This window comes from Nicotiana tomentosiformis, chromosome 4 (assembly GCF_000390325.3).
Source record: "Nicotiana tomentosiformis chromosome 4, ASM39032v3, whole genome shotgun sequence".
Classification (NCBI taxonomy): domain Eukaryota; kingdom Viridiplantae; phylum Streptophyta; class Magnoliopsida; order Solanales; family Solanaceae; genus Nicotiana; species Nicotiana tomentosiformis.
This window is the reverse complement of record NC_090815.1, coordinates 76,517,808-76,589,896: the sequence shown is the minus strand read 5'-3', so window position 1 is coordinate 76,589,896 and position 72,089 is coordinate 76,517,808. Positions and strand designations below refer to the sequence as shown.

General features: G+C 38.0%; 4 protein-coding genes across 4 annotated transcripts; 1 reads left to right on the top strand and 3 right to left on the bottom strand.

The window, feature by feature from the left end:
• Window positions 1–7,002: 7,002 nt before the first annotated feature.
• Window positions 7,003–11,426, bottom strand: LOC138909975 (uncharacterized). The gene is made up of 3 exons (XM_070201192.1): window positions 11,178–11,426; window positions 10,736–11,019; window positions 7,003–7,189 (listed from the first exon to the last, which is right to left on the bottom strand). The coding sequence occupies exons 1-3, from the start codon at window positions 11,424–11,426 to the stop codon at window positions 7,003–7,005; spliced, it is 720 nt and encodes a 239-aa protein (XP_070057293.1).
• A 1,955-nt stretch (window positions 11,427–13,381) lies between these two features.
• On the bottom strand, window positions 13,382–15,057 carry LOC138909974 (uncharacterized). The gene is made up of 3 exons (XM_070201191.1): window positions 14,456–15,057; window positions 13,908–14,374; window positions 13,382–13,794 (listed from the first exon to the last, which is right to left on the bottom strand). Exons 1-3 carry the CDS (start codon window positions 15,055–15,057, stop codon window positions 13,382–13,384), a joined length of 1,482 nt encoding a protein of 493 aa, XP_070057292.1.
• Window positions 15,058–36,462: 21,405 nt separating this feature from the next.
• Window positions 36,463–40,976, bottom strand: LOC104094148 (auxin transporter-like protein 3). The gene is made up of 8 exons (XM_009600019.4): window positions 40,683–40,976; window positions 40,170–40,355; window positions 39,835–39,947; window positions 39,427–39,610; window positions 38,663–38,760; window positions 37,477–37,684; window positions 37,020–37,277; window positions 36,463–36,914 (listed from the first exon to the last, which is right to left on the bottom strand). The coding sequence occupies exons 1-8, from the start codon at window positions 40,845–40,847 to the stop codon at window positions 36,720–36,722; spliced, it is 1,407 nt and encodes a 468-aa protein (XP_009598314.1). The 5' UTR covers window positions 40,848–40,976; the 3' UTR covers window positions 36,463–36,719.
• Window positions 40,977–54,521: 13,545 nt separating this feature from the next.
• On the top strand, window positions 54,522–56,820 carry LOC104094147 (pathogenesis-related thaumatin-like protein 3.5). Its single transcript, XM_009600018.4, has 3 exons — window positions 54,522–54,671; window positions 55,775–56,438; window positions 56,540–56,820. The coding sequence occupies exons 1-3, from the start codon at window positions 54,614–54,616 to the stop codon at window positions 56,649–56,651; spliced, it is 834 nt and encodes a 277-aa protein (XP_009598313.1). The 5' UTR covers window positions 54,522–54,613; the 3' UTR covers window positions 56,652–56,820.
• The last annotated feature ends 15,269 nt before the right edge of the window (window positions 56,821–72,089 follow it).

Genomic DNA, 72,089 nt, shown 5'->3' with positions numbered 1-72,089 from the left:
AAGGTTTTATGGAGGAGCAAGAATGTAGAAGAGATGACGTGGGAATCGGAGGAAGAAATGAAGTCTAAATACCCCCACCTATTTCAAACTGAAGATATGGTTCGAGATGGGACGCTACAACATAGCTCTATGTAGGCTAGCAGGTCATCAGGTAAGCTTTTATTTTTCACTTTCAATATTTATGATTTACGGTCGGTGAGGCAAATTGCTGCTATTTATAAAGATTGGCCATATGTGGCATGCATAGTATGTTTCTGGCTACGTGCAGGTTGGTTTTAACCTAGTGTACGAAGGATACTTTGGCAAAATTTTCCAAAGTCTCTAAGAGTAAACATTCGAGGACGAATGTTCCCAAGGGGGGAGTGATGTTACACCCTATATTTTCGTACGTAAAAATGCGTCGTAAGCAAACTAATGTAGGACCAAAAATGAGATAATATTTAAAAGTATATAAAGTAAGTTAATCATGTTACCTCTGAGGTTACAAATATTGAAGATCATGAACAACAAGTACAAAGAGGGTTGGACAGTTCAGAAGCTAAAGCAATTGAAGAAAATAATGTTTCGTCGAAAGTCGACAAGTTGGGAATGTTATAACATATACCTTTGGGGTGAGACTAGGGTGCTTAACATGATAAGGAGATTATGTTATGATTTATATTAGTCGTATGACATCCGTGTGTTATGTTTTGAAGTCAAGAGAGTTGTGGAACAAAAGTCGATGAAAGTCATCACAAGTTACATTCATAAGTTTTACTGAAACTTTGGGTCAAATGTAACTGCGATTTTCTCCCAATATACTTAGAGTTATGGGGTGTTCCACCCATCAAATTAAATATCTATGAGTCTATTTTACAATGCTTTAAACCGTTTGTCAATATGACATTGGAGTAATGAGATATGGGCATTTTTGCGATACTGCGCAAGCTGCTAGGTGACAAGTAGGTGTGTCACCTACTTGCTTAAATGAAAGCCCAAAAATAGGCCATTTCGGGTCGTCCAAAGAGGCCTTTTAAGGGCCTATTTTCTTCATATATTAGACTTAAAATAGAGCATAATAACCATACATAAGCTCTGCAAAGAATCCTCCCAAAAATTTCCCACAAACCCTAATTGATTTTCTCTCCCTTTCAAGTTCTAATTGGAGGTAAAACCTAGAGTTTGAAGAACCAAGATAGGAGCTGAGTTATCCAACAAATAAGGTGAGTTTACTGCTCTCTTTCATCCAGTTTTTCTTCTATAAATTCATGGTAAGTCGTTCTATACTTGTAAGAACTCATGGGATGGTGATCGGAAGCCGTGAGTTCGAGTTATTCACTTGTAGCGGACTGTTTTGTGGACTGTTTTGTGTTGCTGTTGGGCTGCGTGTTTTACTACTATTTTGTGGAGTTTTGGACGAGGAAGGGGGTTTATAAACACCATATAAATGTAGGGTGGTTGGCTGGTCGTTCGTCATAACATTTTCGGGTCGTTTGACACTACTACGGTGGTCATTTTGTGTACGAAGAGATTGGGGTGTGTTGGGCTGTTTTGTAGTATTTGATGGTGTATATAGGGCTGGAAAATGATGTATATATGCTGTTATTGTTCTGTTCTTGTATTGTTGGTGTTATCTTGAATTTGGAGGAAGTAAGGATTATAGGGGAGATGCTGCCCGTTTTAATACAAAATAGGTTTGTCGTTCGTTGTGCGATAGTTGTACCTTTCGTAACTTAACGATAGTATTATTATCATTCTTGTAGATTAAGGTGCAAAGAGGTGAGTTCAACTTGGTGATTGGAAAGATTGTGATAAGGTATGTTAAGGCTAAGCCTTCCTTCATTTTGGCATGATCTCGTAGCTACATGTGTTAGTAATGAGACAAAAAGAGAAGTTCATATTCATGAATTTATTCACACTATTCTAGTCTCATAAGTTACAATATTATTCCTTATCGAGACTCTATATTCAATTTTAGTATTGTCTTCTTCCAGTCAAGAGAGCAACAAGCCTATATATACAGTACTACAGTATTTTCATTACCATCGAGCTATAATCGATGGGCAGGCCCCTATTGGGCAACCTCTGATCAGATGGAAAGTTATATACCGAGCCTACTGTGGCCGAGCGCCTATGAGAGAGCCCAGCATGGTCGAGATACATAGCCTAGTATGGTCGAGCGCCTATGAGCGAGCCTACTACGGCAGAGCAGTTATATATACCGAGCCTTATAAGGCCGGATAATTATTTTACTTACTATATTGAAGGAGTTGAGTCAGTATCAACAGGTAAGTATATCTCCAGATCATCTTTGACTCCCAATTACTTTCAGTTATTATATTATCAGTTCAGTTTCAACTTTCAGTTATGTTATCGCCTTATATACTCGGTACATTATTTTGTACTGACGTCCCTTTTCCGGGGACGCTGCATTTCATGCATGCAGGTTCAGATAGAAAGACGGGTATACCTCCTCAGTAGGTGTTTCCAGAGTTCAGCCTGATCGGTAAGCTCCACGTCTTTCGGAGTTGCCAGGTCTAGAGTTTTTGTGTACATCTTATGTATATCTGTATATATGTTATGGGTAGGTCGGGGCCCTGTTCCGATCATAGTACATCTATCAGTAGAGGCTTGTAGACATATCCTGTTGGTTAGTGCAGTATGTTGGGTTTGTAGGCCTGGTATGTATATTTGATGGTTTGTCAGCTGTAGTAGCTATGACGGCCTTGTCGGCCTAGCTTTATATTGATGTTTAGTTAGCGCTAGTTTCCATTCAGTTTTATATTTTGCTTTGCAAATTGTCTTGCAAGGTGGCCCCATGGCCAAAGTATGACATTATATGTTCAGAGTCCCTTAGTCGCAATTTGGTACGCCAGGTTAGGTGAGGCACCGGGTGCTTGTCTCGCTCCTAGGTTCGGGGCGTGACACAATGAATCCCTCGGGGGCCTGAGCGGGTCCTACTGGTGCGGTCCGAACTGGGATCTCCTCCTCATTCTCGGTCTGCGGCTCTGCAATGGGTGCAGTTACGTGTGCTCTAGGCTGAGCTCTACCGCTACCTCGGCCCCTACCTTGGCCCCGGTCCCTACCCTTAGTAGTGGCTACAACAGGGGGCACTGGCTCCTGCCCTGCTGTAGGTGTTGTGCATATTCTCGCCATCTGTGAGAGAACAAGAGTAGAATGGTTCAAACTTCAGTAATAGAATAAGTCGCATAATAGAGAAAGAAGAAGTGAAATTTTCCTAAAGAGTTATAGCCTCTAGAAGATAAGTACAGAAGTCTCTGTACCGATCCTCCAGACTCTACCAAGATTGCTCATGACTCATGAGACCAAGGCAACCTAGTGCTCTAATACCAACTTGTCACGATCCGGAATCCCACCCTCGGGACCGTGATGGCGCCTAACCTTTAACTTTCTAGGCATGCCAATGTTAGTTAAATTACTTAACCAGTTTTAACAATTCAGATCAAAATATTAACAATAATAACCGAAATAGTTTGAAATAGAGTGATATAATACTGAATAAAGTAATCTAAACATATCCCGGAATCTAGAGTCATGAATACATGAGCATCTACAGTGTTACAGATAACGTCTAAACAAAATACTACTATTTTGAAGCTAAATAAACAGTAATGATAGAATGTAAGGGGACTTCAGGGCTGCGGACACCAAGCAGCTATACCTCAAGACTTCAAAAGTAGCTGAATCCGAGTAGTCTCGCTACGCACCACTGGGATCAACTCTGGTATCTACACAAGAAGTGCGGAAGTGTAGTATGAGTACAACTGACCCCATGTACCATGTAAGTACCGAGCCTAACCTCGACGAAGTGGTGACGAGGCTATGGCAATTCACTCACCTATACGAGATAATAACAACAGAAAAACAGGGATAAAAATAAAGCAATAACTCATATAAACGAACCCGAATGTCATATACCAGAGAGCCCATAATAACAAAGTCTCAAGTCTCATATCATAACACTGAGGATAACTCAACAATCACAAATAATTACAACATATTTAATCTATTGTGGCGCGCAACCCGATCCCACCATATCATCATCTGATCATATCATAATCTGTCCTTATTCCTTCTTTTCATTTCAATACCATTCAATTCCGTTGCGGCATGCAACCCGCTCCCCAAATAAGTTTTTAATTCATCAACATAAACAATTTAATAATAATATTTACAAAACATCAACTTCAAGAAGGTGAACATACAAGACAGTAGCGAACCATAGAATAATCTGAGAAACAACATTTTAGAGTGCATCAAATAATATATGAACAATAAAAACATGTAAAATATGTGGAAATTTAAATATAAAGTTAAATAGGTAGAAACAGGTAATAAATAAACAGAAATCATGTGAGGAATGAACAAATTAAGGTAAAGTAGCAGTCAAATGACAAGTAACAAATATAGCATGAAAGTCAAGTAAAAACATGTAACAATTATAGCATATAACAAGAAATATCATGGAACAATAGAAAACATGGAAATAAATATCCAAATCCCACATCTTAAATCCCATAATGGCTTATATACACTCGTCACCTCGCATATACGCCGTTTCCCCACACAATTCACATAACAATTAATTCAACAAGTCCTAATTCCCTCAAGTCAAGGTTAGACATAATAGTTACCTCACTCCGTGAACAAAGCAATCAATCAACCGGCCTTGCCTTTTGAACAAGCCTCCAAACCAACCAAATCTAGGGAATTATCGATCAACGCTTCATAATAAGCTTTAGAAACTACTTAATGAAAAAGGTTCAATTTTGATCATTTTTGAAAAAGTCAACAAAAGTCTACGCCAGGAACCTTCGTCAAAAACCTGAGTTTCGGACCAAAACCCGATTACCCATTCACCCTCGAGCCCAGCTATGTGATTTGTTTCGAAATTCGACCTCAATTTGAGGTCTAAATCTCAAATTTATAAAATCCCCAATTTCTACACAAATCCTTAATTTCTACAATGACAATTCTAGATTTGATGTTGAAATCTCATGAAAAGTAATGGGGAATTGAAAGAAAGTGGATTAGAGTTGCTTACCAATAATTTTGGAAAGAAAAGTCGCTTGAAAAATCCCCTCTAGAGTGTTTAAGGTTGAGAAATGGTGTAAAATGAGCTAAATACCGATTTTTTCTTCTTTTACCTAGCTGCAGATGTCGCAATTACGAGCATCGCAAATACGAAGCATAGGTCGCTAATGCGAAATGTGTATTAGAAGCCCAGATGTCGCAAATGCGACAAAATGATCGCAAATGCGAAAACCCAACATACGCAAATGTGGCCAAATTCTACGCAAATGCGAAGATGTTTTTGCCAGGCGTCGCGAATGCGACCAAATGCTCGCAAATGCAAACTTTTGTCCACAAAAGCGAGCCAGACCTTGCAAATGCGAGATCTGCAACTGAACACCAGAACTGGAAAGACACCAGGAGACTTCAAACCATCCATACTCATCCGAAACTCACCCGAGTCCCTTAGGCTCCAAACCAAACATGCACACAAGTGCAATAACATCATACGAACTCGCTCGCACATTACAATTACCAAAATAACATCTAAAACTACAAATCAAACATCAAAATGAAAGAGAAACTCAAGAATGACTAGAATCACAACTAAGTGTCCGATTCATATCTAACCAACTCCAAATTGCACCAAAATTTGTAGACAAGTTTCAAATAGTAAAACGGACCTATTCCAAGTCCCAATATCAAAATCCGAACCCGATAACCATGAAGTCAACTTACAGTCAAACTTAAAAAATTTCCAAACTTTCAAATTACTAGCTTTCACCAAAATGAGTCAAATCAATCTAGGGATCTCCGATTTTAATATTGGACATACGCCCAAGTTTAAAATAATAATACGGACCTATCGGAATCGTCAAAATACCGATCCGGGGTCATTTATATAAAATGTTAACCGTGGCCAACTCAAGTAATATTTTTAAGCCAAAAATCATATTTTCTTCAAAATTTTACGTAAAACCTTTTGAAAAAATGACACGGACCACGCACGCAAATAAAAAAATATCAAACGGAGCTAATGGAGGTCTCGAAATACGAAAATAAGGGCTAATACTCAAAATGACCTATCAGGTCGTCACGAATATAGTATTTAAAATATTTTAAAATATTACAAAATATTGATAACCCACAAAGGCTGAGTAGAGAATTATGAGCAAAAATTGAGTATCGACAATAACATACATCGATCTTCTTAATGGCCTTTAAACACTTTAAAATTTTTTAGGATTTTACATATACATAGATTATACAATGATTATATGCGTTTTTACAGATTATATATGGATTATACATCTGTCAGATATTTAGGTTAATTCTTCCTTCTTTAAAAAAATCCAACAATATATAATCTTATTTAAAGTCAATGTCCTAGCTTTTTGAGACGTAAAGTTATTAAAACAAATTAATTATAACAACTTCTTCAAATAATTCTTTTCCAATCTTGGTAATATATCTAATTTTTTAGTCTTTTTTGATACATTGTTGATCTTAGATAAGAATTTATTAATTTTAATTTTAAAATATTTTTTTCCACTAAAGTAAATGTTACAAAAATTGTTAACATTATTCTGTATGCAATATATAGGCATTTGAAAAAGAATCAAATCTTTTTTTCAAGAAAACTTATACTTTATTTTTTTAAATAATGTCTCTATTACAAAATATTAACATATACGAATTTTAACTATTACTAAGAAATTTGGGGCCCAACAATTATGGGGCCTAAAGCAACTGCTTTAGCTACTTTACCCGCCCCTGAAAGAAATAAACAGTAAAACATATGTAAACAATAAATTTGCGTCAGGAAAATAATCCAGACTAAAAAATATTACAACAATCGTAGTATTTTATTTCAAATAATTGAGTGTTACAATCTCTATGAATCCTCTGATTCTTCTTTTCAATAGTAAATAAAAGAGTCTTTGAGCTTAGTCTTGAATTTTAATTTATTTTAATCCAAGTGCTTGAGGCCTAATCTTGATCTTGATGTATTTTTAATCCAAGGGCTTGCAACTTGTTCTTGAATCTTCGCCTTGATCTTTTAATCCTTAGAACACTTGAATGCTTGTAGCTTTTAGAGAAATCTGCAGCGTTTGATCCACGAGCTCCCTCTTGCTTCTTGTTATATCTTCTGGTCATTTCTGAGTTATAAAGACCCCTATTTATAGTTGTGGGAGGGAAGAGTTATGATAAGAACAAACTCTTTCCGACCAATCAAATTGAAGTGTGACAAGGCCGCATTTGATTGGGTAGAACATGTCACTTGCACACGTGACACGATTTCATTGGCCTTTTAATGTGATTTGGCATGCCTTGTCATTTTGACACGTAGCATGATCCTATTGGCTTTTCCATTTGATTTGGCGTGCCACGTCATTTGACACGTGGCACCAAACTGGGCCTCCAGGAAGATGGCATATTAGGTCTAATGAAGTTGGCTTATCATTTGTAGCCCAACTAAATGGACTAACCCAATGGATTAAGACTTATTTATTTAATCCATATATATTGGACTTATACAATTAATTCAATTATATTAGCCCATAATATTTGTTTGGACCAATATATCTTGAATTTAAAATATAGACCAAATTATTTTATCGATTTAAATTCGATAAAATTTAAATGCTTATAAATGCCCCCTACTTCAAAATTTGTCAAGACATTAACTTTGTTAATTTCGTAGGCTAGACTTGAAGTATCCGTAAATTAATACACTGCTAACAGATTCTAAGCTTCAACTACTTAAAGCTTGCACTAGTCCTATATGTTTGGATAAAGGAAGCCACGTAAATTCAATTGAATTTGCATTTGGATTGTCAAATGGAAATTGAGTTTGGATTGCATTTGGATTGGCTTACACGTTGGCAACAAATTGGTAAGAACTCCAATTGACATCTTATTGTCTTACAAGGATTCCATCCCACGCCAACTCTAATTAGAGTAACTGTCACCACCTCAACAGTCCAAGTCCTTTTCAAAGACCAATTGCCGCAACGTCCCACATCGAGAAATCTCTATTTGACAGCCACCTTTGTTATCTATAAATACAATACATCTTTCATTCCGTTAGTACCAATTTCAATACAAATTTCACCGTTTGCAAATTGGTTGGATCTACTTTTAACGACTTGGAAGCATTGCCGCGAAAGTAATTTCTTCTTCTTTTCTTGTGCTTTTTTCTTTATTTTACTCTATTGTCTCTTTTTTCTTTTTAGAAGTAACTGCGTAAAACTATAAAGTCCTTTATAAGTTCAAGGCGAAAACCTTTAAAAATTCACGATGAAAACCTTTGAAATTTACTGCGAAAATCCATAAAAGTTTGCGATAAAGACCTTTAAAATTTGTGGCGACTCATGGTCGAGATCTCTAAAAGTTCACGATGAAGACCTTTAAAAGTTTGCAGTGAAGACCTTTAAAATTCGTAGTGAAGATCCATAAAAGTTGGCGCAAAGATCCTTAAAAACTCGTGGTCAGGATTTTTAAACGTTCACAGTGAGGACCCTTTGGAGTTCGTGTAGAAGACCTTTAAAAACACGCGATGAAGACCTTTAAAAATTCGTGATGAAGACCCTTAAAAGCTCGTGGTAGAAATCTTTAAAAATCAGCAGCGAGGACCCTCTAAAGCTCGCCACGAACACTCTTAAAAGTTCGCAGCATACGTCTTTTAAAAGTTCGGAACAAAAACCTTAAAAATCCGAATAACTTTAAAAGTTTGAGACGAACACCTTTAAAAGTTCATAACAAAAACCTTAAAAATTCGGATGCCTTTAAAAGTTCGAAACGAACACCTTTAAAAGTTTGCAACGAAAACCTTTAAAAAAAACACCTTCAAAATTGTCCCGGACAATATTTTAAACCAACTTTTGCACCACGCTGGCAATTTCAGATTTGCGCAGTCTCACTAAAATAATTCATATCTTAGTGTATGAACCTTGAAATTATGAACCGCTTGATTTTATGGAAAATAGACTTCGAGATCTAGGACATATCTAAGATTCGGAATCAAACATTTTGAGAATCATCCCAGATATTATTTTGAACCTAACTTTAGATTCCGATACGTTGATAGTTTTAGATTTGCACAATTTCACCAAACAATTTATATCTTGGTGTGAAAATGTCAAAATCATGAACCGCTTAATTTTATGAAAAATATACTTCGAGATCTAGGACATATCCAAGATTCGAAATCAAACAATTTGCGAATCGTCCCAGATATTATTTTGAATCTAACTTTAGATTCTACACGTTGATAGTTTCAGATTTGCGTGACTTCACCAAAATATTTATATCTTGGTGTAAAAATGTCAAAATCATAAACCGCTTAGTTTTATGGAAAATAGACTTTGATATCTAGGACATATCCGAAATTCGGAATCAAACAATTTGAGAATAGTCCCAGATATTATTTTGAATCTAACTTTAGATTCCGACACGTTGATAGTTTCAGATTTGCGCGACTTCACCGGAGCTTTTATATCTTGATGTAGGCACGTCTAAATCATGAACCGTTTGATTTTATGAAAACTAGACTTCAAGATATAAAACATCATCAAAATGTAGGATTTAATACCTTAAGGATAGCTTCAGCTAATATTTCAAAGTCAACATCAGATTTTGATATACCGCCAGTTTCGAATTGGCGCGACTTCGCCAAAACTTATATGATTTGGTATGGAAGCCTCGAAATCACGAGACGTTTTTCTTGCTATCAATAAAAATTCAAGATCTCCATTCTCACCAAACATCTTGGATTCAAGTCTCACTGAATTTGAAACATTCTGCCAAGGAATCTTTCTTCTTATATTTGTGTTCCTTTTTGACGCCTCTCTTCTCTCCCCCCCCCCCCCTTATTTTTGGCAGTGAGCGAATATGAAGTCCAACAAATTTGAAAGTTATGCTAACATAAATACATAGCGAATCCCCATACTTTAATGCAAATACTTTGTAGCCTCCTAAAAGACTATAATTAGTTCATTGAAGACACAAATTTACCATAGAAGCTTGCCCCTTTTTGTCAAATGGGATCCAAAGTTTAATAGAAGAATGGTATCTCAGCTCGATTTTCAAGTGCTGATTAAATGGATTACATTCCATCGTACTTCATTCGAACAAAGATTGGGGCACTATGTATATTTTGAACTCATACGACTAAACTCAGAATGAAACTCTAAGTTGCCTACGTACCTCGGTGAAGAAGATCAAGTCATACCGTAGTTCAGAACGGGTGATTTTTTTTATTTTTTTTATTTTTTTATTTTTTTATTTTTTTATGTCCTTACTTTTGCCTAGGCCGCCTCTTTCGAGGTTTTCAACCTAGCGGACTCTTTTTTTTTGGTGGGTCGTACACAGTTTAGACTCATGCGGGCCAGGAGTGTAGGAACGTGCAGTTTAAGCTCATGCATCAATGAGCGTTGCAACTTCAAGGATAATACTTCTTCAAAAACTTGCCATTGATAGGCCGATTCTCATGCCATATGCATCAATCAACTTGTAAGCCCCACTTGAGTAAGCTTCTTGTACGACATATGGCCCATCCCATTTTGAAGTGAACTTCCCTACAGGTTTATGGGATGTAATTATGGGTCTTCCTACGGCAAGGACTTGATCTCCTACTTGAAAGGATCTCGAGAGAACTCTTTTATTGAAGGCACGAGACAATCGAGCTTGATAACATTCAAGACTCTGTTGAGCTTCCAACCTTTTCTCATCAAGAGCCTCCAACTCTACTAATCGAAGTCGAGCATTTTCTTCATCAGTGATCCTTTCTTGGATAGCTAATCGTAATGAAGGTATTTGAGCTCGTGGTAAGACGACTTCGACTCCATAAACGAGTGCATAAGGGGTCGCTTGTGTTGGCGTGCGGTGAGTTGTCCTATATGCCCACAGAGCTTCTTCCATACAGTCATGCCAATCTCGTTTGGATTTGGAGATAACTTTTTTAATAAGTTGCATAGAGTCTTGTTGAATGCCTCGGCTAGACCACTGGCGACAACATTGTACATAGAAGAGTTACATTGCTTGAAGCCAAAGAGTTCACAAATATTGTTCATCAACCTATTGTCGAACGGCTTGCCATTATCCATTATTATGTAACGAGGAATGCCAAAGCAACAGATAATATTTACTCAGATGAAACTTGCCACATTTTCCTTCTTTACTTCCTTAAGAGCAACAACTTCAGCCCATTTTGAGAAGTAGTAAGTTGCAGCCAAGATGTATAGGTGCCCACCAGAGGATTTTGGCAGTGGTCCAACAACCTCCAATCCCCAAGCGTCAAACGGCAAGGATACAACAGTCGGGTGCACCACTTCAGGAGGTTGATGTAATAAATTCGCATGGAATTGACAAGCCTTGCATCTTCGAGTGTAGTCCAAGCAATCTTTTACCATCGTTGGCCAATAATATACCATCCTTTTTATATGGAAGTGGAGCTTTGGTCCAGACTGGTGTGACCCACATACCCCAGAATGTGCATCTTGCAAAGCTTGGAGTGCTTCTTCTTCCCCAAAGCATCGCAAAAGTACTCCCTCAAATGACCTTTTGTATAGAGTATCTTTGTAGTAAAGGAAGCGAGGTGCACGACGGCGGATTTAAGTCCTTCTCCTCGGATTTTTTGGAAGTATCCCATAGCTTAAGTAGTTGATAATAGGTTATCGACATTCTTCTTTCTCAGCTTCAGAAATAGCGACAAGATGCTTGAGTTTATTTCCTTCACCTTCAACCTCGTTTGGCGGCGGTACTACCTATTTTTGGCAGACAGTAACTTGCGCTTGATCAGGCAGGGTTAACGATGAAGCTAAGGCAGCTAAAGCATCAGCCTTGTTGTTTTCTTTCCTTGGCACATGTTGAAAAGTCATGTCACTGACCCACCCCATTAAGTTTTTTGCGTAATCATGATATGGGCGTAGTTCAGGCTTTTTGACCTCGTAACTACCTAAAAGTTGATTGACCACTAACTGGAGTCACCAAAGACTTGCAATTGCAATTGCTTAATATCAACGCTCATTTCAAGCCCAGGTATTAATGCTTGATACTCAGCAACATTGTTGGAACAGAGTTGTGTCAAGGTGAAGGAGTAGGGCAAGACTTCACCTTGGGAAGTGACAAATACTATGCCAGCACCAGCTCCTCCACGATGCGCAACACCATCAAAGTACATTTTCCATGGAGGTTGAACCTCAATGACCATTACGTCCTCATCAGGTAGTTCTTCAGTTAGCTCCCATTCATCAGTTATCGGATGATCTGCCAAGAAGTCTGCCAATGCTTGTCCTTTTATAGCCTTTTGAGGGATGTACAAAATCTCGAATTGTTGAAATTGGAGGTACCATCTTGCTAGTCGATCACTAAGAACAGGTTTTGACATCACGAACTTGATGGGATTTGCCTTAGAAACAAAACAGACAACATGAGATTGAAAGTAGTGCTTCAACTTTTGAATTGAGAAGACTAGCACCAAACACAACTTTTTAATTGGCGAATAATTTAGCTCGTTTGGTGTCATCATCCTGCTCAAGTAGTAAAAGAAGTTTTCTTTCCCTTCGCTATTTTCTTGGGCCAACAGCGCTCCAACAGACCTTTCTTGTGCTGAAATGTATAGTATCAGCGGCTTTCCAAGTATAGGGGCTGCTAAAATCAGAGGCTTCATCAAGTAGGATTTAATGCTCCCAAAGGCATTGCTACACATTTGGTCCCATTTTAAAGGGACACCTTTCTTCATAAGGCGACTGAATGGTTGGCACCTCCCAGCTAGGTTTGAGATGAATATCCTAAGGTACGCTAACTTTCCTTGCAGACTTTTCAATTCTTGAATATCCCGAGGTTCAGGCATTTTCAAGATTGCATCTACTTTGGCTTGATCAATTTCTATCCCTCGATGTCAGACAATGAAACCAAGGAACTTTCCGGAAGTAACTCCAAAGGCGCATTTCAATGGATTCATCCTAAGTTGGTACCTCCGGAGCAACTCAAACACTATTCTTAAGTCTTTCAAGTGGTTGCTCTTCTCTCTTGATTTTACCACCAAGTCGTCAACATAGAATTCGACATTCTTGTGGAGAAGATTGTCAAAAATATTCTGCATATCCCTTTGGTAAGTAGCACCAGCATTCTTCAAGCCAAAAGGAATTACCTTGCAGCAATAAATATCCTTGGGGGTGCGGAATGTAGTAAGCTCTTCATTTTTTGGTGCCATGCAAATTTGGTTATAGCCCGATGAACCATCCATGAAAGACATTGCCTCGTAACCAGTAGTAGCATCGGTCATCAGCTCTGAAATAGGGAGCAGGAATTCATCTTTGGGACACGCATTGTTGAGATCCCTGAAGTCAACGCATACTCGAATCTAGCCATTCTTCTTCCTTACAGGGACAATACTTGAAACCCATGTTGGGTATTTAACTTCCCAAATAAATCCAGATTCAATGAGTTTGTTAACTTCGGTTTCGATCAGGGGAACCAAGTCCGGCCTAAAGCGCCTTTGAGCTTGCTTAACAGGACGAGCGTCATTCTTGACTACAAGGTGATGGACTGCTACTTTAGGGTCCAAGTCAGGCATTTCTTTGTAACTCCAAGCAAATACATCCCTAAACTCCTTGAGTAACACAATATAAGTGCTTTCTTCATCAACTTCTAGTAAAGCACTTAGGTAGGTGGGTTTTGGTTCTTCATCAGTGCCAAGGTTAACTTCTTTTAAGGCATCAATCGTTGCCTTCACCCCTGCTTCAAGTTCTGGCGGAGCATCTTTTGAATCTTCATCTTCTTAAGGGTCCCCATCGTTGAAGGATATGTGATAACATGGTGAAACATCCTCCAATTATGCATTATCCGAACACCATTCTCGCCTTGTACAGTAACATGATATGAAGAACCCACACTTTCTTCATCTTCGTCACGTTCCTTAGTGTAGACGACAGTATATGGCTTTACTTTCAGTACTTCTTTACATGAAACCACAAGTTTTGTTTGTTGCCTCATTCTAGAAGGAACAAAACTTTGGAAATCCTTAGAGATCTTCTGAATTTTGGGCGAAGCGTGTGTTCTTATGCTTTGAAAATTTCTCTGGAACTTGTTCCCCTTCTTTAATGAACCCAATCTCTCAAACACGGAAGTCCTCACAGTTGATTTTCCAAGTCGATCAAAGACAGAAGGCTTGTTAGAAGCGGCATATTCATCTTTTACAGTGATATAATTGATGTTCGCCCTTCTTATGGAGATGCGCACTGGTGACGATTGCTTGTATCCCAAACCTTCACGTGGTTGTCTCGTCGTAGCTTCTGATGGTAGCTTCCCTAACTTTGACGGCTCATTAGGATTGTATCCAACTTTTGCAAATAGCCTGTAAGCGTTAGGATCAAAACCTTCATATGTTCACTTTGTAGGGAGTGTCACATTCTGCAAATGATTTTGGGCCACAAACCTTGCAAGCAGCATTGAGGACGACTTTACTACCTCAATTCGTTTGACCGGAAGAGTTAACCCCTTTAGCATGTTAGTTTGGAGATTAGATGATTCACCTTCATCTTTCTTATTTTTAGGGACGTATTGGAGCGGAGGAGTTACTTTCTTGCCGTGAGACACAATGTTCCCTTTATGAGACTTATTTGGGTTGGGGTGTACCTTCTCAGTAACAACTTTTGTTTTGTCAGCAACCACCTCAGCTCTCTTAGCCGTGGACTCATCATCCTTGTCATTCATGACATCATCAACTTTTAGCTCCTTCACAATGCGGTTCTTCAAGTAGAACTTTGCATCGGCGAAGTGTGACTCAGCCTCGGTGAATGGCTTGTCATCAGCAATTATCTTCTTCTCGACTTCACCTTCGTAGTATTTCAAACATTGATGGTAGGTAGATGGAACCACTTTATTTTCATGTATCCAAGGCCTTCCAAGCAAGACATTGTATAAAGTCTTTGCATCGATCACATGTATCCATGCACTTGATTGCATATCTTCAATGGTGATTCCCAACCTGATCGCACCTATGGCTCTTTGTCCCCCTTGGTTGAATCCTTGGATCATCATACGACTTTCCGAGAGTTCGTTCATGGGAATACCAAGTTCTTTCACAGTGCGAATTGGCAAGATGTTCACTCACGATCCTCAATCAACCAAAATTTGATTTACCCTTTCATCACACATATAGCCAACTAGGTACAACGGGCGGTTATAAAGAGTGTCACCTAGCAGAAGATCGTCATTTGTGAACGTGACTTTTTCCTCACAAGCATTAACTTCTTGAGGAGTGGACTCGATGAGCTTTTCCAAAGATGGTGCCAACGGTAGGTCATCACTCGTTTCTTCCCCTTTGTCAGCATGGCAACAGGAGGCATCAATACCCCCACGGGAAATCTTCGTGCGGAACTAACTTGGTAAAAACTCCTCCAAGGTCACTGGATGTCGTGGCTTTTGAGGGTGGTGCACCTCCAGTTTTGCTTTCTTTAAGTGCTTAACTGGATTCCATCTCCTTGGTCTTTTTACCATCACTTTCCTTGTTGGTTGTTCTACTGATTCTTTTTGTGGGCTCCTTCTGTGGTGCCTACGACGAGTCACCAATGTCCAACCTTCATCATCATCAGATTGATTGACTTCAGCTTTGTTGTTCTCCAGTAATTCTTCATCTTTACTTTCTTTAAAACCACATAATTCATCCGGACTGAATGAGCCAAAGGTGATAGAGACTTGGTTTGCGCTTGCTTTATCATCTTCAAGCACGATCTTCTTCTCGCGAGCCAAGTCCATAACTTTGTCCTTGAAGACAAAGCACTTCTCCAGAGGGTGGCTCACAAGTCGATGGTATTTGCAGTAATTCGGGTCATTTATTTTCCCAGCTTCATTTGGTCGCTTAATCTCCGGAAGCTCAATGAGATTTAACTCAAGGAGTTCTTCGAAAATGGCTGGCACATCAGAATCCAGAAATAGGTACTTTTTCTCTTGCATTTATTTTAGAGTCAACTTTTCACTTGGCTTATCTTGAAACGAAGTGGATTTCATGCTCTGCTTCTTGCTCACCTTCGTCGTGAACTTCACAGGTGATGTGTTGGCATTCATAGCTTCTTTGTTTTCAGATCTTGGCAAAAACTTGCTTCATTTTCTGACTTCTTGCTTGTCGTTCCCTTTGCGAGGTTCATAGATGGGCAGCCTTTTATTTCCAGCGGAGGGCATGCTCAATTCCATGTCATGGGCACAAGTTGCAAGTTCTTCATATGTTCTAGGCTTGATACCTTGCAAGATGTAGCACAATCCCAAATGCATGCCTTGGATGCACATCTCTATGCCAGAAGCTTTACTAAGCCTATCTTTACAGTTGAGGCTTGTGTTCCTCCAACGATTGATAAAGTTGATAACTGGTTCACCCTTCCGTTGACGAGTATTTGTGAGTTCCACCATGCTCGAAGTGCGCCTTATGCTATAAAGGCGATTGAGGAACTCTTGCTCTAGTTGATCTCATCTATCAATAGATCCCGATTGATACCGCCTCGAGGTCTGTATACCAATCAAAAGCATTTCCTTTTACCGAGCGGACAAACTGTTTGACAAGGTAATCTCGATATGTCCCAGCGTTGTTGCATGTCTCAACGAAGTGTGCCACATGTTGCTTTAGATTTTCGTTGCCATCAAACTGTTGAAATTCTAGAGGTTGATAGCCAGCAGGCATCTTCAACATATCGATCCTTGAAGTGTACGGCTTTGCATAGGTAAAGGAGGATCTGGAAGAGACTTCATATTTATTTTTTATAGTCCCTTCAATGAACTCCTTTAGTTGATTGATTGGAATCATCCCTTCCGAAGAGACTGGAATTTCCTTAGTGGATGCAACTTGTCGTGGAGGAGGATCAATCTCTTGAACTTCTGGGAGTTTGCCAGGTGCATGGGTGGATTATTCTTCCATCGAGATTCCCATCCTATCTGTTAGCTTGTCGATTCTAGCATCTTGATTTTGCATGCACTTGGTCAAGCCAACGATTGCTTCCGTCAAGTTTGCCAACTGCTCCTCCACAGATGAAGTGTTTGTCACCATGGCTTGCATGATTGTCGTAGACGATGGAGAGTAGCATGGATTGTCACACAGATTGATCCTCGATTGGATCACACTATGTGGTGTAAGTGGGGAGGATCTATCACTTGAAGCATCATCATTTTCCTTCACAACAGAGTGCTTGGATCCAGAGAGGTCAAGCAGAGCAAGAGTTTTTTTGATCTTTTCAGCAACATCGCTTCCTCCTTCGGGTGCGCTTGTGGAAGATCTTGCTCCTTTTGAGGATGAAGATCCGAAAACAAGGGTTGATGCGGACGACACTTGGAGTGCTTGTTGTCCTAAAGAGCTTGCTTTGCTCCTCATAACTGGTCTAAAGCTTCCAAAGGTAACATCGAGAATGCTTTCCACATCAGCATAGAACCTGGAGTTAGCAGCCTTGGTGGAAGTTGATCCGGGGTTGATTTTCTTTGAAACCATTTTGATGTTCTTAAACTTTGGTGATTGAAAAGTTGAGATGAGAGGTAGAGATTGTCCTACTGGGCGTGCCAGAATTTGTAGACAATAAATTTGCGTCAGAAAAATAATCGAGATTGGAAAATATTGTAACAATTGTAGTATTTAATTTCAAATAATTGAGTGTAACAATCTCTATGAATCCTCTGATTCTTCTTTTCAACAATAAATAAAAGAGCCTTTGAGCTTAATCTTGAATTTTAATTTATTTTAATCCAAGTGCTTGAGGCTTAATCTTGATCTTGACGTATTTTTAATCCAAGGGCTTGCAGCTTGTTCTTGAATCTTCGTCTTGATCTTTTAATCCTTAGAATACTTGAATGCTTGTAGCTTTTAGAGAAATCTGCAGCGTTTGATCCACGAGCTCTCTCTTGTTTCTTGTTATATCTTCTGGTCCTTTCTAAGTTATGAAGACCCCTATTTATAGTTGTGAGAGGGAAGAGTTATGATAAGAACAAACTTTTTCCGACCAATCAAATTGAAGTGTGACAAGGCCGTATTTGATTGGCCAGAACATGTCACTTGCACACGTGGCGTGATTTTATTGGCATTTTAATGTGATTTGGCATGCCTTGTCATTTTGACACGTGGCGTGATCCTATTGGCTTTTCCATTTGATTTGGCGCGCCACGTCATTTGACACGTGGCAACAAACTGGGCCTCCAGGAAGATGGCATATTGAGCCTAATGAAGTGGGCTCATCATTTGTAGCCCAACTAAATGGACTAGCCCAATAGATTAAGACTTATTTATTTAATCCATATATATTGGACTTATATAATTAATTTAATTACATTAGCCCATAATATTTATTTGGGCCAATATATCTTGAATTTAAAATATAATCCAAATAATTTTATCGATTTAAATTCGATAAAATTTAAATGCTTACAACATCACTATACTAGAGTGATAAAGGCAAAGAACATGGTAAAGTGATAAAGCCTTAGATCTGGATGTACGTTTGGCGAGTACAGCATTGATCGAATAGGGTCGATGAGAATGCACATCGACTATAGATAATTGAACAAAGTACTATAAAAAAAAAAAAAAAACAATTGCCACACATTAACGACTTGTTTAATCAGATGCAAGGAGTCGTGCACTTTTAAAGATTGAATTGAAGTCATTGGCTCTTGTACCCGCTGTCTAAAATCTTAACCGCATGACTTGTGATCAGTATTTTAAAAAATGTGGGCGTAAGGCGAGACGTTTTATATATGTCTCAGCGGGGCGTAAGCCCAGAGGCGCGGGGCGTAAATCCCATAGGTATTTAATTTTTAATATTTTATAAAATAATATAATGACAGTAAATATTTATAAACAGGTAAAATTACATAAAAATTAAAGAAAAGTATATATATGTGTGTTCCATCCCCACAAAAAGCTAATCAAAACAATCTATTATACGTTACTTACAAGCACAAGTAATTTGAGTCTAAAAGAATAAAGTTTTCTATATGGAGGAACAAAAAAGATGATTAACCTGCAATTTGAACTTTGAATTTGCTGCTATGAAGTAGAATATAGTTCTCTTTGTATTTGTAAAAAAATTAAATACTCGTTGCTTTTGGGGGATATTAGAAGACTAGCGGACAAGATAAAAAATTGAAAAAATCATGAATTAGGGCTTAAATCAATAAAAAATGTCTTTACTTTTAAATTTAATACTTTTGAGTTCCTTTTTAAACATTTTGAATAATTACCAAACTGACTTTTGAGAATTTGGGTATTATATGAAGGACTAATTCAACAAATTTTATTTTAATTTAAAAAAGTCTTGGGGGCTTACTCCTTACTAAAAAACGCGCTTCGAACGCCCGGACGTACGCCCCGAACGCCCGGGTGTACGCCCCAAATTGCAAGGCGTGCGCCTCTTGAGACTTTCGCCTCACACCATCGTCCCGGGGCATTTTTGGTACGCCTCGCCCCGAAAACGCCTTTTAAAACAGAGCTTGTGATTGCATATTCTAACAGAAGAAGATTATCAGATAATTGTGAAGTTAGAGTATGTTTGATATAATAAACCCTTATTATATGAAGCTGGCACGTACTTAGCTTTTTCAATACTAAAGCCTCTTCAACATGCACTACTCTACCAAAGTTTTCTTTTTTCTTTTTTCTCTATATTCCCTTTTCTATTATCTGTTAGGTACTAAAAGGAGAATTTACTTTTGCTACGTGGAAAAAAGCCTTCGAAAAGATGCAACTTTGGAAAAAAGTGAAGAGACTGTTTCCAGACCTTTTTCGCACATATGTAGTGAACGAAAAAGAACTCTCTTATTTTCAGTTTGCTTTTTGAAGCAAACTTTAGTCGGTAAAGAAAGATATATTTCACATGAGCCTATCAAGCTTATTTGACCATATTATACCTTTTTTTATGATCCATAGGGCCCTGTAGAATCCCATGCAGATCACAAGTTGGTGGTCTTCCCTTGAGGCTGAATAAAAATATAAAGTTTATTGGATTTAAATTTACCATTAAACTCATAGTTCGTATTATTTATTAGATTTGTATTAAATATTTATATATATTTAATGAATTTTTATATCCAAACACAGGGTCTAATAGGCAAATGCTACTGGATTTGTCTAAACCGTAGATAATGCTATAGCTCCTTACATGCTACATCTAACATCTATATATTCTATTTCAATATCTAGAGGATCTTTTTATACATATAAATTTTCTTTATGAAATGGCATGATCGATTAACCGTACTCGCATATCAGCCATGCTCAATAATGCGAAATTAACTTTTGTTTGATCAGATCTTTTGGAAATTTTTAGACCTTGCGAAAAGGGCGAACCCCCAAAATGATCGCTCTAACTATATCCTTTTTCCTTCTCTCCATTTTTATGTGGCAAAAAGATCACCTTGTTATACCATTTTTTCTACTTATGGGACTTAACATGATTTCGATTTGTTTAAACAATGTGGTAAAACATACAAGAAATGAAAACTTGCCTACAAGAAGGTCGAGTATTCGATAGTTGACTCAATTTCAAATAAAGACTTCAAATATACTTTGATTTAGTATTGACAAATCATTTTGCTAAAACCCTCTACAATCTATATGTTCTCAGATAAAACCTCTAAAGTCATGTAACTAGCCTTCTTCCGCATACATTGATATATATGTTTAAAACAGAATAAATAAATAAAAAAGGCAAATTAGCTAAAAAGAATATTTGGGGATTAAAACCTTTAAATTTCTAAGAGAGAATTGGGTACAAGCCGTGAACAAGTTAAAATACAGTGACCATCAAGGGACAGTGGCCGAGGGAAAGTAGAAGCTACGGATTTGGCCAAACCCAGTAGATTTGGTCTCAATCATATATTTGTCTTAAAATAATTTATTGAATATGTATAAATAACTAATTTAGAACCCGGTAACTTCAAAAATTTAGAATTCTGAATCCATAAACTTCAATTCTTAGCTCTGTCTCTGCCAAGGGATGCAGTGGGATGGATAGAATCTTAGGAATGAAAAAAGTTCTAGTAGGAAACACTTTTCAATGGGCCCAATGCGACGCCAAATATGTGGATTAGTTAGGCCAATGAGTCTTAGATACCAAATGGCTAAATCGAAATGACATCTCGTAACATTGTCGTACCCAGGCGCCAGTCTCTAAGAGCTTCTGGAATGTACAATTTGTATGGCTTCAGTGATGAGAATATTTTGTGTACCACTTCTGATAATGAGTGCATTGGGCACAAGTATATGTCAGTTCCATAGATCAAAGCTTTCAAGGACTTCTGAGTTTGTAAGACCAACCTTATTATGATTACTGAAGTCCTTTCTAACTTCGTTGAATGGTTTCACTCCTTTTTTTTTTTCTTATATCAGTCAGTCGACTCCCCTCCCTCAAAACATTATCGAACTTCACGGTTATTCATCATATATGATTAATCTCTGGCAATCAGAGAAGAAAGGATTTTCATGAAAGCATGAGATCTTAAACATTAGTCTCTCTTCAAATGCAGGAAGAGTAGACATTCATTTCGATGGCGGCAGATTCCTACACATTAATTTGAATTGATTGATTGGGAAAACTCATTCCGTAGCATTAGAAGCTTAAGTATCTGAAAAGAATGAGGAATGTGGATGTGGAAAAGAAGAGACGGCCCCTCTTTAAGAATTAAAAAGGAGGAAATATCATAATATTGCTTATTTCATACCCTTGTTTTTCTCTTTTTCTTTTCCAACAGTTCCTTGTTTCATTGAAGTGGCATATGATTTTTGTTAAGTGATTGAGGTTAATAGTTAAAACCGTGTTGCTCTTGCAAGACCCTAACTGCTTCGACGACGTGCTCTTCTTCAGCATCATCAGGAGTCACCTCCCGGATATGTTGTGGATATCGACCGTCGTGGACTAGCGTGGCCTCGTTCCCCTCGTTACGGGTATCGCTGATAGAATCTTCGTTGAGGCTGATTTCCTTGGGCCTCAACATTGTGTGTATTTTTAATACCATTATCTATATTTTCTATGATTTTTGCTAAAGACAAAGAATCAAACAAGTTAGTAATACGATATGCGCCAAACTATTTATATATAAAACGGTAGAGTTGAATTTATATGTAGTTTATAGATAAGTGAATTAATTTGATCCAAAAATAATAGATGAATTAGACAGAAATATAAGACTTAGACTTGAAATGGTAGATATCCTGATTCCTGGCGCAAAGCTACCGGGAGCAATAAGAACAGTGCGAATAAGCAAGAAAATAAGATATTATTTGAACTTTTGATGAAGCATAGTATATGCTTGTCAGAAAATTCGTGTCCTTACAATGATGATAGAGCTAACTATTTATAGTTATACTTAGGAAAAAAGGTCCTAGGATTAAGCTTCTCTTTAATGATAATTATGAGGGCCATTAAAGAATGTGTAACGATGGGTAGTGAATGCCATATTCTCTATAACGGATCATGCACTTAATGCTGTAGAAAATTCTTCATTGAATGTTACCGGATGGAGGCATTTATTTTGTCCTTATGAGTATTATTCTCTCCGATAACAAGCAAGATCATTACCTTCGGGTTTGACTATCTTCTGTCTTTAGTTCCACGTGTCACTTTCTTATGCGATCATTAAATATGAACATATTTTACCCCATATAGATAGTCTCCCTGCTTTCCGGTGGCATAACTTTGTGTCACCGGGAAGTTGGTAGAGATACCTTTCTTGGGGGGAAACTCTCTGACGCCCTCTGAAAAGTTACTGATAATTGATTAGACGCACGTCTCTCCGCATTTAATATCCCGAATACGTGTCATCCCACGATTCAGCATCACTTTTGCCGGTTATCGAGGTAATTATGGCCACCATTTTAGCCGCCTATTCCTTTACTTATACGCATCAAACTTCTTTATTCACACTTCATAATTCTTCAAACGCTCTCCAACTCTCTTTACTCAACTCGTACTTTGTCTTCAAGCTTTCTTTAACCTTCTTCCTGAGAAAAAACCTTTCCTCCTTTTCTGATAAAAATGGCCTCTTCTTCCAAAAACCCTAGTTCCTTAAAGAACAAAGGTAAAGCTGATGGCGTTGTTCCTCCTACGGTGAGCACCATCATCACAAAGAGTCTTGTCAAGACTAAGGACTTCTAAGAGAAGTATCCCTCGTACATAATCTGTTAGTGTATACCCTTCTTCCATCCGTCCTTCCAGTATTCCTGTTGTGAAAGAAGACTGCCATTGTCAGGATCTAGACATTATCGCTCATGATCTTGTAGAGTGGGTAACTTTACCCAAGAAGGATTTTACGTATTTTTATACATACCCCTTAACATTGGGGTCTTTCTCTTTAAGTGGAGAGTTTGACTGCCATTGTGGAGTTCTGCATCTGCTACCAGGTATTGCTGGCACAAGTAAGTCCTTCTATGTGGAAGACAGTCGCTTGTCTTCGGCTTCTGTGCCAGGAGACGGGAGAGGAGCTAACCCTAGCTCGATTGATGAATCTTTATTCCCTCAAGATCTTCCGCGGGGGGAATGATAAATTTCAGTAAGCATGACCACCATGCTCTGCTATCCAGCATGGATGATGACAACGATCGTGGGTGGATGGAATGGTTCGTTGTATTCGCCACCAGTAACATCATTCCAGCCACGACTTCATCCTTTCCGGAATTATGGAACCGCACTCGTAAGTTCTCCATTTGCTTTTCCTTCTGTTAAAGATTGTCCCATATTGTTATTGACCTTTCTTCTTTTGCTTATTTCAGCGGCTCGGTGGGTACCACCTAGGGTTGAAGTCTTGGACCAGTGGGTCTAGAAAATTTTGGATGTTACTACGCCCGAGACCCGCACGTGGAAAGAATTGTCCCTCCAATACGGGTGGAAGACCAAAATCATGGTAAATTGAACTCACCTTGTTTTTATTTTTCATATAAGAAAGTTGATTAACCTTTATTTCTTGTTGAATTCAGGTCTACCCCATGGCTCAGTTGTCATCTTCGAGGAGGACGTTTTGGTTAATCCTACTGATATGGCAAGGCTACTGCAGGAGGCTTTTACACGAACAGGTATCTTCGAGCCTGCTTCTAGTGCAAGTGTTTCTTCTCGAAGTCCCCAATCGGAGAACAAGTAACAAAAAAGGAGACGTTCATCCGCAGCTGGGGGAATAAATAAAAAGGCAAAGAACATAACACCCGAGCCGTCTTCAAATATTGTGGTGATGAGCGTCGCGCCCGAGCCGATCCTTGAAACCATGGTGATCGAAGATGATGGAGAAGCCAATGATGAGCTTCTCTATATAGAAGATGATGACTTTCATCAACTCAACAGAATGCTCAATCTGTTGAGTTAGCTACACCAACTGAGGACGATGCCTCGGTACTCTCGGGGGAGTTTGATGTGGTGGAAGATGCCAACTTACGCTTTCGAGTCACAGTTACCATGCCTGGTACTGTAGGGCTAAGTATTGGGCCTCTTCCTTCTTCGATTGACGAGCAACCATCAACCAGCACTGCATCTACCGCATCTGCTTCTCACCCTTCGACGCCATCTACTTCACCTCCCTCTACTCTAACTCTGCCTTGGCCACCAGCAACTGCTACATCATTTCTACCAACCGCAGTTGCCCGAGAGGAGGATGTCCCTCTTCCCCAGTCGCCAGTTCATGGGAACCTAGGAAACAATTATGCTTCCCCCTCAGAAGATCCACAAAGGAGAAGGAGCGCCACCCTCTTGGTTTCCACCGGATGCAATCTGTTGTCCCGGCCGGTGGAACTTGCTAACTATCTGAAAGATTGGGAATAGATACAAACTCTCTCGGGAGAGTGTTTGTTGAACAATTCCATGCACAAGGCAACAGTGGTATAGTCTTTGTTTTCTCTATTATTTCTTCTACTCGTGTTATGACAAAGGTTTTGAATTTGCATTCTTGTTTTGCATGCCAACTTTCTTGCTTCCGAGGACCTTCAAAGGTTGATTCGTGATAAGGAGGAACTTACCTCCTAGCGGGATCAACGTTTTGCCTTGAGGGACCAAACTGTTGCTCGCCTCTTAGAACTGGAAGCTCGAGCTGCTGAGACTATTGAGTTGGAGGCTTGATTGCAGCAAAGCGAGCAAGTAATAGTGACCCTTAACCAAGAGGTTGCCCCGTTGAGGGCTCAATTTGAAGGGTCTAGGAGCATATGTGTTGAAATTCATAATGTCGTTCTTGCTGCATCCAATAGTGAGGCTGCCTCAGCTGAAAGATTGAATAATTTAGAGGCGACCTTAAACTCCAAAGCTGAAGAGCTTGCTACTGCCGGGACGAAGTATGCCCAATTAGAAGAGAAGCATAAGAGGATCATTGAGCATAACATAATTTTCAGCTCTACTATCTGTGACCATGTTATCCTCTGGTCCGTTAGGTCTGCTCGAGAAAACCTTTCTGCTGAGGTCGGCCAACTTAAAGAAGAACTTCAGCGCCGAGCGGCTTCCCTCATCATTGAAAAAACTTATGTTATGTACAGCATGAGGATAAAAATCTTGGAAGAGGCCAAAGCGGGCATCATTGACTTTGATGTCGAAATTGCTAAGGTCATGAACTAGAGTTAGCTGCAAAAAGAGGTCTTTCGACTCGGCCTGATGCTACTGATTCTTCTAGTTCCAGTTCTGAGTTCTCAGGAACTGAAGAGGAACCGGAAGGTGATGATGTCGAAGGCCAAAATATCGAACCAGCATCGGATCCACCTGTTTCTCCTGGGGGCAAAGATACTTCTCTTCCTTCGGGTTCCGGAGATGCAACAACTTAGTTTTTTATTTCTTTTTTGAACTTTTGTACTTGTGTTGTTTGGCATATTTATTGTAAATAAAAACACTTTTTCGTTCAAGTATCATATAAGTTTCCCTTTCTGCGTACTTTCGTTTAAATATTTGCACAAGTTTGCTCTTTGTGTCTTTTTTCTTTTAAGTATTTGCACACGCTTTACTGCTTGTGTCTAATTGTGCAACGCTTTGGGTGTATTTTCCCCCGAAAGCAAGATAGAATCAATTCATCATTCAGACAAAAAACAAGATAGAAACAAAAGGACTTTACTTTACTCCTTCCATTTTCAAAAGTATATAAGCATTTGTTGTGCTAAAAAAGAAATTGTCATTTCTTGTGGCTAACTTGACAACTTGTTTCTACTGGGCTGGACGTGCAGTCCCCGGTCTCGATGACACAATTATGTTTTCGAATTTCGTAGTCCGGTCGAAGTGGAAGTCATTTTTGTCGTATCCTCATATCGTTCTCCCCCAGTGTTCGAATATGAAGAATGCGAACTTGAACACTGGAAGTTTTACGCCTTCAAGAATTCCATTAGTGAATTGTTAGATAATCTTTAGTTCGATAACAAACTTCGCTTTCCCTTAGGAATTTATGCTATCGAGCCAAAGATTATCTAACAATCCCTCAGTGGCTTGCACTTGTGAACGGTCGGATAATCTCTATTCGATAGCAAACTTAACTTCCTGGTAGGAACTTTGCTATCGAGCAAAAGACTATCTAACCGCTCCGCAGTGAGTCTTTGCTTGTGTGCCTTGTCATTTAAAGGTCTTATTGCTAAAGCTTTCTTCGTAGTATGTTTTCCGTTGCTGCCTCATTAAAAACCTTGCCAGAAAAACTCAATTGGGACAAAAACTAGACGAAGGGAAAAAGAGTGCAGCACATACTTTCAGTACAAGTGATGTTCATCGGCAATAGTATCTCTTGAGTGGTGCCACGTTCCATTTGCTTGGAAAATTTTCTCCATCTTGATTCTCTAACTCGTATGACCCTTTCCCGGTGACTGCTGAAACCCAGTAGGGGCCTTCCCAGGTTGGACCTAGCTTCCCCGTATGGAGTTCCCGGATATTCTGAGTTACTTTCCTTAAAACCAAGTCTCCTACTTTGCAATAATGAAGGTTGGCTCTTCGATTATAATATCTCTCTATTCTCTATTTCTCGACTGCCAGCCTTATATGTGCCAAGTCCCTGCGTTCGTCGAGCAGCTCCAAATTGACTAACATTGCTTAAATGTTCATTTTTTGTTTGACCAAAAATACCTCACGATAGGTTCACCTACTTCCACCGGGATCAGTGCTTCTGCCCTGTACACAAAAGAAAAAGGAGTCTCCCCCATGCTTGATTCGGCTGTTGTTCGGTATGACCATAGTACACCTGGCAGCTCTTCGGGCCATTTTCCTTTAGCTGCTTCCAATCTCTTTTTGAGATTTTAAATAATCACCTTGTTCGTTGATTCTGCTTGGCCATTTGCGCTCAGATGATAGGGTGATGATGTGATCCTCTTGATTTTCAAATCTTCGAGGAACTTCGTGACCTTTGCGCCTATAAATTGTGATCTATTGTCGCAGGCTATCTCTTTTAGTATCCCAAATTTGTAAATAACGTTCTCCCACAAGAAATCTACCACTTCACGTTCGCCGATCTTCTGATAAGGACCTGTTTCAATCCACTTAGAAAAATAGTCAGTTAAAATCAAAAGAAATCTTACCTTACCTGGGGCCATGGCAGTGGTCCGATGATATCCATTCCCCACTTCATGAATGGCCATGGTGACAGAACTGACTGTAGTGGCTATGCCAATTGATATTCCAACGATGCGTAGCGTTGACATTTATCACATTTTTGAACATAAGCTTTGGCGTCTTGTTCCATCCGGGGCCAGTAGTATACTGCCCTAATTAACTTCAGCACTAAGGAATCTGCACCCGAGTGGTTTCCGCAGATCCTTTCGTGGACTTCTCGCATAACATAGTTAGCTTTGAAGGCTCCCAAACATCGGGCCAATGGGCCTTGGAAGGATCTTATGTATAGTTGTCCTCCTGTGAAACTATATCGCGCTACCTTAGTGCGTAGCACCCGAGATGCCTTAGGATCTTCAGGCAGTTTCCTGTGTTCGAGGTAGTCAATAATTTCGTTTCTCCAGTCTCAGACCAAATTAGTCGCGTTTACCTCGTAATAGCTAACTGTGTCCGGTACCGAGTGCATAAGCTGCACGACCGTACCGGAGTCCGATCCTTTCATTTCCGTAGATGAGCCAAGGTTAGCTAGTGCATCTGCTTCTACATTTTCTTCCCTCGAGATATGCGTGATTGACCACTCCCAGAACCGAGCGAGCAGAGCCTGAACCTTCATTACGTATTATTGCATATGTTCCTCATTGGCTTAGAAGATCCTGTAGACTTGATTTACCACCAACTGGCAGTCGCATTTGATTTCTATGACCTCGTAGTCCAGTCCCCGGGCCAATTCCAGCCCTGCAACCAAACTTTCATACTTAGCTTCATTGTTAGTCAAAGGAACATTTCTTATGGCCTGCCTTAGGGATTCTCCCGAAGGCGTAGTTAATACTATGCTAAGCCCGGACCCTTTCACATTGGAAGCTACATCCGTGAATAAGGTCCAAACTTCTGATGTCAATTCCGACACCATTACTGCTTCTTTGGTAGCTAGAGGTAAAAGTCCTGGACTGAAATCGGCCACAAAGTCGGCCAAAACTTGTGACTTAATTGCAGTCCTCGGTTTGTATTCTATGTCAAATTCGCTCATTTAGACGGCCCACTTGTCCAGCCTACCTGAGAGTTCAAGCTTATGAAAAATATTCCGCAGGGTAGAAGTGGTCACTACAGCTATCGGGCAACACTAGAAATAAGGCATTAGCTTTAGAGCGGCGACTACAAGGGCTAAGGCCAATTTTCCAGATGCGGGTAGCGAGTTTTTGCTCCCGTTAAAATTTTACAAACGTAGTAAATAGGAGATTGCGTACCTTCATCCTCACGAACTAAAACAGCACTTACCGCAACCTCTGAGACTGCTAAGTAGATCAACAGTTTTTCGCCTTCCTCCGGTTTGGATAGTAACAGAGGAGTCGACAAATACTTTTTCAAATCCCTCAAAGCATGTTGACATTCCGGGGTCCATTCGAAGTTGTTATTCATTTTGAGCAGCGAGAAGAAATGATGGCATTTCTCCAAAGACCTGGAAATGAATCTGCTCAAAGCGGTCAATCTCCCTGTTAGCCTTTGAACCTCTTTTACGCTCGATAGCTGGTCCGAGATGTCTTCGATGACTTTGATTTTATCGGGGTTGACCTTGATCCCCCTTTGTGACACCAGGAATCCTAGGAACTTACCGGAGCTGACCCTGAATGCACACTTCTCGGGGTTAAGCTTTATGTTATGCCTCCTTAAGATGTCAAAAGTTTCTTGCAAGTGTTTGAGATGATCACCTGCATTCAAAGACTTAACAAGCATATCATCTATGTAAACTTCCATGGTTTTCCCTATTTTCTTTTCAAACATATTGTTCACGAGCCTTTGATAAGTGGCTCCAGTGTTTTTTAGCCTGAAGGGCATCACATTGTAACAATATGTGCCGAAATTCGGGATAAACGAAGTTTTTTCCTGATCCTCCGGGTTCATTTTGATTTGGTTGTACCCGGAGTAAGCATCAAAGAAACTCATTAACTCGTGCCCGGCCATTGCATCGATCATTTGATCAATGTTTGGCAATGGGAACGAGTATGTTGGGCACGCCTTATTTAAATCCTTATAGTCTGCGCACATGCGAAATTTATTATTCTTCTTTGGAACTACTACTACGTTAGCTAGCCAATCAGGATACTTTACCTCTCGGATTGAACCGATATCAAGCAAGTGAGTTACCTCTTCTTTGACAAATTTGTTTCTGACCTCAGCAATAGGACATTTTTTCTGTCTTACCGGAGGGATGCTGGCATCAAAGCTTAGTTTGTGTACGGCCGCTTCTGGCAAAAACTATCATATCCGCATGTGACCACGCAAAACAGCCGACATTAAATTTAAGGAATTCAATAAATCCAACCTGAGCTCGGGTTACAATCCTATCCCCAAGTGGAACTTTATTTCCAAGAACTTTTCGAACAATGCAACTTGTTCAAGTTCCTCCGTTGTAGACTTGGTTGCGTCCGTCCCTTCCTGTACCTGAAAATACCTTGGTACCTGATAGGATTCCGATGACTCTTCCCCCTGGTTGATTTCACTTGGCTCGGGAGCAGGCGCTGGTTCCTGTAATTGTTATGCCACAAGCTCCTTCCCTTTGCTACTGGAGACTGAGATTGCATTCATCTCCCTTGCTGCCGGTTGGTCACCTCTTATGTGTTTAACTCCCTCGGGAGTTGGGAATTTTAGTAAATGATGATATGTTGATGGCACAACTTTCATTTCGTGCAACCATGGTCTCCCAGGATGATATTGTAACCCATATCACCGTCCACTACCTCGAAAAGGGTCATCTTCATCACCCTCTCGGCACTCGTGGGCAACAGGATCTCTCCCTGGGTTGTCACACTTTCCATATTGAACCCGACAAGGAGTTTTGTGGCCAGAATAATACTTTTGGTGAGCTTGGCTTGTTCCAACACTCTCCATTAGATAATATTGGCTGAACTTCCTGGATCCACCAGAACACGTTTAATTTTAAAGTCTAAGATATTTAAAGAGATTACCGGGGCGTCGTTATGTGGTAGCACCAGTCCATCCGCGTCTTCCTCCGTAAAAGTAATGTCGTCTTCAGCGACTTCGCGGAGTCTCTTATTGTGGGTCACTGATACCTTTGTCTTTTTTACCGTAAAAAATGTAACCCCGTTAATCTCGTCCCCCCCCCCCCCCCTCCCGAAAATCATGTTAATCGTCAGGCGCGGGGGATCTTCTCCTGCTTTCAAAGGCTCCGCATTATCACAATTTATGACCATAGTTGTGTTTAGCCCGATCACTTAAGAATTCCCTGAGATGGCCATTTTTTAACAATGTCGCCACCTCTTCGCGCAGATGCCGGCAGTCCCCAGTCCGGTGACCGTTTGTCTCGTGGTATTCGCACTATATGTTAGGATCCCTTTGGCTGGGATTGGACCCCATTGGCTTTAGGAACCGTGCTTCTTTAATGTTCATCATAGCCGACACCAGCTCCACTATGCTGACGTTGAAGTTGTATTCAAAAAGCCTGGGGTAGGAACAATCTCGAGAACCTGACGTTTCCTTGTCCTGTAACAACCTGTTATCTCGACCGCGATCACCTCTCCTATCGGTAGCGAATCTATCCGCCAATCGGAAACCTCTGCCACGTACTTCAGCCCGTTCATAGGGCAAAAATCGACTCCTCGAAGACCGTCGATCTGTGTCGAAATCGTCTTTCAATTTCTCTTTATTCTTCTCTCGGTCCCGACCCTTAACTAATGTCGGGAAACCGAGCTGATCATCCTCAATCCTTATCTTTAACTCGTACCAGTTGTGAACATATGCCCAAGTTGTTACCTGGAACTCGAGCAAACTTTATTTCAACTTCCGGGAAGCGTCGAAACTTCTCGAATTCAAACCTTTGGTGAATGCTTCGACCACCCATTCGTCCGGTACACCGGTAGTAACATCCTTTCCTTCTGAAACCTAGTTACAAACTCCCGCAGCAACTCGGACTCTCCTTGTGTAATCCTAAATATATCGGCCTTTCGAGCCTGTACCTTTCTGGCCCCGACACGGGCCTTGATGAAAGAGTCTGCGAGTATCTCAAAGGAGTATATGGAATGCTTGGGCAAAAGCGAATACCACGTCAGGGCTCCCTTCGTAAGAGTCTCTCCGAATATCTTTAGCAAAACTGACTCAATCTCATGGGGAGCCAAATTGTTTCCCTTCACCATTGTTTTATAGATGGTGATATACTCCTAAGGATCTGAAGTCTCATCATACTTCGGCACGTCTGGCATTTTAAACCACTTTGGGATCAATTCTGGTGTCGCGCTGGATTTGTACGGCAATTGTGTGTACTTCTTTGAGTCCGACCCCTTCAGCATTGGTGGGGCGCCAGGAATTTAATCCATTCGGGCTTTTACTTCCCTCATAAACCACATGAGTTCGATTTTAAAGGGATCACTCTCGTTGTTGTGATCCGATCCACTTTCCCCGACCCCATCGTAGCTGACCCCGCCTCTCAGGGTGTTGTTGTCGACCCTGTGCGTTGTTTGATTTGTGGGAGCACAGGGAGAAACTGGACCCCGTCCATTTGTATTGTTGGAAGCCCCCGAAAATGCCTGCTTCGGCTCCGTCACGACCTTATCCTATCGTGTGAGATCGCCTATAATGGCCTTTTGTTTCACTTACAAGACCCTGACTGCTTCGACGACGTGCTCTTCTTCAGCATCATCAGGAGTCACCTCCCGAACATGCCGCGGATATCGCTCGATGTGGACCGGCGTGGCCTCGTTCCCCTCGTTGCGGGTATCGCTGACTGAATCTTCGTGCTGAGGCTGATTTCCTTGGGCCTCAACTAGGGGTGTTGTTGTCGACCCTCTGCGCTATTTGATTTGTGGGAGCACCGGGAGGAATTGGACCTCGTCCATTTGTGTTGTTGGAAGCCCCCTAAAACGCCTGCTTCAGCTCCGCCATGACCTTATCCTATCGTGTGAGATCGCCTATAATGGCCTCCTATTGCTCTTACAAGACCCTGACTGCTTCGACGACGTGCTCTTCTTCAGCATCATCAGAAGTCACCTCCTGAACATGTCGCGGATATCGCCCGCCATGGACCGGCGTGTCCTCGTTCCATTCGTTGCGGGTATCGCTGATAGAATCGTCGTGCTGAGGCTGATTTCCTTGGGCCTCAACTAGGGGTGTTTGTCGATCGGTACAATACGGTATTTAGACATTTTGGTTTGGTATTTTCAGTATTCGGTTTCTTAAAATGCAATACCAATATTGTACCTAATTAAATTCGGTATGATTCGGTTTTTCTCCTTTCGTTTCCGGTTTATTCGGTTTGGTAACTTCGGTTTATTCTGTTTGAATACTAACTAGTGCATAGAGTCATAGACTGTAATATTCTAGATTAAAGTACTCAAAAGTATAAAACTAAAAATATTTGTTACAAAAGTTTTGTCCAAAACTAGCAAATATCAACCCAGAGAGAGAAAACTGTACATAAAAGAATAAATTTGATCATTAGAAATGTCTTGTTATTTGCTTAGAGTTAATTGATGAACTTAGAGAATAAAGGAAAGTAAAATTTTAGATTTTTATATTTATGTTATAATTAATAATATGTGTATTGTGTAATATAAGATATATTTCTGTACGGTATTTGTATTTCGGTATTTTAAAATATTTTTTAAAACTTAAATCAAATACCATACCAAATACCAAAATTTTCGGTTTTGGTACGGTAATTCGGTATTTACCAAATTATGCATAGCCCTAGCCCAACATTGTGTGTTGTTAACACCATTATCTGTCATTTTCTATGATTTTTGCTAAAGACAAAGAATCAAACAAGTTAGTAATAGATGCAGGGATCAATTCAATTATACAACTGTCTATGCCCCACAGTGGGCGCCAAACTATTTACTTATAAAATGGTACAGTTGAATTTATATGTGGTTTATAGACAAGTGAATTAATATGATCCAAAAATAATAGATAAATTAGACAGAAATATAAGACTTAGCCTTGAAATTGAAACAAATGGTAGATATCATGATTCCGGGCGTAAAGCTACAGGGAGCAATAAGAACAGTGCGAATAAGCAAGAAAATAAGATGTTATTTGAACTTTTGATGAAGTATAGTATATGCTTATCAGAAAATTCGTGTCCTTACAATGATGATAGAGCTCACTATTTATAGTTACACCTAGGGAACAAGGTCCTAGGATTAAGCTCTTCTTTAATGACAATTATGAGGGTCATTGAAGAATGTGTAACAGTGGGCACAGTGAATGTCATATTCTCTGTAACGGATCATGCACTTAATGCTGTAGAAAATTCTTCATTGAATGTTACCGGATGGCGGCATTTATTTTGTTTTTATGAGTATCATTCTCTCTGATGACAAGCGAGATCATTGCATTCGGGTTTGGCTATCTTCTGTGTCGCTTTCTCATGCGATCATTAAATATGAACACATTTTACCCCATACAGCTATAAAAAGGCTAAAAACCTATTCTCGTCGAATGTCTATACCAAATCAATAGATGCATGCCTATACACTTATTTTACTTAACCATGGTTAAAATATATATTTTGACATCATTAAATCATTTAACCATGGTAAGTTGACGTATGTATTTTGGTGTAAATATAAAGAGTTTTACTCAAGAAATAAAAAACCGTAGCTGACATATAAGGATTGACGTTATTTTATTTTACATATATTTTCTTCATAATTCTTATATTTTATAAATAAGGTTGACGTCATTGTTTTAGACATCTTGGATTAAAGAGAGTTGATTAAAAAGATGAAAAGACCAATGGCCTAAACATATGGCATGTCTAATGTAAAAGGTATTTTACGTTTTCTGATGTTGAAGATTAGCAAGACTTTATATTTCTTCTAGTCAAAAACATGCAATTAATGTCGGAACAAATTAAAGGACTTCCCAAAAAAGTTGCCTCACCCAACAGAAAATAGAAGGTTTGGCCCTAATGACAGATCGATTTTACCATTGTTTGGCAGGTCAAAAAGCTCCAGACACTTAACATGAGATGTGGGGTTTGATTTTGACGAAGATGCGAAGATAATCTGGTGCGATTTACTTGGCCTTTTCCAACATGTGTCTCCAAAGATAATACCTTTTGGCTTTTTGTATTTGGTGTTACACTAATTTCTCTTCGTACGTACTTATTTTTCCACATTTTGTGATAGTCATTTTGGATAAGAAGTAAGTAATTAGTGATGAGTCACAACATTTCCTCTTAAATTCTCACTACTAAAAAACACCCTTTTTCGACGGAAAAAACCAACCGAATGCAATCGGTACCGATTGAAAATGGTGCGTGGGTCGAAAATATTAAGGTCCGCATCAAAAATTAATCTATTTGGTGCACTATTTAGGAATCAAACCGCGGTCTATACTACGGCGAAGTACTATTTTATACTAGATCATTGATGTTTGTCGGTCTAAGACTTTTATTTTTCTTAACTTTACTCTTCAACCATATTTTTTTGCAAAAATAATCAACCGCTTAGGTCGGTTGTTTTTCTAAAAATAAGTTACCTTTTGGTTGGTTTTTTAAAAATGAGTTCACCAAAGATTTGACCCAAAAAATGACCGACTTAATGCAGTTTTTTATTTAATTTAAATAGGAAACCGACCAATTTGGTAGGTTTCTTAAAAAATAATTTTTCCGATAAATATTATCGACCGACTCGATCGAAAAAATAGTTTCTCATATTTTGGAGCAAAAAACTCGACTGACTCGGTCGATTTTGTCAACAAAAAAAAAATAACAAATATTTATTGAAAAATAATCGAACTTTTGATTGGTTTTTCGGTCATTTTTTTCCGGACGAGACATAGCATTTTTTTAGTAGTGTCTCCTTTCTGAATTAATTAGTGCAAATTAAATATGAAATTAACTCGTTTTCTTGGTGAGAATAAATAACGGATTCAGTTAATTGTATGTGATGAATTTTGACAATTATTTCTATCAGTGTGTATTTTCATATTTTTGAGACACGTCTTCATAATGTACATGTGACCTCATGGTAGAAGGTGAATTGACGAGAAATAATCAAAGAAAAGAATGAACAAGCTTCGATACTTACAAGCATCAGAAGAATAGGTGCATGCATATGACATTATAGGCAAATCTAATATCTAGAAGGGAGAAAAGTGAAGTAATATATAAGACAAAACATATGTTCACATAATAGGTGTGCGTTTGGGCTTGATCCGGTGACGTAGCTCAAAGAATAATATGTGAAGTTTGTTGGACCAAAGTGGACAATACATATATGGTATCAGAGTCAGATTTTTATAGTACACGATAATGGAGCAAACCTCAGTGAGAATACTAAATTCGGGTATATGTAAGGGTGAGTCAAAGAAAAAGACGGGCAAACTTTTAGATTAGCGAGCTTTTAGGGAAGGGAAATATATAAGTTCATATGGTATGCACACTTTTAAGCTTAGATATGTCATAACCCAAAAGACAATAATGTGAGATTTGTTGGACTAAAGCGAACAACAAATGTGATGAACTTAGAATGTGATAGTACCACTAGCATGCGTTTTAACCATTTTAAACCACAAAGCTTCATAGCCGTAGATCGAATAATGAAGTGCTGTAAATGTATTTGGATATTTATGATTAAGAAGTCTGCCCAATTTGTTGTATACATAGAAAAAGGAAAGACCTTAAAAGTAAAAATGGATTTAAGCTGCTTTATATCAAGGTCAAACTGTGAGGTCATTTGGTAAATTATTCCATCAAATTAGCTATATCATCTTTTATATAGAATAGTTAATTTTATTATTTTAATATAAAATTTATTAGGGATCTATATAATACTCATAATCAAAATTCTATCTCAAAATTAATATTCTTATCCTCATAGCCTATCGACCTCTCTAGAAAAGTACAAAATTTCCTTCCAATTAGCCTTTTGACAGAGAGGGTACGAAATGTGACCACTGTAAATAAAAAGCAAAGGAGCAACGAAAAGTAGTGTATATTACGAATCATCCACATCACATAAAGCCCCCAAAAAAACGAAAGGCCATTACAATCTTTTTAGAAGAAAATAAAAACAGAAAAAAGAAAAGCCACTAGCACTCAAGTTAATAAAAGGACTCTTACAAGAAAATAAAATGATAATTAAAGTGAGGCAAACTGCCAAATATTTTTACACACGTCGTCATATGTATTTGTAGTTTTACTTCCTTAGTTTAATAGTAATACTATCCTACTCAAGCCTTATGTGGAGGGCATTGATAACACTTAGTGAAGAGGCCAAAAGTGTTAATTTGATGTACAAAATTGACCATGCTTGCCCACCCTCCAAATCCAAAACCAACAATGAAGACCCATGCCACCACAAATATGTTGGTACAATACAATCCAACCCACCTTCCCAAGAATGATGGTGGTTGCTCCACAGCATTCTGTCAATTAAGAACCAAGAAAAAAGCAAAACCAAATAATTAATGTGAATGAAAACATAATTTTTATTGAAAGAGAAAGAATATATTAGTTTGTGATTTTTGTACCTCTCTAGCCGATGGAGAAGCAAAAGTAACCATGTGTGCTAAGGCAGGAATAATGTAGACAGTGAAGCTAACAAGAAGAGATCCAACAGTAGAATTAATTGGACCAAAGAAGGGGAAAACAATTGCCAAGAACCATATTGGAATAACCACAGGGAGTCTTGCCATTGCTCTCTTGAACAAGCTCTTTGTGTCATGAACTCTGATGAATTTCTCCCACACAAAGTACAAAGGGGTACATGCAAATCCAAATGTAATAAACTGCACACAAGAAGAAACACGTTCAGCATTAATATTTATTAATGAAAATTGATTCTTACAAAAAAAATCATTGTTATTGGTTCGGCAGAATCCACTAACTTTGACTTAATCTTGTATTTGTGTTTAAAAAATATATAAATAATTTATTCAAAATGCTGGCTCTCTGCATACATGTAGGGAGAATGAAATTTGTATTGACCTGATGAATAAGCATGAGAACTACAGCAGCGTCTCTAAATCTAGTTCTTGGTAACAAAGCCAAAGCATTGGAGTGAGTGAGCAGCGCATCTCCAAAAGCCCAATACACGGCACTTGCTGATGGCAGTGTCAGTGTTAGCACATAAATTGTTGCCATCAAATATATAAGCTTAAACTTCTGTGGCTTCCACATTGCATGCATTATCTCCCTATATATATTACACAAAAAAAGGTAAGTGGAGTAATAAACTACTACTAATAAAAACACTAAATATACACTAGAGAAGATAAGAAAGAGATGTGCCCCGGCCCCTATATATGTGATACCTTCTCCTACATACAGAAAAATATATCGTATTGCGTTATATATATTTCAAGAAAGAAAATGTTATAAAAATAAAGACTTTATTGTTCTATTCTTTCTGTAATTTTCTGATTCTGTTATATATTTTTGGAAAATTGGAATGCAACTGATTATCAAATTCCATGGATCCAAATTGCTTGTGATCTTCTAAAGATTTTGAGTCCACATAACCAATTTCTGACTATAATTCCATTACTGATCTGGTATGAACAAATAACATAACAATTTTTCCCATGTAATATATTTAAATTTTCTTTCCATTATATTAGTTCCCCAGTAATCAAGCGGTTTCTCTAGTATATATACTGAATTAGGTTGGGGAAAAATATGTTTGTTTCATGATTTTTGTTTATTAAAAATTTTAATCTTCTCAAGAGTTAATTAAGAATAAACATATATAGGGAGGATAAGAAAAGCAGGCACCAGGTTTTCAGGAAACATGCTCCCATTACTGGGAAAGGGATATCTAGCTAAATAATTATAAGCATGTGTTATGTTATGTCTTTACTGAGACAAACAAAAGAGTGTTACAGGGTAACATGGATATATTAAAATACTTATCCACTTGTAAATTGCTAAATATATACTCCCCTCCATCTTAATTTATGATCGGACACGAAATTTAATAAGAAAAAGTTTTTAAAACTTATGGTCTAAATCAAGTCACAAAAAATTGTGTGGCTATGATCATCTTATATATTAAGAGAAAATGAGAAATTTAAAGTCAAATTAATTCTAAATAAAAAGTATAATATTTTATTTGGACGGATTAAAAAGAAAAGTATAATACGTATAGAATCAATATTAAACATTAAATTCTCACACTGTGACAGCGTGGCCACCAAAGGTATAAAGAATGTTTGTAGCACCGGTGAAGTAGAGAACCATTGTGGTTGGTCCTGAGTGCTTCACTCCCTCAACCTTTGACATGTCACAATCAATAAAATAATTAGTGTGAAGAAGAAAAGCAAGTACTAATCAAATGCCGTTCTAATATTAAAAGGTAAATCACGCCAAAACTAAACTTTAGTACTTCGCATGGGAGAAAAAAAGAGGCAGCAAAAACCTTTATATATGCTACTTTTTCCATCTCAAATCCAAAATCTTGTATTTTAAAGTAGAACTTATCTAGTTTTTAATAATTTCGTATATCTAAAGCCCTGCATCTTCTTGTATTCTTTTAATAAATTATAGTAATATTTTGTAGTCTACTTTGTTCTTCTAAAAGAATACGCTTTTTATTTTACTGTTAAAAATGGTCAAAATTTTGCCTGCAGATTCTCAAATAGTTACTCTCTGGTCCACTTTAATTAATTTTTTGGTTATTTTTACATATATTAAAAAAAATCTTAGCATTAATTAACAATGAAATTGACCGTATTAACATTAATTTGTTAAATAAAAATGCAACAAATACTCCTAGGCTCTTTACTACAAGGGCAACTTTAGAAAAAAGAAGTTAATTCCTTCTTGATATCTGAATAAATCAAATATTGTGGACCACATAAGAAAGACCAAAAAAATCAACCTAAAGAGTATTAATTAGTATGACCTGTTTGTTAATAAAAAAAAAACATTTTAAAATACCTGTCCATTGAGAAGAGAAGCTATGGTAAGATACCATGCAGTGTAACTTGTCATGAGAAGGCCAATAAATGACCAAATTCTGTAGTTGTGGAATGAAGGAATGAACACAGTTGTGGCACAACAGGCTCCAAATATATAAGTCCAAGTTCTCTTATCAAGATTGTCATTAATATAATATATGTTACTGCAATCAATCAAGAAAAATAAAAGGATTAAATAAGAATGAATTATACTATTTCTATTTAAAGTAAATATCTGATTATTTATCCATTTACTTTGATCAAATCTTAATTTGAACATGACATACATAAATCACACCTGTAAACATATTTAGAAAAATACAGTAGTAGTACAAGTCGAGATTTTTTTTTTTTCATTGAAGGTGCTAAAAATTGTCTGATTGATTACCTTGCACATGCAATTAGCTGAATGACTGATCCAAATAGAAGAAAAGTGCAGTTAAAAAAGAGGCCAATATTCCTCCAATGCTTTCCTAGTAGTCCGTCAAGAACTTCAAACCACTGCAAAAGTCAGATATTCAACTGAAAAGATAGAAAAGAAGGACAACCGGAAATTATCAAAAGAAAAATAATTTTCTCTTTAAATGAATTGATGTGAATCTAAATTTATTCAGGTATATTTATAAATAAAAATAAAGGGTAATAGTGAATTTTCATCTTACGACTATGAAATTGCACTTTCTTTTATGACTTACAAAAAATGAAGAAAAATAAAATTATTACCTGAATTACATGGTTTCTGAAGTCAACTTTTTCTCTTTCCTTTCTAGTTCTGTACTCAACGTAGAGCACACTTATAAGATAAGCAGTCCAGCTTCCCATCAACCCATAGAAGAGTTGGAAAATAATTCCAGACATCATTCCCAGTTGTGAAAATGAATATGGCAGTGTAAGTAGCACTTGAGCAACCTAATATTTTTCATCATCCAAACCGAAAATTTTAAAAAAATCGCATAATCTATCTTTATAGATGAAAAAGTATAAACACCTTCACAATTTTTCTATAAAGATCTGCGATTTTTATGAAGTGTTCAAAAAAAGATATGCATGATATATTACAGAGGCGGATGTAGCATAGTTAGGTTAAATCAAATCCTGTATTTTTTATACATGTGAAAGCTACTAAAATTTATATTAAAAAAAAAAGTTAAAAACCTTAAAGACCGAACCCGTAAATTAAAATTCTGATGCGTGATAAATTTGTTAAACAATAAAAATAACATTAAAAAAAATAACCTGGTTAGAAGAACAGCTAAACCATGCATCATAAACAGAGCCACCATGCCAGAAAAAATTAGATAATTTGCTTTTCACAGAGTTATTGGAATTGGCTTCTTCTCCTTCTCTCTCCATTTCCAAGTAGTTTCCAGCAATAACAGTCTCAACTTTCTCAGAAGCCATGGCTATGGACTGTGGAGTGAGAGTTGTGAAGTAATAAGAATGGAATGAGATTTGCCCAGGTTATTAATTTTATATATAAATAGAAAGGAGAAGGCAGAGATAATTCCTTTCTTTTTTTTTTGAAAAATTCCCTTTATTTATAGTTGTTTATTCAATTTAGTATTGGAGCAATGATAGGGTTACCCGTGAATGGACCTAACGAAGATGCCTTTACTTAGGGTCTCCTATTAGGCCAACTAAGGATTGAGATTGAACATTATTATTTCAACGCAACTTAGCTGAAAAAGAAGAAGAAAAAAAGAGAACGGAAAGGAAAAAGCAAAAGAAGAAAATTATATATGGATACTTTTTTTTTTTTTTTGAGAGTGATGGAAATAACCATGAATTAGTAAAAGAACGAGTATAATAAGAATTCGACAATTGTGTAGTCTACTAGCCGGCGCGATTAATTTAGATTCGTATCGCATGTAATTCATTAAAGGAGAATCGCTTCCTACTAAAATTTCTTATATGAGTTTGATTCTCACTCAAAAAAAAAGTTTACAAATTAAATTTTTACAAAGATTAGCGGTTGATTGTCGGTTGGACAACGTTTAATGAGGATTAATCTCAAAAAGCTAACTTAGTGGTCATGATTTTAATTTAGAATAAAAGGTTCTTAATTAAAAGAATCATTCAGTTTGTGCATCATCTGACTGTCCTAATTAACAACATCACTCCCCCAGTGCAGCAACGAATACGTAATCACAATCATCCCCTAACTACTTACCCTTCAAATATCTGCGACTTTAGCAAAAACCTATTGGAAGTGTATATAGCGCCCTTCAGTGGCTCGAGAAAATTGTACGTGACAATTGTTTTGTATGTTAATTTTACAAAACATGGCCTCCTTACAAATCTTGGAGCTATATGGTCCGAACTCTGAAGAGAGTACAGTTCAATCTCCTTATCGAGAAATTATATTGAGTACCTATACAGAATAAGGTAAAACAAATTATTCTAATATAGATATATAAATTATTAAGTCCTTTGACACTAGAGAAGGAAATATCATAAGTTTTAGCAAATGGCATATACCCCAATTCTTTGTTTTATTTGTGGGCCAACAGGTAAGACTATGGGCCTAACCTCTCATGATCGCACGAGCGGGCTGACCCACCTAAAGCAGTCTCTTTTTCACAAAGCCCATTTTAGCATGTGTTTACCTCAAAAACGGATAACAATTGAATTTATACGTGATTTTAAGGATATGCAGATTAATTCAATATAAATGATAAAAAACGTTAGATTAAACAGATAAAGGACGTAATAAATTGTCAAACCAATTAAGGGGAGTGACCCCGGACTCAGTAACAGCTTAATGAAATGCATGCCTTCGATCCCGGGCTCACGAATAAAAGTAAGAACTTTGAATAACAAAGAAAATAAGAATATTTTTTCTTGATATGCATGTTACAATGTGTCCTATGAATAGTAAGCCTTCCCATTTATATAGTAAGGGAGTTTTACCCTAAGTAGTAAGTACAATTCTAAAAAAGATAAAAATCTTCCGTTTCGCCGATTACTGATTTTCCGCCGATTCGAGCCGAGATTCACACCGTGATATCCAGTTAGGCACGGACATCACTGTCCATTGTTAGTCGTGTGCAGTTGCTTGGCAATGCTCTCCGAAGTCTCAATCCTCAAATCGGATCTCGAGTATATGGCCCCGATATCCCCGAGGACAGGTGTTTTGCCCGAGCTCCGTTACGAGGGGCTCTTCGCTCTGACTCCGATACATTACGGTCATGTTCTTACTCCGTTTAGCTCGTCGGGGAGTCGAGTCATGCAGCGGGCTCGATTTTACCCGAATACAGCATGAATATACGATTCTAACTTTTTTCTTAATGTTAAAAGAGAACTGATTTCATCCGTTGCATTAGAAGAAGGGGACATTTAATCTTTACGAGATATTTTGTATTTACTATTTCACTCTCAGAGTTGTTTGATACCTTCTATATATTCGTTTCCACTGATTAATTTATTTTGGCCAAATTATTGCCCAAAATCAATTTTATCATTTTGGGTTCATCAGGGATGAAGCTTTTCTCCCTGTTTTCTGTTGAGTGATAGGATAGGGGCAGGTGTTTAATATTTGATATTGGAAAGGGGAATATTACACTATTAATTAAGCAGAAGAATGGAGTGAATGATTGCATAGAGGAGTGGTATTAGTGCTTAAAATGATTAATGCCACACGTGTGACAACTGGCTTTAGAAAAGATCTAAGTGCTTTGGACTTTTTATTAGGACAAAGCTAATCTTTTTGCCTTTGGATGCGTTACAAGCTAATCATGCTCACGGGGGGAGCAATGAGCAGTCCAATTGAGTTTAATGAAATCTGATTTTATTATTATACGTACGTAAGAAATAGAAAAACGAAAGACATTACAACTAAAAAGAAAGAAGCTCCTTGAGCCCTTTGAAGGTGCTTTTCCTCTATTCTTAAGTAAACTCGTAATACTTTGTGCATCAAATTATTCTATTTTAAATATTGAGATGAATATTGTTATTTGTAGAAAGGAAAATTCAGAAAATTATGCTTATGGGACATAAAGTTGCATATTTATTTGTTTGACCAATACACTAATATTTGTAAGGAAAACTTACGCGACACAGCAAACATATACATTATATTTATTATTTGTAGTTATATTTTCAGAAAATTATCATTTCATAGCTATATTTTAATTTTATAGCAAGTCCACGTGTAGTACTGAAACAAGAGATCAATTGTTTTGAACTGAAACAAGAAAGCAACAAGCTCTCGTAGCTCAGTTGATTAGACCATCCGCTAGTAAGCGAAGATCTTGAGTTCGACTCTCAATGAGAAATTTATTTTTTTGTATTTCGCATTGATTATATCCGTTGCACGAATGAATACAGTCGACACAAGTTGTATCCTTTGTATACATCCCTGTATTTCGCCTTGGCTGTATTCTTTGTACGAACATATACAGTTGACACATGTTGTATTCGTTGCGCGTCTGAATACAAGTTATACAAGCCGGTACCAATTGAAAAGTACCCACGAATGATAATAAGGCAAACTAGTTACGTATGGTAATTAGGATTTAAATTGTAGTGCTTTATGAAAATTCCTCTATTTTTAATAATAAAATTTGGTAACAGGTCGATAGGGCTCATGAACTAGCCCACGAACTTTTTCCACAAGTCGAGCCCACATCTTTGGGGAGCTTAATGTAACGACCCGACCGGTCATTTTGAGCATTTGTATTCCGTCCAGCTATCTGAAGTCTTGAGCAGCAACGCATGATATATTATGACTTGTGTGAATCGTCGGTTTTGGTTTTCAGGTTATTCGGAATTGATTTGGAAGAATGAATTTCATGATTGAAGCTTTAAAGTTGGAAAAGTTGACCAAGTTTATCTTTTTAGTATTTGACCTCGAATTGGAGTTTTGATGGTTACGTTAGGTCCGGATGGTGATTTTGGACTCGGACATATGCCCAGATTTGCATTTGGATATTTCTAGAAAGTTTCAGCGGTAATTAGCGAAAGTTGAAAATTTGAAAGTTTGAAAAGTTCATAAGTTTGACCGGGAGTTGAATTTGATGATATCGGGTTCGGATTGTGGTTTCGGAAATTTGAATAGCTTCGTTATGTCATTTGGGACTTGTATACAAAAATTGGGTTCATTCCAGATTGATTTAATATGTTTCGGCGCGAGTTTTGGAAGTTTAAAGTTCAAAAGTTTATTGAGTTCGATTTGAGGTGCGATTCATCGTTTCGATGTTGTTATGAGCGACTTGAGGCCCCGAGTAGGTCCGTATTATGTTATGGGACTTATTGGTATATTTGGACGGGGTTCTGAGTGTTTCGGATGAGTTTCGGACGAGGATCAGATCATTTTTATTGCATGTTGCATTTGCAGAAGGAGGCTGGTCTGGGTAAAGTCTGGTGTGGTCGCACCTGTAAACCACTGGGCACAGGTGCGAGAGTCATTGGTGTGAGGAATGAGGCGCATGAGCGGAACTGGAAACCGGCATTGTTGTCGCAGAAGCGAGAAAATTGGCACACTTGCGACAGCGCATGTGCGATGAGTTGGAGTGCAGACGCAAAGACCTTCGCAGAAGCGGAATTTATTTATTGCAGGTGCGAGGGGTAATAGGCCAAGCTGTTTTCGTAGGAGCGAAGGATTATGCCGCAGAAGCGAACGTCGTAGAAGTGACCTAGTATTCGCAAATGCAAACAGTGCTGGGCAGAATGCTTTAAGTTCGAGGGTTCGATATTTTTACCCATTTTTGGAGCTCGATTTGGGCGGCTTGGGAGAGGAATTTCACCACACGAGTTGGGGTAAGCATGCTTAACTCGGTTTTGATTATATTTCAAAATTTTATACTCGTTTTTGGCATTTGCTTGATGATTTAAAAAGAGAAATTGGGAGTTTTTTTCAAAAGTTTCATATAGTGAATTTTCGCGTTTTGAAAATCGTTCCGGAGTCGGATTTAAGTGAAACTAGGATGATTGGACTCGTAATTGAATGACTCTCAGATTTTATGAGTTTTGTCGGGTTCCGAGGTGCGGGCCTGGGGTTTGACCTTTTGGTTGACTTCGGGATTTTGATTAAAGATTCGACCTTTATTATTTGGAGTTGTTTCCTTTAGTATTATTTAATGTTCTTGAGTTGCTTTTGGCTAAGCATGCTTACCTCGAATTGGGAGTTTTTTTTTTTCAAAAGTTTCATATAGTGAATTTTCGCGTTTTGAAAATCGTTCCGGAGTCGGATTTGAGTGAAACTAGTATGATTGGACTCGTAATTGAATGGTTGTCGGATTTTATGAGTTTTGTCGGGTTTCGAGGTACGGGCCCGGGGTTTGACCTTTTGGTTGACTTCGGGGTTTTGATTAAAGATTCGACCTTTATCATTTGGAGTTATTTTCTTTAGCATTATTTGATGTTCTTGAGTTGCTTTTGGCTAAGCATGCTTACCTCGAATTGGGAGTTTTTTTTTCAAAAGTTTCATATAGTGAATTTTTGAGTTTTAAAAATCGTTCTGGAGTCGGATTTGAGTGAAACAAGTATGATTTGACTCGTAATTAAATAGGTATCGGATTTTATGAGTTTTGTCGGGTTCCGAGGTGCGGGCCCGGGGCATGACCTTTTGGTTGACTTCGGGATTTTGATTAAAGATTCGACCTTTATTATCTGGAGTCGTTTCCTTTAGCATTATTTGATATTTTTGAGTTGCTTTTGGTTAGTTTTGAGCCGTTCGGAGGTTTGTACACGCGGGGTGGCATTTTTGGAGCATCATTTGGCTTGCTCGGTGTTGGATTTTGCTTGTTCGAGGTAAATAATACAACTAAACTTGATGCTGAGGGTATGAAATCCCAAATTACGTGTTATGTGATTGATGTTGAGGTGACGCGCATACTAAGTGACGGGTGTGTGGGAGTGCACCATTTAAATTGTGATTTAGTCGGTTCCATGGAACTGCCTAGCTATCTTATCTGAACATTTTTACTGTACTCTATATGTTAGAGCACTTGAGCTGTAATTTATGCTAGAAATCATGTTTAGGCTATACGTTGGTACTATTGGGACCCACAATGGTCGTTCTTTATTGTTGAGTTATTTGCTTAATTGCAGTTATGTACTCAGTCGCATTCATCATTACATATCATATCTCAATCTTTGTTATCATATATTGGCACATCTCGTATCATTGATTATGGCTACTTAGTATGAGTGTGGGGAGCCCGAGAGACTGGAGAGATTGATGACTGAGTGAGGTCGAGGGCCTATTGTGAGTGATATTTATGGGATCGGGCTACACGCTGCAGCATGCTTTATTAATTCATGCCAGGATTTGGCTTATTATAGCGCTTGGGTTGGATCGGCACCTCCGGAGTCTGCACATCCACAGTGGGCGCAGTTGCTATTGATTTTTGGGCTGGATCTGCCCTGGATTCATTTGCATTGGGTTGGATCTGCCCTGAATTTATTTATGTTTGGGCTGGATCTGCCTTATACAGTACTGAGTGACTGAGAGTGCTGAGTATTTAACATGATGAGTGAGAATACGAGACAGTGAGATTGAGTACTCTGAGAGTATGAGAACATGAGTTCATAACTGAGGTGCGTTGCATGTGACATGCGTACTTGAGATACAAGCATAGAGATTCATTTCCTCATGCTACCCGATTTTGGTGACATTCATGATTTCACTTGTATATTGACATGTAGGTGTAGAGATATATTTTCCTCATGCTACCCGAAAATGAAATATCTTAATTATTGTTCAAAGATTTTTGGGATTTTTTTTTTTACAGTTTTCAGACTTACCCATATCTCTAGTTATTGGTGAAAAGAAATGAGTTTTACTGACATCTTTGAAAAACATGCCTATTTTCTTGTAACTGTGAACAAGTTTAGCATCGTACCTCTGAATTATTTCTTATTCCATTTTTATTATGTTGTTATGAACTATTGTTGGTTGTTGGAGTTGGATACTGACCCTTGTCCAGCTCGTCACTACTTTCAACATAAGGTTAGGGTTGTTACTTATTGAGTAAATGGGGTCGGTTGTACTCATACTATACTTCTGCACCTTGCATACATATGTTGGATGCTGATTTTGTTGTGTACGGCGGGAGCTGGATTTGAAGATGTGCATGCCTTCCAGTTGTGGCTATCACTTGTCCTTGGTAGCATTAGATTTGAATTCTGCTCATTTACATTTCAAACAGATGTTGTAATTATTTCAGTTTAGCCTTGTAAAAATCTAAATCTTAGAAGCTCATGTTTTGTACTACCAGTCATTGGAAAATTCTTTGTATAAAAGCAGTTGTATTATCCTTTATTCTCTTAATAAATCTCATTGAATTGGTTAGTTGTTAACGGTCTTACCTAGCGAGTTGGATTAGGTGCCATCATGACTAGTTGGATTTTGGGTAGTGACAAGTTGGTATCAGAGCTCTAGGTTCATAGGTTCTACAAGTCATGAGCAAGTATCTAGTAGAGTCTTGTGGATCGATATGATGACGTCCATACCTATCTTCGCGAGGCTACTGGGCATTTAGGATAAACTTCGCATCTTTCTTTCTTTATGGTGCGGCATTGATTCTGCTTAAAGCGTAACTCTTTAAATCCCTTCCATGTATTCGTATGCGCATGTGAGTGCTCGGTATCAATGGTGCATCGACGGCTTGTGATTCCATGGATGAGGTGCGATATGTGGTTTCTGTGTGCTGATAATGGGCCAATCTGGAGGACTTGAGGCTGGGGGTTTTACCGTAGCTTGAGCACGGGGATTTCGGTTGTGTGAGCACGTATTTTTGGACTTATATATCTGGTAGTGTCCCTATGAGTGGGATTTGTGGCTCGATGAGTGGATGTATGGCTATATGATGAGTATGATGTGACTGCGGGATGTGTTTAGATGGATTGAATGTGACGAGAAGAGTTTGCTTGAGACATAAATAGGACTATTAGGTGCTTGATTTTGTTTTGGATGTGACGTATAGTCTCGAGTATGGGTGTATTGAAGGATCTTTCATGTTGCCTAGTTATGGAACGAATTAGATTCTCGTGTCTTATTGATGAGTTCACACTCAGGAAGATAAAGTGATTGCGTAATAGATGTAGTTGCGAAAGGGTATATAGAGATGTTAGTTTGAGGCTTAGCAGGTGGGTTATAACCTGTAGGGTAATATACGGATGTGTGATCTTTATAATATTGTATGAAGGCTTTATTTTCTACCTGTGGGATATATGTGTTGCGATTTGAGTTTGGATCGATTGTAACAGTTGACCTGGCCATCACAAGGATGAATGCAAGAATTGTAGGTGATTTGAGGTATTAGATGGTTTGTGTTGCATGAGCTTATGAAGGATTTAGTTGAATCTCACGGTCATATTATGGCAGCAATAGAGTATGGGCATTATGAGTTATCGAGTGTTTTGATCTATGGCTTTGAGCCAAGTGGTGGGGAGTCTGCTATCGATGATTTGATTGCATGGTTACGTATTGTATTAGTTTCGGTCTGAGGCATAATTGTGGATTGGTTATGACTTGCAGAGACTGGTTTTAAGGATGACTTAAGCAAGAAAATTTCTGGATGTATGGTGTACTACACATGATGGATATATAGTAATCTTATAATGATTCGGGTTTGTTGTTCGTGGTAGATGTGATGTACTAAGGAAAAGGGATTCACTCGGTTGCTTAGAGATGTAGATTACTTCTTTGAGTCTTATTAAGCTAATAGGGCACAACTCGTTCGGCGCGTTTGGGCGGTGCAATTGACATGTGAGCAGAGTAGATGGCTCTCGAGAAGGTTTTAATGGATTCAGGAGTTATATGTGACATTTGAGAATTTTCCGGATCCGTACATGGCTAAGATATGAGATTTGCGTTGGATGGTGCCGGGGCTTCCGGTATTTCGGTATCATTATGGATTCTATATTTCATTATCAAGAAGGGGAGGGAAGCGGTTTTAGATTCACAGAAGGTCTCTTCAGAGTGGGTGTTTCGATTGTGGTACTTTTGGGGTGCTTAAGAGGAAATGCAGTAGCTTATGGGACTTAGGGTGGTGTGGTTTATGTACTGGATGGTATTTTTGGAGCATCGTTTGTCTTGCTCGGTGTTGGATTTGGCTTGTTCGAGGTAAGTAACACTTCTAAACTTGATGCTGAGGGTATGAAACCCCGAATTACATGTTATGTGATTGATGTTGAGGTGACGCGCATGCTAGGTGACAGGCGTGTGGGCGTACACCGTGTGAATTGTGATTTAGTCGGTTCCATGGAACTGTATAGCTATCTTATCTAAACATTTTTACTGTACTCTATGTGTTAGAGCACTTGAGCTATAATTTATGCTAGAAATCATGTTTAGGTTATATGCTGGTATTATTGGGACCCACAGTGGTCGTTTTTTATTGTTGAGTTATTTGCTTAATTGCAGTTATGTACTCAGTCGCATTCATCATTACATATCATATCTTAGTCTCTGTTATCGTATATTGGCACATCTCGTATCATTGATTAGGGATGCTTAGTGTGAGTGTGTGGAGCCCGAGAGACTGGAGAGATTGATGAATGAGTGAGGTCGAGGGCCTATTGTGAGTGATATTTATGGGATCAGGCTGCACGCTGCAGCATGTTTTATTGATTCATGCCAGGATTTGGCTTATTATAGCGCTTGGGTCGGAAGCCCCTCCGGAGTCTGCACATCCACAGTGGGTGCAGTTGCTATTGATTTTTGGGCTGGATCTGTCCTGAATTCATTTGCATTGGGCTGGATCTGCCATGGATTTATTTATGATTGGGCTCGATCTGCCCTGTACAGTAGTGAGTGACTGAGAGTGCTGAGTATTTAGCATGATGAGTGAGCATACGAGACAGTGAGATTGAGTACTCTAAGAGTGTGAGTACATGAGTTCATAACTGAGGTGTGTTGCATGTGACATGCATACTTGAGATACAGGCATAGAGATGCATTTCCTCATGCTACCTGATTTTGGTGACATTCATGATTTCATTTGCATATTGACATGTAGGTATAGAGATGTATTTTTCTCATGCTACCCGAAAATAAAACATCTTAATTATTGTTGAAAGATTTTTGGGAATTTATTTTTTACAGTTTTCAGACTTACTCATATCTCTGGTGATTGTTGAAAAGAACTGAGTTTTACTGATATCTTTGAAAAACATGCCTATTTTCCCGTAACTATGAACAAGTTGAGCATCGTACCTCTGAATTATTTCTTGTACTATTTTTATTATGTTGTTATGAACTGTTGCTGGTTGTTGGAGTTGGATATTGTCCCTTGTCCCAGCTCGTCACTACTTTCAACCTAAGGTTAGGGTTGTTACTTATTGAGTACATGGGGTCGGTTATACTCATACTACACTTCTGCACCTTGCGTGGAGATGCTGTATGTTGATGTTGTTGTGTACGGTGGGAGCTGAATTTGAAGATGTACCTGCGTTCCAGTTGTGGCTATCACTTGTCCTTGGTAGCATTAGATTTGAATTCTGCTCATTTACATTTCAAACAGATGTTGTAATTATTTCAGTTCAGCCTTGTAAAAATCTAAATCTTAGTAGCTCATGATTTGTACTACCAGTCCTTGGGAAATTCTTTGTATAAAAGCAGTTGTATTATCATTTCTTCTCTTAATAAATCTCATTGAATTGGTTAGTTGTTAACTGGCTTACCTAGCGGGTTGGGTTAGATGTCATCACGACTAGTTGGATTTTGGATCGTGACACTTAATTGTTCTTAAACCTAGTCCATAAGGCTCAATCTCCTTTGCAAGTCCATATTTTCATGAACGGTTTGTGCGGATTGGGCTCTAGCCTATGGAGTGGCCTGATTTGGGTCAAGACATGGCCCATTAATAGTTGGATATAGTTAAAAGAGATTTTTTTGTGTATATACAAAATTAGGATAATATTTACCGATTTAGCTTAGTTTTTTTATTTATAAAAAATAATTAAAGTTTTTTATAACATATACATATAAATCTGATCAAAAGCTATAATTTATTTATAACTTAAATAGTATAATTTTATGTTGTATAGAGTCCGGTCAAAAGCTATAAATTACATACAACTTGTATACAATCTTTTTGTACGAAATTCGATCAAAAAACTACAATTTACATAAGACTTATATACAACTTGTATACAATTATGTTAGTTGTATATATATTTTATATGTCATTTGTACACCCGGCATACAAAATATATATAATTTAGGGTGTTTTTGGTACGAAGGAAAATATTTTTCAGGAAACAGTTTCCTTTATACCAAACACACCCTTATTTATGTCATCTTTTCGAGTTTTAATTTAAAAATTCAATCAAAATCAACTCGAATATTCATCAATTTTTTCTCAAAATTAAGATATAAACTCAAAAGTATATCTCTAATCATCTGCAACATCACGCAATCCAAACAAATAATAATTTTTCTGAACCCGATTTTCGGTTTAAATTCTTCGACACTTTTTAATGGTTGTCAATGATAAATTTTTTTTTTTTTTGGAATGGATAATGAGCCTACCATCTTAAAAATCACAACTATTATATAGTTTTCGGGCAAAGTAGAAGATCGAGATAAAGCCATTGGGGATGATCTAAAAACTCTAGCAAATAACGTAGGTGTTTGCTTGAGTTTTATCATAATTTCATGTAAAATTATTGATTTGAGTAGGAAAATATTAAGGGTTGAAGATGACGAAGCCTAAATACAATTGCGGATTTAATTATGCTTTTAATGGGAAGAAAAAATGGGAAAGAGCGAAAGAGAAAATAGGAAAGATTGGAGTCTAATACATTACTTTGTATATAAATACGTACAATAACAACAACAACAATAAAAAATCCAGTAGTTTTCCACAAGTGGGGTCTGGGGAGGGTAAGATTTACGCACTTACCCCTACCCCTGGAAGGACAGAGAGGCAGTTTCTGATAGACCCTCGGCTAGAGAACGACTAAAAAAGAAAAGGCAATTGCAATAAGTAGAAATAACAGCAAGATGAAATAAGATCGAATCCAAGAATGCAGTCAAACTCTAGGTAGTAATAGCCGTCTATGAAAAAAAGATATCATACTAACACTAATGCTAGCGAACTGAGTAAGACAAAGGAAAATACTCGACTACCTACGAACCTTCTACCCTAATCTTTGACCTTCACACCCTCATGTCTAGGGCCATGTCCTCAGTTAGCTCCAGTTGCGCCATGTCCCGCCTAATAGCCTCTCCTCAAGACTTCTTAGGCCTACCTCTACCCCTCCTGCTGCCCACCAAGGCTAACTGCTCGCACCTTCTAACCGGGGGCTTCTATACTTCTCCTCTTAACCAATCTCAACCTCGCCTCCCACATCTTATCTTCCACAGGGGCCACTCTCACCTTTTCCCGAATAACTTCATTCCTAACCTTATCCAACCGGGTATGCCCACATATCCACCTCAACATCCTCATCTCAGCTACTTTTAGCTTCTGGGTATGAGAGTTCTTGACCGGCCAACACTCTTCTCTATACAACATAGTCAGTCTAACTACAACCTTGTAGAGCTTACCTTTAAGTCTCAGCGGCACATTCTTATCACACAAGACAACGGAAGCGAGCCTCCACTTCATCCATCCTGCTCCAATACGATGCGTGACATCTTCATCAATCTCCCTGTTACCTTGTATTATAGATCTGAGATACTTGAAACTAACTCTCTTGGGCATGACTTGCGTATCAAGCTTCACCTTTATATCTCCTTCCTAGGTACCGTTGTTGAACTTGCACTCTATGTATTCCATTTTGGTCCTGCTCAACTTGAAACTCTTAAACTCTAGGATCTGCCTCCAAACCTCCAGCCTCTCGTTAACACCACCCCGTGTCTCGTCAATTAAAACTATGTCATCTGTAAATAACATACACCATGGCACCTCACCTTGAATGTGTCTCGTCAAGGCGTCCATCGCCAAGGAAAATAGGAGTGGACTAAGAGTTGATCCCTGGTGCAACCCCATCATAACCGAAAAGTGTTCCGAGTCTCCTCCCGCTGTTCTAACCCGAGTCTTAGCTTCATCATACATGTCCTTAATCATCCTAATGTAGGCTACTGGGACCCCTTTAGCCTCCAAGTATCGCCAGAGCACCTCTCTCGGGATTTTGTCATATGCTTTCTCTAGGTCAATGAACACCATGTGCAAGTCCTTTTTCATCTCCCTATACTGCTCCACCAATTTTCTTACAATGTGAATGGCTTCCATAGTCGAACGCCCCCGCATGAAATCGAACTGGTTCTCAGAACCTCTCCAAGACGGGTAAATAAGTTTTTTAATACAGTATAGATAGGTAAACATTTCTAGTTAAAAGAAGAACTAAAAAAAGTAAACTAAATAGCCGCTCACCCAAATATTTAAATCAAAAATAGCCCGTGGATATATAACATTATATAATTAGGTAGAATCAGTATATAATCTATGTTCGCCAACTAGGAAAAGTCCATAATAAATTCAGACGACTATTTGTGTAAAGATCCCATTAAACTCATACGAAGAAAACATGATATTTGCATCAAAATTTCATATATATATTCTTGATTACAATTGTACGTAACTACTAAATAATGTGTACTTCTAGGTGTTGTTCTACTAAAGTACTTAAGTACCCATTAGTTTTCGCCTTATTGCCTGCTATATTTGGTAAAAAAACATAAACCTTCTCTACCGATTAATATTTCGAGAGCAAAATAAATGCTAATTATTAAATACTACATGTAGTAATTTTAGTAGCTAGACTAAAACTGATTCAAAAGACTTCATAAATTGTCAGAGATTGTTAAATAGTACTAACATGCTCATTACTTGAGAGCTAAATGTAATATTACATCATTATCGATGTCTATATTTTACAACTCTTGAAATTTATCTTTGCATTATTGCATCAGGTTAAACTAAATGAGAATTAGGCCCAAATATGGAAGTAAGTAATTACATTATGGTCCATTAACTTGATGCAAAAGTTAGCAATTATGAGTTGTGAGTATTTCCCATATGTTGAAGAATGGAATGGAATCTAATTAATCTTCCAGCAATAGACTTGGAAAAGGAATTTTATTTTTCTATTTTACTTCAGCAGTTTGCCTCTTTTCACACACATTCCTTCTACGTACCTTATATATTCATTCACCTGCTGCTGTATGTTTTGCTAATTAACTCACAAAATTTTACAGAAAGGGGAAAGATACAATGGCTGCAGATCATATTCTTGTTCAAAGAGTTTTGCTCATTTTATTTGTTTTATCAGGTATATCTTGTTTCCATGTTTCTATTTTCTTTGGTCTTCTTCATTTTCATTCAAGTATCTGACAATTTTTTTGAATAAAAAGTTAAAAGATGTGGTAATAATGATATATTTTTGAATACGTCGTCCAGAATTACTCTTGACTACTTCATCAGATTGTAGAATGTGGGGATCCGTTTAGGAATAATTAGTTTAATCATTTTATGGCTAGTGACTTCTGCAAAATCCAAATGTGAACGTGAAAATATTTTATAAACAACCTTGTAACACGCCATTAAAGCAATTTGCACCTCTCGTTTGTAAAGGAATGAGGTAGTTGATAACTCACTTCAAATTGATACTTAGACATAGAACAAAATCCACTATGTAGTTTACGTTAGCCAAATTTGTGCATTATTTTATAGCTAATTAAACATGTAAAAATGAACAAATGAAATGCGACTTTAAATTAAAAAGCCAAATTTATCCCTCTTTTCTTTTTGTTTGCTAATGAAATGCGACTTTAAATTAAAAAAGGAGATTAAGGACCCGTTTGGCCATAAAAAGATTAATTTTTTTTTGGAAATTTTTTAATTTTTTCGGAATCAGTGTTTGATCATGAAAATTTTAGTTTTCATTTAAGGTTGAATTTCGAAATATATCGAAATTTGAAAAATTTCAAAAAACTATTATTCAATTTTTTCATTTCAAATCATTCACAAAAATTCAAAAACAGCTCCAAATTGTATTCATGTCCAAACACAATTCTAATTTTCAAATATTATTTTCACTTGAATAATTTTTTTCCGGAATTTCACAATTCTTATGTCCAAACGTCCACTAAGGAAGCTCTCAATCCTATAGAAGTCTTTGCGGAATTTATAAGTAGGTAGTAGATAAAGGGGAGCAGTTGCAAAAAACAATTCTCTCTCTTTCTTTTGGTTCCAATTATTGGTTTTTTTTCTTTTTCGTGAAACTTATGAATAAATATATTGTTATGACTCTTTTAACTCAGATGGGCAGGCACTAATGGTACAAGAAACCTGCAAGTTTAGAAGGAAATAGCACACTTGTAAATTTAAAAATAATTACAGAAATATTTATTATTAAAGTGTGTGTACGTACAGGTGTAAAATTGTCGGAGTCAGCAAGAATTTTCACGATAATAAACCATTGCAAAGAGACAGTTTGGCCAGGTGTGTTCCCAGGTGACAACTTCAACGGTGGTGGCTTCAGTCTAAAATCAGGCCAATCCATTATTTTCACTGCACCGGTTGGTTTTCAAGGCAGAATTTGGGGAAGAACTGGCTGCAATTTTGACAAAAACGGTAACGGCTCATGCCAAACCGGTGATTGCGGCCCATCCCTCAAATGTTCAGGCACAGGAAAAACCCCTGCTTCACTTGCCGAATTTACCCTTGCTTCCCTTGATTTTTACGATGTTAGCCTTGTTGATGGGTTTAACGTGCCAATGAGTGTTACTCCTATTAATGGTAAAGGAAATTGCTCAATTGCTGGTTGTGACGGAGATTTAAGACAGGATTGCCCCAAAGAACTTGCAGTTAAGGCCAATGGGAAAGTTGTTGCCTGCAGAAGTGCTTGTGATGTGTTTGATACGGATGAGTATTGTTGTAGGGGTAATTATGGAAATCCAACTACTTGTCAACCTACCTATTATTCCAAGAAATTCAAACAAGTTTGTCCTACTGCTTATAGTTATGCCTATGATGATCCAACTAGCATTTTTACATGCTCAGGAACCGATTATGTTATTGCTTTTTGCTCATCAAGGTACGTTACAATTACATACCCTTTTCTTCTTCAATTTCCTTTTCTCTCCCTTATATTAAAGCAAGTAGAGTGAGTAACTATGATATATTTTCATATTACAGGAACCGACCAGTATGCACATACCATGATCACAAGCTCGTTTGCGGTGGATCAAACGGTTTAAGATCGTTCATGTGGATGATAATTCTTGGATTAACCCTTATCATATTTTAAGATGTGAAAACAATTATTCTTTTGTTTTTTAAATTTCGGGGAAACGCTTCTTTATTTTTTTCATCGGAAACTATATATTGTTGCAAATTTCATGCTATTTTCTTTAATTTATTATTTTTATTCATTTTTCTATTTGAATTGTTATCTATATTATTCATATCTTTGCATAGTTCTAGTACTCTTTCATATAATCTATTCCTTAGATTATCATGTTGCTTAGAAGCATATGATGTTGCTTAATTAATGGGACTAGATGGTAAGAGGCTTGAACTTAAGCTTGTAAATGAAAAGTTATAAATACTTGAAATCTACGAGAAAGCCATAAAGAAACTGGAACGAGACAACGAGTTAAATTAATAAATTGAAAAGAAGTAACAATAATAATTGTAGATGTGTTGGATTAATGTTGTTCATCCTATACATGAGACAAACATATTTAATTTGTAGGCAAGGAACCAATATTTGCTCGTTCAAAAGTCCACTTTATTCATTTAGCAAGGGATTATTTCACTGAGCTTTAGAGCAATAAAAACCTTTCTTGACTCGGTAAAAATAGGAGTAGTAACTTATCTTCCTTTCAGAAGTTATCTGTTAAGATGGATAATGAATTTATGCTTTCCGGGGCTATGATATGGGTTGGGAAACTATCAGCTATGTCCATTTATAAGTAGCTTATTATAAAAATTGGACAATTCATAAAATATTACCAATATTAACCAATTAGTTATTTGTAGCCAAAAAAATATCAATCTTTTACTTTCTTTTGAGTAGGTGTTATTAGAATAGATTGGGCACATCTCAAGGAATTTGAATCTCAGTTTTGGGATGATTTGGTGGAGTTTTGAGGTGGTTTGAGAAAATTCGAAATAGAAGATAAACATGAAAAAATGATATATGCATCACACTGTGTATCATTTGTGTATCATATATATATATATATATATCATATTTGTATCAAATGTGTATTACATGTATATCCAAGTATACATGTGTGTGTGGTATATGCGTGATACATGTTTGATACATATAATACAAAAAAAAAAAATTTGAACTCGATTTTAAATACGAATTTTGATACCAAATCAGTTCAAATCATCTTCAATCTTCCTCAAATTTTATATATTGACTCATCTATATGTTTTCAATGAATTTCAACCATATTCTTTTTTGCTTAGATTTTTGTAATCTTGTATATAATTTTATTTGTTTTGTATTTCATCGCCTTGTTTGCTACATCATCCATGAAATTTCTTTTCCATCTTGCATCTAATGTGTTGATCACATTTAAAAATATAGAAGGAGATTTTTGAGTGTGATTCTTGGAAAAAAAAAACTTTATTTATTTGGATTTTTAATTTATATATGTGCTAGGTTAATTTTGATAAATCTATAATTATTGGCTAGAGATTGGCAAGTTAATTTATTTGGAATATTTTCGTAAAATGTCTAATCATTATGTATCCAAATATAGTAAGATCCATTGAATCATCCCATGTTTGATAGTAGCCATTTAGCCTATTGGTGAAGCACTTGAGTGACCTAGCTTTCATTTGCCAAGGTCCATCAGCTACAGAAAACTAAAAAGTTAGCTATTTATAAAGAGTTTAAGTTTTCATTGACAGTGTGAAAAATGTAAAATTTTGATGTGGCTTTCATTTTTGCGCCACCCATTGAATTTGTATCTATTTTTGTTAAAATATTTAACTGATATCCAATTTTGGATAATTTCAGATACTCTTTTCTCTTCTTCTCTGTTGTTACTTTCTTCTTCTTATTCTTCTTCTTTTTCTTCTTTTTCTTAGTTTCAAAATGAGTTTGTTAAATTTGTTGTTGTTTTGACAATTTGATGATTGAGATTTGTTCTTTATTTAAAAGTTATGTTGAATTTGAGCTCATTTGGAATAGATTTGGACATTGAATCGTGTATTGGATTGTTGAAATTTGAAGAACAATTTTATATTTCAGAACTTAAGATTCAAAATCTAAAGTTTCATTTGAAAGATAGAAGAACTTCATATTTGATTTTTGAAGTTACATTAAAGAGATTGAATTACTTAAGATTCAAATTTTTGAAGTTGCATTTAAAAGATAGAAGAACTTTAGATTTGATTTCTGAAGTTGCATTGAAAAGATTGAACTACTTCAGATCCGAGCAGGTATACTTTATAAAATTTTACACAATGCCGGTGTAACTTCAATAGTGACCCAAAAAGTGGGTATATATAAAAATACCTTGTAAAAATATTTATATAATCAGATTACTTTAAAAAGTAATAATAGGCAACTCTATTTAATAAGTAATTAAGCATTAAGTAATAACTCAAAATAAATGATAAGCAACCTATTATAATGGGTTAAATTACATGTGTAAAGATTGATTACACTATCACTATATATAACTTAAAATAATTTACAAATATTAAAATTTGACGAAGAAATAGTGATTGTACAACTATCCGATTAACGTTATTGTCGCTAAGGGTCCCGAGTATTCTATCAAATTTTGAACCAGAAAATTACTCAAATATGGAGAACTAAATAGGAGTGTTTAATAATAAGTCAAAGGAATTTTCAAAAAATATTTTTCATAAAATAAGTTATTTTCTATTGTTTGATTGTCAAACAAAATTTTTCAGGACAAATTCTTTATGCCAAAAGGATAAAAATGGACGAAAATTATTTTCCTTCACAATTATATGAACTCTCAATTTCATATCCCCCTCCAATCAACAATTTGACATTATTATTAATCTTTAGTACTTAATTTTTTTGTGAAAGAACTATCTGATTTGCTAATATAATTCTAAACTTTTAATAAATATTTTCTCATAAATATTTCACTTTACAACCAAAGAATGAAAAATATTTTTTTTAAGAAACTTATCTATACTATATTAAAAGTGGGAACCCTAAACTTGAAAAGTTGAATTACTTAAATATTCTTTTAAATAAATTATATATATATATATATATATATATATTATGTAATAATAATATATAAATAGTTATATTTTTAAAAGTTAAAAAGTCGAAGAAAACTATTATGATCTCCCAAAGGTTGTGTCCTTTGGGTAGTAACTACGTAGTCACCTCTTTGAATATTAATAGTTATATTTTTTAAGTTTAAAAAAAAAACTGAAGAAAACTATTGTAAAGTAATCTTTCCCAAAAGTTGTGTTTTTTGGGTAGTAACTATTCACCTCTTTGAAACTGTATCTTTATCAGGATCGACTTACTTTTTGAGATAAAAATGAAAAATATATAATAAATGAAGTACAACAAGAAAAGTAGTGCGGGTTTAACATTTTTACCCTTAGTGTGCCTCAACAAAAGCTATAGAGCATATCCATAAATATATAAAGCAGTAGGGAAAAATGACAATTCAAGTACAAATTTATATTTTGCCAACCTTATGACCGTTTAAATACCATTTTTTGTTATGCATATGGATCAGGTCTAAATTAACCCATTCATTGTAACTTCTCAAATTCTTTATTTTTTGAGATTTCTCTTCATTAACGTATTTATTTTGTGAAGGGATACTCTAATTGGTAATAGTAGCTCGTGACATTAATATCCAATAGGATTTAATAAATGTTACTCAAAGATTTAAGTTAGCAAGTAGTTTCCTTAAGGTACAAGAACAAGTTTAAAGTTTCGTTTCTTTCCACTCTAATGCACGGAGAATCAATTGAGCTTTTGACTTTTTAATTACAACGTTTTGGAATCGAATAGAGACTCATACTTATCGTTTCAGAACAAATTATGTGCATGTTGTGTCTGACTTTTTCTTACACAGTGTCATTAGATATTTTAATGACGGGAGATAATTGAAAGTTATTATCTAAACATCTAATCTCAATTTCAAACAGCAAGTGATTGAACTAATTCTAAATATCCTAATATTTTTTTAGGCAATATGATGTACTGTTTAAGAATATGAGATTTTTTTATTTTTTATTTTTTATTTTTTTTATTTCTTCTCTCCAAGAGCTCTCCACCTTTCTCTTGGGATTACTCGAACTCACAATCTATTGGTTGAAAGTGAAGTGTGCTCACCACTTGAGCAACTCACTCTTGTCCGAGATATGAGATTTAAATTTAAAGAGTTAATGAATACGAGATCGCGAGGTTTGTGGTTGTTGCAATCGAAACAGTTGAAGTGGTGCTTTTTCAATTGATCGGTGATACCCATTAATGTTTAATGGCACAGAATAACTTGATGAAGTACTTCAGAGAAGATTTGCACACGAGGCTTCTGACGGTCATATGTTACCCGTAAAACGGTATAATTAAATTTATATGTGATTTCTAAACAAGTAAAGTAATTCGATCGTAAAATAACAAAGTAATTGAAGAAATATATAATACTTAGCCTTGATAAGAAGACAAAATGACAGAAATAAAGACTTTGGTTGTGAAGCCTTCGGGCGCAATAGTAATAAGAGCAAGAACAGAAAATAAGAAGGTAAAATTGATTAGAGCTTTGAGTAGATTGTAGTATTAGTTTGCCAGAAAATTCGTGTCTTTACAATGATAACAGAGCTCACTATTTATAGCTACGTCTAGGAAAGAGGGTCCTAGGATCGTGTTGTTCTTTAACATTAATTATGAGTGCCATTGATGAAGATGTAACGGTGAGCATAAATGTCAAATTCATTGTAACGGGCAACGTACTTAATGCTGTGGAATATTCTCCATTAAATGCTACCGGGGGAGGAGTATTTATTGCATCCTTATGAGTGTTATTCTTTCCGGTGACAGACGGTACCATTGCCTTCGGTTTTGGCTATCCCCGGTCTTAGGTTTCACATGTCCCTATTTTGGGCGGCCACGTTGCATAGCATATTTTACCTTATACAGATAGTCCCCCTGCTTTCCGGTGACACAACTTTCTGTCACTGGAAAGTTGGTAGAAACACTCTTTTAACGGGAATTACTATGATCCCCTCTGAAGGCTTCTGACGGTTGATTAGACGCATGTCTCTCTGCATTTAATGCCCCAAACACGCGATATCCCACGATTCAGCACATCTTTTACCGATTATCGAGGTAATCATGGCCATGAATTTAGCCGCCAAAACTTTTACTTATACGCATCAACCTTCTCCCATATTTTCCAAGTTTTCTAAAACCTTTCTTGGTGTTAATAAACCTTTCTTTAATTCCCTTCAAACAAAAAATCTTTTCTTTCATCCAAATGGCTTCTTCTTCAAAGAACGTTAGCTCTTCAAAAGGCAAGAAAAAAGCCGATGATGATTCTCCTCCAACGGTGGATTCCATCATTCCTAGAAGTCTTGTTACAATAAAAGACTTCGAAGAGAAATTCCCTTCGGCTCTCCCTCGTACATGGGCTGTTGGCAGATATCCTTCTTCCGTCCGTTCTTCTAGTATTTCAGTTGTAAAGGAAGACTGCCACTGCCATGATTTGAATATTGTTGCTCCTGATCTATCGGAGCGAGTGACCCTTCCCAATGAGGTTTTTAGATATTTTTATGTGTATCCATTTACTTTGGGTGTGTTCTCTTTGAGTGGAGAGCTTGACTCCGTTATTGCGGAGTTCTGCCTCCGCTATCAGGTATGTTTGGCACAAGTAAGTCCTTCTGTGTGGAGGACAATTGCCTGTCTTCGACGCTTGTGCCAAGAGTCAGGAGATGAGCTATCTTTAGCTCATGTGATGAATCTTTATTCCCTCAAAATCTTCTGCGCGGGGGGATGATAAATTTCAGCAAACGTGGTCACCATGCTCTATTATCTAGCATGGATGATGACAACGATCGTGGGTAGATGGAACGGTTTGTTGCAGTTGCCACCAATGACATCATTCCGGCAACGACTTCATCCTTTCCTAAAGAATGGAACCGCACTCGTAATCTCTTTGTTTAATATTTCTTTTATTAGGTATTTTTTTATACCCGTATTGATCCTCCATCTTTCGACTGATTCAGCAACTCGATGGGTCCCACCGGCAGTTGAAGGCTTGGACCAGTGGGTCCAGAAGATCTTGGATACCACTACGCCTGAAACCCGCATGTGGAAAACACTGGCCCTTAAATACAGGTGGAAGGCCAAAAATCATGGTAACTCAGACTCACCATGTTTTAGTTTTTTATGTAAAGAAATTGATTGACCCCTTCAGAGGTTGATTCGTGAGAAGGATGAAATTACCTCCGTACAGGATCAGCTTTTGGCAGAGCGGGAGCAAAATATCGCTCGCCTCTCAGAACTGGAAGCCAAAGCCACTGAGGCTGTTGTATTGGAAGCTCGTTTGCAGCAAAGCGAGCAAGAAGTGGAGGCCCTTAGCCAAGAGATTTCCCTACTGAGGATTCAATTTGAAGAGGCTAAGGACAAATGGGTTGAAGTTCATAACGTCGTTCTTGATGCATCTGATCGTGAGGGTGCTTCCGCTGAAAGATTGACTATCTTAGAGGCAGCCTTGAACTCCAAAACTGAAGAACTTGCTGCTGTGGGAGCGAAATATACCCAGCTGGAGGATAAGTATAGGAAAACCATCGAGCATAATAGGCTCTTTGGTTCAACTGTCCGCAACCTTGATTTTAGCCTCAGTCCGTTAGATCCGCCCGGGAAAGCCTTTCTGTCGAGGTAACCCAACTCAAAGAAGAACTTAAGTGTTGATCGGCTTCGCTCGTCATTGAGCAAACTTACGCTATGTACAGCATGAGGAGAAAAACCTTGGAAGAGGCCAAAGCTGGTATCATTGACTTTGATGCTGAAATTGCTAAGGCCCGTGAACTTGAGTTGGGAGCTAAAAACGGTCTCCCGGCTGAGCCTGCTGCTTCCGGTTTTGGTTCCGAAACTTCGGGAACTGAAGAGGAAGCGGAAGACGAAGATGTTGAAGGCCGAACTGGCGAAGGCCAAAATGTTGAGCCATCGGCGGATCTATCCACTTCCTCTAGGGGCGCGGACACTTCTCTTCCTCCGGGTTACGGAGATGCTGCAGCTTATCTTTTCTTTTCTTTTCTTTTTCTAGTTCTTGTATTTGTGCCATTTTGGCATGTTATTGTAAATAACAACATTTTTTTTCTCAAGTATTGTTTGAGTCTTTCCTTCGTTTGAACATTAATGCAAATTTTAATCTTTGCATTCTCTTCTTTTTTCTTAAGAGATTTGTGCAAGTTTTACTGTTTGCGTCTTATTATGTGAAGACTTGGGTGTATTTTTTCCGAAAGCATTTTGATTCCGGGCTTGAGTTCTTCCGAAATCAATCCTTTAACGTGAGGGTTTTTATAAGAGAGGGCCCTCTTATGTTTACGGTGCTCTTAAAGAGGACACCTCTTGTTCGTTAAAGCACTAGCATTTGAAGTACTTGTTTAACTTTCAAATGACAAAGTTAATTCATCATTCAGACAAGAAACAAGATAAAAACAAAAGGACTTAATTTTATTCCTTCTATTTTCAAAAAGTACATAAGCATTTGTTATGCTGAAAAAAGGAATTGCCATTACTTATGGCTAAATTGTATAACTTGTTTCTATGGGGCTGGTCGTGCAGTCCCCGATCCCGATGATACAACTATATTTCTGGTTTTCGCTTTCCGGTCGACGTGGTAGTCACTGTTGTCGTATCTTCATATCGTTCCCCCCCAAGTGTTCTAATGCGAAGAATGCGTATTGGAATATTGGAAGCCTTGTACCTTAGAGGATCCCACTAATGAATTGATAGATAATCCTTAACTCGGTAACACACTTTACTTCCCCTCAGGAATTCATGCTATCGAGCGAAGGACTATCTAACAACCCTCTAGTGGTTTATACTTGTGAACGGTCAGGTAACCTTTACTTGATAGCAAACTTAGCTTCCCAGTAGGAATTTTGCTATAGAACAAAAGATTATCTAACCGTCCCAGAGTATATCTTTGCGTGTATTGTTGTTGTTGGATATTTCTTCGTAGTATGCTTTTTGTTGCTGCCTCGTTAAAAACCTTTCCATAAAAACCCAACTGGGACAAAATCTGACTAAGGAAAAAAGAGTGCAACACATAATTTCAGTTCAGGTGATGGTTATCAGCAATAATATCTTTTGAGGTGTGCCACGTTCCAGTTGCTGGGCAACTTTTCTCCATCTTGGTTTTCTAATTCATATGAACCTTTCCCGGTGACAGCTGAAACCCGGTAGGGGCCTTCCCATGTTGGACCTAGCTTCCCTACGTTGAGCTCCCGGGTGATTTGAGTTACTTTTCTTAGGACCAAGTCTCCTACTTTGAAATAACGGAGGTTGGCTCTTTGATTATAATACCGCTCCATTCTCTGCTTTTGGGCTGCCATTCTTACAAGCGTCAAGTCCCTGCACTCATCGAGTAGCTCCAAGTTGACTAACATTGCTTCATTGTTTGATTCTTCATCTGCTTGGAAATATCTTAATGTGGGTTCCCCTACTTCTACCGGGATTAAAGTTTCTGCCCGGTACACAAGGGAAAATGGAGTTTCTCTTGTGCTCGATTTGGCTGTTGTTCGGTATGCCCATATAACTCCGGGTAATTCCTCGGGCCAATTACCTTTAGCCGCTTCCAACCTTTTCTTGAGGTTTTGTATAATCACTTTGTTCGTTGACTCCGCTTGACCATTTGCGCTTGGATGGTAGGGTGAATATATGATCCTCTTTATTTTTAAATCTTCGAGGAACTTTGTGATTTTTGCACCGATAAATTGTGGCCCACTATCGCATGCTATATCTTTTGGTATTCTGAACCTACAAATTATATTTTCCCATAAAAAATCCACCACTTCACGCTCGTCGATCTTCTGATAAGGATCTGCTTCGACCCACTTAGAAAAATAGTCAGTCAAAATGAAAAGAAATCTTACCTTTTTGGGGGCCGGCGGCAATGGCCCGACGATGTCCATTCCCCATTTTATGAACGGCCATAGGGGTCAGAATCGAATGCAACAGTTCTGCCGATTGATGTACCAGTGGTGCGTAGCGTTGGCACTAATCACACTTTCGTACGAAGTCTTTGGCATCTTGTTCCATGTGGGGCCAATAATTTCTCGCCCTTACCAATTTCATCACTAAGGAATTTGTACCCGAATGATTTCCGCATATCCCTTCGTGGACTTCTCGTATAACATAGTTAGCTTCGGATGCCCCTAAGGATCGGGCCAGCGGGCCTTGAAAAGATTTTCTATACAGTTGACCTCTCTTGAAGCTATATCATGTTGCTTTGGCGCGTAGCGCCTGGGACACTTTGGAGTCTTCGGGCAACTTCCCGTGCTCGAGATAATCAATAATTTCATTACTCCAGTCCCAGAGAAAATTAGTCGCATTTACCTCATAGTAGCTATCTGTGTCCAGGACCGAGCTCATCAGTTGTACTGCCGTCCCGGACTCTGATCCCTTTATTTATGTAGATGATCCAAGGTTAGCCGATGTATCTGCTTCTGCGTTATCTTCCCTCGGGATATGAGTAATGGACCACTCCCGAAATCGCGCCAACAGAGACTGGACCTTTACCACATATTATTGCATGCGCTCCTCTTTGGTTTCGAATATCCCGTATACCTGATTTACCACCAGTTATGAGTCGCATTTGATTTCGATGACCTCGGAATCAAGTCCCCGATCCAGTTCGAGCCCTGCAATCAAAGCCTCACACTCTGCTTCATTGTTAGTTAAAGGGACCGTTCTAATGGCTTGCCTTAGGGTTTCCATCGAAGGCGTGATTAGTACTATTTAAAGCCCGGACCCTTTTACGTTGGAAGCTTTGTCCGTAAATAGGGTCCAAACCCCCGATGTCGATTTCGACACCATTACTGCCTCTTTAGTTGCCAGAGACAGTAATCCCGGACTAAAATCGGCCACAAAGTCAGTCAAGACTTGTGACTTAATTGTAGTTCTTGGTTTATATTCTATGTCGAACTCACTCATTTCGACGGCCCATTTGGCCAATCTACCCCGAGAGTTCGGATTTGTGAAGGATGTTCCACAAAGGGAAAGTGGTCACCACGGCTATCGAGTGACATTGGAAGTAAGGCCTCAGCTTCCAAGCGACGACTACGAGAACTAAGGCTAGTTTCTCCAAATTGGGGTAGCGAGTTTCTGCTCTCGTTAAAATTTTACTAACGTAATAAATGGGAGATTGCGTACCTTCATCCTCACAGACTAAAACTGTACTTACTGCGACTTTCGAGACCGCGAGGTAGACTAATAGCGTTTCACCTTCTTTTGGTTTCGAAAGTAACAGAGGGCTTGACAAGTACTTTTTCAAAACTCTCAAATCCTGCTGGCACTCCGGGGTCTATTTGAAATTGTTGTTCTTTTTGAGCAGTGCGAAAAAACGGTGACATTTTTCTGATGATACCTGAAATCCCAGAAACTTACTAGAGCTGACCCCGAACGCGCATTTCTCGGGGTTAAGTTTCATATTATGCTTCCTTAGGATGTCAAAAGTTTCTTGCAGATATTTAAGGTGATCACTTGCATTTAAAGACTTAACGAGCATATCGTCTATATAAACTTCCATAGTTTTTCCTATTTGTTTTCCAAATATCTTATTCACGAGCTGTTGATAGGTGGCTCCGACATTTTTCAACCCGAAGGGCATCACATTATAGCAATATGTACCAAAATTTATTATAAACGAAGTCTTTTCCTGATCCTCCGGGTTCATCTTAATTTGATTGTAACCGGAATAAGAATCGAGGAAACTCATTAACTCGTGCACGGTCGTTGCATCAATCATTTGATCGATGTTTGGCAATGGGAACGAGTCTTTCGGATACGCCTTATTCGAATCTTTATAATCTACACACATGCGAAGAATATTGTTCTTCTTAGGAACTACTACTACATTAGCTAGCCAGTCTGGATACTTTACCTCTCGGATCGAACCGATATTAAGAGAGTTACCTCTTCCTTGACGAATTTATTTCTGACTTCGGTAATAGGACGTTTCTTTTGTCTTACCGGAGGTACATTGGGATCCAAACTTAACTTGTGTATGACTACCTCCGTCGGGATACCTGTCATGTCCTCATGCCACCATGCAAAACAATCGGTATTAGATTTAAGAAATTTAATAAAACCAGACCTGAGCTCGGGATACAGTCCTGTCCCCAAGTGGAATTTCCTTTCTAAGAATTCTTTGAACAATGCAACTTGCTCAAGCTCTTCCGTTGTAGATTTCGTTGCATCCGTCTCTTCTGGAACCTGGAAATATCTCGGCTCCTGATAAATATCCGACATTTCTGCCCCAGGCTAACTTCATCTAGTTCGGGAGCGGGCGTCGGTTCCTTTAATTTCTATACCGCATGTTCCTTTCCTGTGCTACTGGAGATCAAAATTGCATTCATCTCCCTTGCCACCGGTTGGTCATCCCTTATCTGTTTAACTCCTTCGGGCGTTGAAAACTTCAGCAATTGATGATATGTTGATGGTACAACTTTCATTTCGTGCAACCACGGCCTTCCCAGAATAATGTTATATCCCATATCACCATCTACCACTTTGAAAAGAGTTGTTTTTATTACTCCTTCGGTGTTTGTGGATAACAAAATTTCTCCTCGGGTTGTCACGCTCGAGAGGTTGAATCCGGTGAGGAGTTTTGTGGCCGGAATGATGCTTCCGGTGAGTTTAGCTTGCTCCAATACTCTTCATTGTATGATATTGGCCGAACTTCCTAGATCCACTAGAACACATTTAATCTTAAAATCTAGCATATTTAAAGGAATTACTAGTGCGTTATTGTGCAGCAGCAACAATTCGTCTGCATCCTCCTCCGTGAAAGTGATATCGTCTTCGACGACTTCCCGAAGACTTTTGCTATGGGTTATTGATACTTTTGTCTTTTTTGCTGCCGAAAAGGTGACCCCGTTGATCTCGTTCTCCCCGAAGATCATGTTTATTATTTGGCACGGGAGATCTTCCCCTGCTTTCAAAGGTTCTGCGTTGTCTTGGTTACGACCATAATTGTTCTCAGCTCGATCACTCAAGAATTCTCTGAGATGACCATTCTTCAAATATGTTGCCACTTCTTCCAGGATGTGTTGGCAGTCCCTTGTCCGGTGGCCATTCATTCCGTGGTATTCGCACCACAAGTTGGGATCCCTCTGGCAGGGATCAGATCTCATTGGTTTCGGGAACCGTGCTTCTTTGATGTTTCTCATGGCTGACACCAATTCCACTACATTGACGCTGAAATTGTATTCTGACTGCTTGGGGTAGGAAAGATCATGTGCCCCTGAAGCTTCTTTATCCTGCAATGATCTATTGTTCCGAACGCGATCAGTCCTTCTGTCGATGGCGAACCTATCCGCTGGCCGGAAGCCTCTATCACGGCCTTTGGTCCGTTCATAGGGCAAAAATCGTCCCCTCGAAGACCGTCAGTCTGTGTCAAAATCATCTTTTGATTTTTCTCTATTCTTTTCCCATCCTTTTGTCGAAAATGGAAAGCCAACCTGATCATCTTTGATCCTTATCTTTGATTCGTACTGGTTGTGAACATCTGCCCAAGTCGTTGCTTGAAACTCAAGCAGGATTTCCTTCAATTTTCGGGAAGCGTCTGAACTTCTTGGATTTAGTCCCTTGGTGAATGCTTCTGCCGCCCATTCATACGGGACATCCGAGAGCAACATTTTCTCCTTTTGGAATCGGGTAACGAACACTCGTAGTAACTCGGACTTTCCTTGCGCAATCCTGAATATGTCGGCCATTCGGGCCTATACTTTTCTGGCCTTGGCATGAGCCTTGATAAAAGAATCTGCGAGCATCTCAAAGGAGTCTATGGAATGATCGGGTAACAGTGAATACCACGTCAAGGCTCCCCTCGTGAGAGTCTCTCCAAATTTTTTCAGCAAAACAGATTCAATTTTGTGAGGAGCTAAATCATTTCCCTTCAGCGTCGTTGTATAGGTGGTAATATGCTCATGAGGGTCTAAAGTTTCGTTATACTTTGGCACATCAGACATTTTAAAATGCTTTGGGATTAATTCTGGTGCTGCACTTGGCTTGTATGGAAATTGAATATACTTCTTTGAGTCCGGACCTTTCAGCACCGGTGGTGCTCCCGAGATTTGGTCCATGCGGGCGTTCACTTCCCTCATAAACCGTAAAAGTTCATTCTTGAAGGGATCGTTTTCGTTATTGGGGACGGATTCGCTCCCTCCAGCCCCATCAGAGCCAATTTTGCCCCTCAGGGTATTATTGTCGACCCTCTGTGTTGTTTGATTTGCGGGAGTGTCAGGAGGGATCGGATCCCGTCTATTCGCATTATTCGAAGCCCCCGACAATGCCTGCTTCAACTCCGTCATAACCTTATCCTATCGCGTGATGTGGCCTATAATGACTGCATGTTGTTTTTGTAGGATCCTTACCGCGTCAATGACATGTTCCTCCTCAGTATCATCGGGAGTTGTCTCCCGAACATGTCGAGGATATTGCATGTTATGCACCGGCATGGCCCTCGTTGTGGGTGTCACTGATTGAGTCCTCGAAATGAGGTTGATCCCCTCGAACCTCGGGATTGTGCGTGTTGTTAACACCGTTATCTGTCATTTCTTATGATTTCTTCTAAGACAAAATAATCAAAACACGTTAGTAAAAAAGGCAAGGATCGACTTAATTGCACGACTATCTAGGCCCTACGGTGGGCGCCAAACTGTTTACTCGTAAAATGGTACAACTGAATTTATATGTGGTTTCTAGATAAGTGAATTAATTTGATCCTGAAATAACAAGGTGATTGAAGAAATATATAGTACTTAGCCTTGGAATAACAAGGTAATTGAAGAAATATATAATACTTAGCCTTGATAGGAAGACGAAATGACAGAAATAAAGACTTTTGTTGTGAAGCCTCCGGGTGCAATAGTAATAAGAACAAGGACAGAAAATAAGAAGGTAAAATTGATTAGATTTTTGAGTAGATTGTAGTATTAGTTTGCTAGAAAATTCGTGTCCTTACAATGATAATAGAGCTCACTATTTATAGTTACGTTTTGGAAAAGAGGTCCTAGGATCATGCCCTTCTTTAATGTCAATTATGAGGGCCATTTGATAAAGATGTAACAGTGAGTATAAATGCCAAATTCCTTGTAATGGGCAACGTACTTAATGTTGTGGAATATTCTCCATTAAATGCTACCGGGCGAGAAGTATTTATTGCATCCTTATGAGCATTATTCTTTCCGGTGACAGACGGGACCGTCGCCTTCGATTTTGGCTATCCTCGTCTTAGGTTCCACGTGTCCCTCTTTTGGGCGGCCACATAGTATAACATATTTAACCCTATACACCATATAAGTATTTATTTTTTTAATCTTTGTCCTCATTATTTATGCACGCCACATGATCATTTTAGATTGAAATATATTCATTAAAGGGAAAGGCCAAATACATCGACAGACCTTTAAAGTTGTCCACACTTTTCACTTAGACACTTTATCTTAACTCAATTCCATTTGAATACTTTAACCAGGCCTTTATTGTGTCGTTTAGACATAAAATTCGTAAGCAGCCAACACAAAAGGTGTGTATAATTCACACAACACAATAACGAATAAGACAAGGACATGTGGATTTAACTTATTCAAATTTAAAAAAAAAAAAAAACGAGAACCCCACCCGACCGTCGTCATCTTCCCAACGATTCCTCCTCGCCAAAAAGATCAATTTCCGGCCATCGAATTTTCTAGCTCGTTCTTCTTCTCCAGAAATTTAGTTTTTTCTTCTTCTTTTTCTTCATTCTTCCTTTCTAGGTTAAAACTACTGAGAGTTTTGGAACCAAATGTCACGACCCCAATTTTCCTCCGTAGGATGTTGTGACGGTACCTAGTCTCAAAGACTAGGTAAGTCTAACAACATGCGGAAATATTAAATAAAAGCTTAGAATTTCAAAACTCCAAAAATTTCATAAATAAAATCTCTAAACTCAATACATTCACCTCCCAAAACCTGGTGAGATATAAGCCACAAACTCTAAGTACAGTGCTGAAAAATCCTATATATCACCGTCTATAAAGGTGAAATGAAATAAGGAAGAACATGATAGAAGGGAACTCCGAGGCCTGCGGACGCGGGCAGGTGTATCTTGAAGTCTCCAAAAGCAAGCTCAGCGCGCTAGTACCGGGACTGATAAGATGTACGTGGATCTGCACAAAACATATGCAGAATCATAGTATGAGTACACCATAATGGTACCTAGTAAGTGCCAAGCCTAACCTCGGTAGAGTAGTGACGAGGTCAAGTCAAGGCCCTACTGGAGATAATAAAAAAATAACACATAAGACATAACGATATACTTATAATGACAAAGGAAGTGAAACAATAAAGAGTCCACGAAAAAGTAACAACACGAAATCAAGGCAGTTAATACAACACGACAGGAAAACAAGGATTTTACATGTTAAGGAAACAACAACAAAAACAAATACAACAAATAGAGAAAGATCAACAGGGGGCCCTACCGAGGTACCGCCTCGTAGT

Bases quoted from the DNA above. Each gene is read 5' to 3' on its own strand.
- LOC138909975 (XM_070201192.1), bottom strand. From the start codon at position 11,426: ATGGTAAAAGATTGCTTGGACTACACTCGAAGATGCAAGGCTTGTCAA. The intron at 11,020-11,177 runs GCAAGTTTCATC...TGTTGTCGCCAG, and splicing joins AAGTAAAGAAGGAAAATGTG to TGGTCTAGCCGAGGCATTCA. The intron at 7,190-10,735 runs GTTGGAAGCTCA...AACTATAAATAG, and splicing joins GAGGCTCTTGATGAGAAAAG to GGGTCTTTATAACTCAGAAA.
- LOC138909974 (XM_070201191.1), bottom strand. From the start codon at position 15,057: ATGATCCAAGGATTCAACCAAGGGGGACAAAGAGCCATAGGTGCGATC. The intron at 14,375-14,455 runs GTTTGTGGCCCA...TAACGCTTACAG, and splicing joins TCCTCAATGCTGCTTGCAAG to GCTATTTGCAAAAGTTGGAT. The intron at 13,795-13,907 runs GTTCTTCATATC...ACCCTTAAGAAG, and splicing joins CGAAGATGAAGAAAGTGTGG to ATGAAGATTCAAAAGATGCT.
- LOC104094148 (XM_009600019.4), bottom strand. From the start codon at position 40,847: ATGGCTTCTGAGAAAGTTGAGACTGTTATTGCTGGAAACTACTTGGAA. The intron at 40,356-40,682 runs GTTATTTTTTTT...GAAAAATATTAG, and splicing joins TTAGCTGTTCTTCTAACCAG to GTTGCTCAAGTGCTACTTAC. The intron at 37,278-37,476 runs GTCAATACAAAT...TCTTGTGTGCAG, and splicing joins TTCTCATGCTTATTCATCAG to TTTATTACATTTGGATTTGC.
- LOC104094147 (XM_009600018.4), top strand. From the start codon at position 54,614: ATGGCTGCAGATCATATTCTTGTTCAAAGAGTTTTGCTCATTTTATTT. The intron at 54,672-55,774 runs GTATATCTTGTT...GTGTACGTACAG, and splicing joins CATTTTATTTGTTTTATCAG to GTGTAAAATTGTCGGAGTCA. The intron at 56,439-56,539 runs GTACGTTACAAT...TTCATATTACAG, and splicing joins ATTGCTTTTTGCTCATCAAG to GAACCGACCAGTATGCACAT.